Genomic DNA, 70,621 nt, shown 5'->3' with positions numbered 1-70,621 from the left:
GCTTACCTGATAACTAGAGCCCGTAAACTTTCTTGGAGTAGAAAATTATCAAAGCCGCAATTACTTTTCTCCTCCCAGTTGATCGGCGCTCATTTGATGTTTTTTATTTTAAATATAAAATTAGTGGAGGACCGGGATAATAGCTTTTTATCTATTACAAAAATTTTGTAAAAATAAACAAGCCCGCAAATAGCATAATATGTTGTACAAAATGAGAAACCCAAACCTGAAAAAATAATTTATGATCTTGCGAAATGAACGGAAGTTATAGAAAAACCTTACCCTTGTGGAAATATTTCAAACGAAAGGCTTAAAAAGTTTTACTAATTCTGAAGAACCCTTCTTTTGTATTAGTAAGACTTTTTAAGTCTTTTGTCAGGTTTGAATTTTTCATTTTCTACAAGATTATGCTATTTACGACTTTGTTAATTTTTACAAAACAAGGTAAAAGCGATCGTTCCGATCACATATAAGTCGTGAAGGTGAAAGAGTATGTTACGGCCTTGATAATTTTCTACTCCGAGGAAGTTCACGGGCTCGTGGTTTATGAGGTAAAATGAAATCTTCGATTCCAGATGTGATTTAAGGAATGAAAGAATCTAATAATGAATTTTTTTGATTTTGAGGGCATTATAACTTGACGTATATTGGGAAAAATAAATGTATACGCTCGTGGTGAATACCGCAAAAATCACAAACATAATATCACAAAAGCGAACAGAAAAAAATTTATCAAAGTTTATAGATCATATCTCTCAAAACGTAAAAGATTTGCTTGTGTATATTCTTTCGTGTTAACAAAAAAACGTAAATAAATTTTTGTGTGTTTGTGACATTTCATAATGTTGACATTTGACAATAAATTGACATTTTGAATGTGTTCTTAATTAGTATTTAATTAAAAAAGTAAATAATATGTCACTAACTACAATATTAGATTTACCAGTGGAATTAATTGAATATGTATTATGTTACGATAACCTTGAATTTAAAGATGTGATCAATTTTAGTTCAGGATGTCATAGATTTCGTGATATTGTACTCAATAGCAATGTATTATGGAGAAATAAATTTATGGCTAAGTATGTTCATATCATATTTTTCATTTAGGGCTGCCACCTCTCTTGATTTGATCGGAAGAATCCAGAAATTATGTAGTTTCTCTCGACTCCCGATATCAATACAAATAAAGAAATTTTTGGTTTTATTTGTTTCATATCAGGCAAATTCAATAGCTTTGTACAGGTTTTATTTTAAATAATTTGAAGGATATTTATTTATGTTTACAATTATGGAAAAACTGGGTATACAAAGCATAAAAAATATCGTTATGATGATATAATTAGATTCATCTCCCGATTTCTCGATACTTTGAGGTGGCAACCGTATTTTCAATAAATTTGGGGGTGACCAAAAATAGCAAGATAAAAATTCCGAATTTCGAGGTGGTTTGAAAATCACAATCCTATCATTAATAATTATTTAGATTTTAATTTTTTTTAGATGGCCACAATTTAAAAATGTTTGCCCATTAAACGATTCCGATTTTAATTGGATAAAAGAATCGATAGATTGTTCACAAATTAAACGTAAAACAATGACTATTTTATCGGATATGTCACCAAAATTTTATAAACGTTATGAATTATCTGAAAGTGATTTAATTGAATGGAAAAATTTGATGAAAGAAAATCCTAGAGCTTATTATTATATTGTAGACGATTTAATGAAAATCGTTAATGATGATAGTCCCATTAATACAATTGAAGTTGTTCCAATTAAGTAAGTTATTCTTATTTATATTTTTCTTATAAAAAAGGATTCATTATAGCCCTGGAACCCGTGACAATAAAACTGCACTTGCACGGATTTCGAAATTTCGCATATGAATCAATACTATTTAACGATAAGTACAATATGAACTAGATGTGCCAGGGTTTATCTTGGCAGAAATATTTTTTGCCAAGATTTTCTTATTTTTTACTGACGTGACAGATATTTTGGTCAAGTTTTGAGCTGTCACACCGAGATATTTCGAAACTAGCACTCAAAACGAACAAATTAAGAAAAAAGTATTTCCGTGATAAAGGTAAAATTTTATTGGCTTTATACATTAAAAATCGGTGTGACAGACCTTTCTGCCACGATAAGAGCTGTCACACCAAATTTCCCTGAAAATAGAGAAAATTTGCAATAAAATGGTATCTTTAAAATTAATTTCCATGAAAGTGCAAATTAATTGTAATTATTAAACATATAAAAATTTATAAAAAATATTTCTGCCAGGATAAACCCTTGTACACCTAGTTCATATTGTACTTATCGTTAATTAGCATTTGATTCATATACAAAATTTCGAAATACGGGTAAGTGCGGTTTTACTGTCACGTGTTCTCTGCTTATTAAATAATAGGTCACAAAATCAATCGTACCCTCTAATAAAATTTGGGAAACAAAACTTAGATATATTTTGAAAAATGTGCCACGTTTCGAAGAACATAGCCTTTTTCGAATTGTGAAACTCATTTAACAGTTGTGACTTTAATCTGTATGCATTTCTAAAAAATTAGAGAAAAGTATGATAAAATATATATTGGAAAATCGTGAATAATCAGGGAATATTGATTATTGTGGCCTCTAGGAAATGGGTCAGAGGTGTCTTATAAGACAAAGAGATACATTTAAAAAAAAAAACCCAGTCAATTTTAATGTTTTTGGAGTATTTTTGTTATGTTTGCCGTAATATTTCAGTACACCCGGTAATAAAACATTAAAATATTACGGGATAAAAGCACTTCGTTACATTCGACAAGTACATTTATCAGAAGAATGGGAAATATATATGTCATTACCACAATCTGAACAAATATTGGAACGTGGTGCTGTATTGGTAGCACAATGGTGTCAACCTGCACAAGATATTACAGTAGAAAAAATATCAAATGAATTTGATAGTATTGCTAATGCTGTAAAAGCATTATTACAAACAATAAATGATAAACATCCGCTATTATCCGCTACAGAAGATGAAATAAATTATTGGAGAACACATAACTTAGATGATAATCAATGGAAGGCGAATGATTGTTTACAAATATTGGAATGTATGGGTACTGTTTTATTTAAAAATATGGGTTTTCATGGTAATAATGAAATGTATTTTATGCCGGAAAATTCATTTATTAATGCAGTAAGTAAAATATTTACTAAGGAGCGAATTATTCTTACCAGAGGCGAATTAAAAAATTTTACAAAAAGTTTCAAAAATTAGCTCCCCCGTAAAAAAATCTACCAATAAAGACATTTTTTTAGTTCTTCAGTTTCAAGTTCTTTATTTCTTAGAACCTATAAAATCACGTTGGTTGTTCAGGGCAGTTCTTCGACTCTAGCTATCGTTGATAAATAATAACGTTGACGGATACATTCTTCAAAAAAGTACTTTAATAATTAACCAGAGTACATTAATACTTACATAATTGCTCTATTTTGAACTTTTTCAGTTATCAAATTGATCAAATTGCTTATAAACCTGCATTTAAGCAAAAATCAACTGTATTATGTCCTTTGAATATTTTTGCACTAGATCGGCTCCATTTTTCTGCAGATACTTGGATTCAACTTGGGATACGTTCATAAATCTTTATTTCAATTATGTCTAGGATTTCCGGGGCAAGCGCCCCGGCTGGCCTCCCCCTCCTAGATTCTGGGCTGATGGCATATTAAGACTACAATACGCACCAATAAGCAATGAGATGGGCAGCATAAATAAAAATTCAGAGATTGAAAAAAGAACACATTTTTCTTAAAATCGAATATTGGATTTTTAATTTTTAAAGAATTTTTATTTCGAAAACTAAGCGTTTAGAGAAAAAATCGCAAGAGTACTTTTTTGTTTAAAACTGTTAAAAAAAATACATAAATATTTTTTATTTTGAAAAAATTCGAAATTTTGTACTTTGCGATTCTCCCACTCCTTGTTTATTTTTCGATTTTTTTCATTAACAAACTTGATCTTTCAAATACCAAAACCCTCCTTAATACCAAATTTTTTGCTTGCCTTTTTGTAAGCATTCCCTGTTCTTAGAGCCGCCAAGAGAATTTATTATTTTAAGAAAAAAGTTAAAGCTTTTGAGTATTATAATTTTTTTTTTACGAAAATTTTAAAATGTTTAGGTTCTTGATAAAAGGCGAGGGTTACCAATAACCTTAGCCATTTTATATGAGAGCATAGCAAGGCGGCTTGGTGTTAAATGTGAACCAATTAGTTTCCCAGCACACTTTTTATTACGTTGGAGTGAATCATATGCCGAAAATGATGATGGAACTGGAAAATCATTTTATATTGATGTATTTAATAAAGGACATTTTATTTTGAAAGGAACATGTCCACGATTAAGTTACGATATGAAAGGGAAAAGAAAATATACCTACAAAACGGCATCTGCTCGTCAGGTATGTAAGGATAATACACATTCTAGGTAGATATAAAAATATGATTTTTTTAAATGTAGGTTGTGGAACGAATGGCAAATAATTTGGAAGTATCAGGTCGACAACATTTACATCCAAATGGACGAATTACACGATTAAGATCCACGTTGGAACTATTACGGTTAATATCGCCCACAGATATGACATGTGTGCTAGATTTAGCTCGGATTTATATGTTGTATAATATGGATGTGGAATTATTAATGAAAAATTTAATTGAAATTCAACCGGTAAGTTGGAAAATTTTTACCAATACGATACTAGTTTTAAACTTCCCCCTTTTCCTCATCAATGTTTAAATTGGTTAAGTTAAAAACTAAAATTTGAATATTTATTGTTTTCAGCAATTGGATGAACGTGAAAAAACTCAAGCAAATCAAATTGTACAAATGCTTCAGGATCATGCAGCTCATAATGTCGAAGCCTTGAATGATTTATATCCAAAAGTAAGAAACATATATACCTGATATCCAAATCGTGCCATTTTTATATATTTTGGAACCTGTTGATGTCCGAATCTTTTTGTATCTTTTTATGAGCCTAAATTAACAGTTTTGTCCAGCAAATTTAAATATAAGATTACACTTTTACAAATTCTGTGCCCATAAAAAAATTAACAAAGTCTTTTCTATGTTATCACCTGTCGAGATTTGCAAGGAAAAGAAACTTGTATTTTTGATATCTAAACTTTTTCCTATTTTTAGGGGTACAATTTCGTGAAATCTTTTTTTAATGGAACTCGTCTTTCTCATAAAATATTAAAAAATTACCAAGCTATCTATCTATATTAAGAATTGTCGAATTTACATTCGAATAATTTCAATATTTGCCTGATTCTTTCTAGTAAACTAATTTTTCTTAATCATATAACAAATTATCTAGGCATAAATTCGACGCTAAATTCTAGGAAACTTGGTAAATCTATTCACGACTCCAAAATACCATAGATAAATAACACTATAATGGTGGTTGAGGAGCATATAAATATCTCCATGGTATAAACAAACAAAAAATCATAGAGCATATATTCTATTTTATATCATTTACAACTCTAGTTCGTAAGTCAATGAGTAGAAATTTCTTTTTTGTCATTTAATTATATGTTATAAGATAATGTTTCACTCTCTTCAGCCGCCAGTAGAGTATTATCTATGGTGTCTTGGTATCGCGAATGGTAATAAGAGCTATTTATTGCCGACTTTAACAAGTTTCATATTTAAATATCAATTGAAGCGCTCCGAAATTCGTCAATCAGACCAACCCATTTTGTCTTAAAAAAAAAATTGACACCTGCTGTCAAAGTTTACTGTTTTGATAAATTAAACCGAAGCTGAAGTAAATGTTTGCTAGTTATTCCTTAGCCAAGGATTATTATGACACCACTTTGAATGCCATCCTGTATAAAATTTATTAAATTTCACTAATAAATTATCTATGAAAAAAGCTTCAAGGAAAGGAATAGTTCTTCTTTCTGTTTAATTTCTTTTACAGTTACAGTTATTAATATTATTTGGGATTAGGAAATCATGAGAAAAAAATTCTAATCAGAAAAGTTCTTAAAACTTTTTACTCCATTTATTCCATAAATTTAGGCTAAAGGAGAGACTTATTACCTGTAGATATTCGAAAAATGAGGGCTCTTTTTGGTAATTATATAAGAAATAAAGGAATTTTGTTTAAATAAATTTTCAAGGCATCGACAGAATCCGAAATTTATCATGTTACCCATTCGGTCAATATTATTTAACCGAGAAATTAGAATGACTTTTTAATTTTAAATATAATGATCTGAAATTTTCCGCCATGTTGCATTTGCACGAAAAATTGCTTTTATAATTTACCAAATTCATTTTGGTAAATAAAGAACTGACTTAGACATTAAAAAATCATAATTTTGAATCGTTTAAACCGTAAACAAATACAGCTTCTCTAGCGGTTTGTTTTTGCAGTAAATCATGAACTTATTTGTGGTGGTATAGTAAAAAAAAATTTTGCTTTCCAAACTTTAATTTAAAAACTAGTTTGTAATTTACTGCCAGAAAAAAACTTAATGTTTTTCAACGATATAATAAATCGAAAATAAGGCCATACATGTTTATTTCTTTCGATTTATTAATCGTTACCAATTATTGTTAATTAGTGTTTAAGTAAAATTTATCAGTTACAAAAGAATATTCAAGATATACAGGATAGGAATTAAAATTATATCTTAAAATGGCTAACCTAGCATAACTCAACCCAATTCTATTTGGTTGTTGGATCGAATTATGATATGTTTAATTTTTTGATATATTGATTTGTTGGTAAAAGTTTGAAGATCTATCAACCAATTAAAAATAACGGAACGATTGTTTTAAAAAATAAAAATATGTCTCGTTTGTAAACTTTATTAGTTTTTGGTTGGAGTGCCAAATTTGGATAAGTTTTTTGTTAATCTAAGTCACAAGTAATCATAGAAATGGTTTTGTTGGTGTTACTGTAAGAATCCTACCTTGTATATTAATATTCTACGTGTAAAAAAAAATCATTTTTGTAGCCTCGAATATTTACGTGAAGCATAAAAGATGACATGCCAAACTCAACAACTTTTATTTAATGTCCTAACATTTTTCTCAATAAAATTTATGTTCGATTTGTTTGTCAGTTACCCTAAGGGTGAAATATACCGAATAAACTAAATGTGTAGATATTAGGTGCCTTGAGCCTTTGTCTTAATGTATTTGGAAAAATATGAATCTGAAGATGTTCATAAATTTCTATTGAATTAAGACTTAAGCTACTAAATTTGAGCTATTAAACCATGGCTACTAAATTTTTATCATTCATATTCGAGTGCACATGGCCGCTTTTTCGGTATCACAACGGACCCTATGGTCTAAGTGTGTCCCACCCCAGGACAGCCACTCTAACCTAACATAACCCGCAATTAAAAAGATTTTTTTTAAAAGAATGTCGTAAAAGTTGAAAATATTATAGGGAGATAAGAATTTTTACTCCACAATTGCTAAAATATATTTTGCATATATATTTTATGCTTCATGTAAATAACAGACTTGCATTAAATAATAATCCTTGATTTCTACATATACTCCAAGAGCTGATGACACATTTTAGAGCACGGATTTGACCCATTTAGTTATATAGCTTAAAAGTATTGTCTATGCTAGTTGTATAGGGAATACGGTAGTTGCCTGATATCGAATTTGCCATATTACCAATAACAATTTAAAACTAGACTTAATTCCATAACAAAAAATCGAAAGTGAAATTAAAATATGGTGATAAAGGTCAATGACATCACTAAACTAAATCATCCTCTTTGATTAATTAGGAATTTTAATCGTTCATATGTTGCATACTCCTAATGGCTTTCGAAAAATGACTTCACTTTTCTGCCCATCCAGTGAGAAATATTCACCTGAAGTGATAAAAAAAAATTTTGTAAACATGCCTGGACAGAATCATTCCCTATACAACTGACGATAGTTTTAAGCTATATAACTAGATCGGTCTAATCCATGGTCTACGAGTTCTTTGGATAACAAGTTTATTTTTGTTTTTAACTAAAAGATGGTGTATTTTATTATACAAATGATATTTTTATAGGTGATGGTATATTCTGAAAGATATACAGAGTGTTCTCTTAAAAGTTTGCCACTTTTTTAAAAAATATTCTGGAAAAAAATAGTACAATACTTTTTGAGAATTCTGTATATCAATTGTTTTGTTTAATAAATATTTAGCAATATATATTTTTTTATTTTAATATTTTTTTGGATAATTGTTGAATATTTTTTTTATATTTTTTTATAAAATCGTTGGAAATAAAATTTTTTATATAATTATTTTTGTAAATCAATTGTTTTTTATTTAATTTTTCTAAAATACTGAATGTATCAGTTGAAAATTATGTTATAATAATAAAAAAATACATTTTTTATACTGATATATTTTGTTGTACATTTGTATAATAATAAAATATCGCTTAAGAAATTATCAGTAGAATTTCGATTCGTTGAACAATCGAAAAAAAAATTAAGATTGTATGTTTATTTTCTCTTTGATAATTTATAGGTGAGTGTTTACTTGCCTAACAATAGTTATCTATAAAATTGAATTCAGTATCAAGCCTTAGTTATCGATACATGAAAGTTTCTTTATTTTAAAAATACCAATTAAATATTTTTTCTTTCGTTTAGAAGAAAAGTTCAATCGAATAAGGACGAATCTAAGACCTCTTGAATATCGGACCACCGCTCTAACCAATCGAACTATAGAACAATCAAAATAAATTGTATTATTTTTTTTGAACTTAGTAATTTAACGTGCGCGAGCCTGATTGTTAAAAAATCTGTAAAATCTTTAAAAAAAAGATAAATTTTACCCATTTTCTTACAATTAATACAAATGACTTAATTTTATTTTCGGCCTAACGAGATTCTACTGTAAATTTTGGTCCATAAAATCATTAAAAACAAACAAACAATTCAAAATTTTGTATTGACATTCAATTTCTTTAATAATAGCTAGAAGCCGGTCCGAGACCAGCAAATTTGTACTATGCTGTCGGTATGGTTATGCAACATCAAGGTTTAAATTATCGTTGTGTGATTTATGATTGGGATCCAACATGTTTGGCATCCGAAGAATGGCAAAAGCAAATGTCAGTAGAAAGTCTCAAATATAAAAATAATCAACCATTTTATAACGTTCTTGTTGAGGATGGTTCACATAGATACGTAGCACAAGGTGAATTCTTACTTATTTTAATTATTCTTTGCTTTTAATTCAAGCAAATTAGTACAATCCGAAAAATTAATTATTCAATTAGTCCTAAATATTAATATTGTACAGCCCGTGAAGGCCGTGGCTCAAGTTTCGATGGATTGTGAATTTTATCCAGCTGTATTAAATTTTAATAATTTCTTAAATTGTTTAAAAAAGTAAACAAAATTTAGTTCTTTCAAAAATATTTCATATTGGAAAATTTTGCATTATTTGAGCGTCAAAGTTAACTTTATGTCTTTAAATATTGAAGTCATAGAAAGTGGTTTACCTGAATATTTGAATCGGTAACACAAGGTATGACTGTTCTATTCTACGATTTGACGCCGCCTTCCTAAACGAGCTATACAGCAAATATAAGAAACGGTGAATGCTATAATTCGTTATCTGTCTCTCATAGTAACAGATTAAATCACCTAGATTCTGTTTAAAAAAATATTCTTACTTTTTTTATATTAAGAAGACATAGGATTTTATGTTTATTTATTTTTTCATTTAAAATATTTTCTTTGTTTAGAAAATATACGACCAACTTCTGAACCAGGATATTTATTTCAAAATCAGGATATAGGACGACATTTTTCACATTATTTTGAAACACATTATGTACCAAATGCTGAAAAACATGCTGAATATCCTTTTGATGAAACCGTAAGAAAATATAATCATGAGAAAATTGTTTTTGGATATATTGGATAACGAAAATAATGTTGATATGTAAAATGTAAAAACAGGAGATATATAATTATTATATATTATGGTCTATTAAGTTTTAGGGGGAATATTGGTAAAATAGTTTTGTTAAAACAAATGTATTTAATATTTAAATATTAATAAATAATTATTTTGTATATTTTAAATTTAATCAAGATACGAACAGATTTGTAAAGACACTGTTAGATTACTAGTAACATATTTACATCCATTAGCGTTCTGTTCTACGAAAACTGATCACGTTGTATGTTAATGAAGAGCCAGGGCCCGTGCACAGGAATTATCCAAGGGAGGGATTTAAACTTTTGTTTATCTTGTTAGTTTATAAAGTCAATAAAAATAAGAAACTCTTTTATCGAGTAAGATAACATTTTATTAGGTCAGAATGTGATTTTCAATCACTATTCAATAAGTTAAACCGCGATGTATAATGAGCGAGACTAAACCGTTTGCCCGAACTAAGGTGCCTTTGAATTTTTGACGTCCCATGTGGTAATACGTTATGACCAAGGTTGAAATTCGTAGACCAAGATGCCACGTCCAACACCGTGCAAAATTAAATAGGTTAGTTAAAAAATTTCAGCGCAAGAGTCATCAAGAAAATTTTTCATTTTGTTTTGACAATTTTGTGTTGACAAAGAGACAAATTTGGCACAATTTGATAAAACATTGCGATAATTTCAAAATCGATTCTTCAACTGAATCAGTCTGTATATTAGAGCGTTGAGTCTGTTATGACGCGAACCTAGGCTTCCGCAACTCTATGCCGTATTGATCGCAGATATCGCTCATGGTTTTGAAAATTTTCCTGAACTCTTTTCCAAAGTTTTCTCTACTTTCAATCAAAATCTGTTTCGCAGCATCAGTCAGTTCGATAGCCTCGCCCAGGTATTCTGTTTAAAGTAATCGACTACAAGACAAAAACCAAAGAATATATCGAGAGAAAAATATGCATGGATATATATGACTACTCAGTGGAAATGCGTTTCATAAATGGGTGAATTTACAGGACTATATTCTCAATCTTTATGTGAAGAGATTCTCAATGGGATGGGTTTTGGCACCCAAAAAATTTTAACGTTATGGCAAGGTCGGTTTATGATTCTTAAAAGTTTGTGGAAATAAATTAACAAGTCTACCTGACTTACCCGAAACTTTGCTATTTCTTTATGCGTCTATAATAATAATTTATTCGAAACTTTTATTTGCATAAAAACAATATTAACAAGTGAAAACAAACAATTGACTGTGTTCATTACTCTGTCACATAACATATACATACATGCCACACATAACTGATAGCCATAACATACATACTATTCAATTTGCGCATAATTTGTGCACTCGCGGGTAAACAGTGATGTTTACTAAAAAATGTTTCAAACAAAAGTTGTTTATTTTTTTATAAGGAACATGTTTTACATTTAAACGTTTGTTCTATCTCTAACTGTTTACACTATGGGTCCTACGGACCCAAGACCCAATTGACCTATGTTGCTCATTTACGAACTTGACCTTACCTTTTACGTCCTTAGCACGCTATAAAATTTTCAACTTGATATCTCTTCGTTTTTGAGTAATCGTGATGACAGACGGACAGACAGACAGACAACCGGAAATGAACTAATTAGATGATTCTATGACCACCTATATCAAGAATTTGTTGGTAGCATCATTATTTTTAAGCGTTACAAACTACGTTGATATGTAAGTTAAGTCAGTCAGTCAGTAAGATATTATTTATAGGATTTGTTAAACATTACAGCATTTATGGTTATACAACTTTAAATTTTTGAGTGTCAAATGCTACAAGTCAAGGTGATCTATATCTTCATTTGAATGTCGCAATGATCTTCGGAAAAGATTCCCAGTTTTGACTAGAATGAAGAAATCTCAGAAAATGGATTTATCGAAGATTCCCATGATTCCACTTTAACTTAATGTAAGTCTGTGAACATAGACCAATCTTTTATCTATTTCACTGTGACAGATGCATAGACGGTTCTCTTGTCACAGTCAGTGATTGTCACATTTATGTCTCAAGAATATAAATAAAAAATGTGCGATTAAAAAAGTAGCATTTTATAATTTAAAATTATGATTTAATTTCAAAACAAATTTTTTATTTGTTAAGTCCTTCAATTTTAAGAAAACATAATTTTTAATTTCTAACCTAAAAATAAATTATGAATACGAATAGAGATTGTGGATGTAAAGGATGGAATTCCTGTTTAGTATGTGAAAAGCAGTATAATTTACCCCCAAATTTAACAAAAACCAAAATTGAGGTAGGGTATACCATCATTTTTTTCTGCAACTACTGTAATTTCTATATGATTTTCACAAACTAGGATTTGGAAAGTTATGTTTACTGTCCTTGGTGTAATCAATTATGGCCAGGTTGGGATATGAATTTATATCAATCGCATCCTCAACATTTCGGCATTCCAAAACGATTTCCAGGTGTTTTTATTGATGTATGTTTACCATCAATTCAATAGACAATCATTGGGAAACTCTAATATCGAATACTATCTATAATCATTCTTTGAGTAAACTAATTTTTCTAAACGTCCCGATTTTAAAGAGTCTGTTCACATATTTTTCTTGTTTGAGTAGCTCTTGCTTGATAACTAGTTTTATGCAAAAATTGAAGATCCGTTGCGTGTCCTTCATGTAGAAAATTTCACTTAAACTTTCGGCGAAAACCGATTAACCTCAGGCCTACTAGTGTTCAAAAGTATCAGTGTATTCGATTGATGAATTTCCCAGCGATCGTGTCTTGAAATTAGTCTAAAGTAAAAATTTTTTCTTCTATCAAGACAAAACGTGTTTTTTAGATGAATTTTCTAAATGAGAATGAAGAAAATTTTTTAATGAATGGTATTGATAATATGCCATGGGATTTATCACAAAGTGGACGCAGAAAACAAAATTTTGGTCCTAAATGCAATTTTAAAAGGCAAACATTACAATTGGGCAATTTTAATGGTTTTCCGAAATTTTCAAAATTTGTACAAGATAAGTTTGAAACAATACCATTATTACGTAATTATCAAACAATTGAACAATGTTCGTTAGAGTATACGCCAGATAGGGGGGCAGCTATTGATTTACATATTGACGATTGTTGGATCTGGGGGGAACGTATTGTTACTGTAAATTTATTATCTGATTCTATATTAACGTTAATTAAATATAATGGTAACGAAAATAGATATAATTTAAATTGTGTAAAAACTTATCCGCCGGTTATTCCAAAAGATGAGGAAGATTACAAAGACTTAGAAAGTCTTAGCACGTCTGTTATTAGAATACCGATGCCGAGGTAAGACCAGGTGTTGTATTTCAGAGAATCGTTTCACTGAAAGAAAAGTTCATAGCCGGAGACTTCTCTTCACCTTCGAAGGCTGTAGATTTTTCTCTCAGAAGGAAAATTCTTGAAAAAAAATTTGATTGGTAAAATTAATTTATAATTTCTGTTTCAGACGATCTTTATTAGTTTTATATGGAGGTGCAAGATACGATTGGGAGCATTGTGTTCTTCGTGAAGATATTCTAGAAAGACGTGTATGTTTAGCGTATAGGGAATTTACCCCACCTTATTTATCAAATGGGTGTTATGAAAATGAAGGAACTGTTGTAATTGATAGAGCGAAAAATTTCTTTTAATAAATTTTTTTATACAAATACAATTAATTTTATTAATTATTTCCTTGTCGATTAAAATGACCCACCTTGTATAGTAGAATTATCAAATCAAGGTCGTAGATAGATGGAGATATCACAAAAATTATTTTTGGGTTTTTCTAAATTTTGTCAAATAATTTTCTAAAGTAATTTTGACACAAAAAATTAAATAATCGGGCTTTCTTTGCGATTGAACGAGTAGTGAGATATTGAGTATAATCGTAAACAAAGGTTGATATCCTGAAAAAATTTCTTCAGTCGATATCTTAGAAACTTATGGTACAATCGTTTAATAATTAAATGAGTGTTTTTCGATATACTACAGAATCGCTCCGAAAGAAACACATTTCGTATAGAACTTTAGGTGATACTTCTTGCTTAATCAATAAAAAAATCCCATTTTTCAATTTTTTGGTTCTACATTATGTCATATATCAAGTTTTATCACATTCCAAAACAAAACATTTTTTATGATCTCGATTTTTCCAAAGGTCCCGTTAAAAAATCTAGAATTGTTTTTCGTTTTCAATATGTGTGAAATTAAGATTCTAGAATAATTTTAACCCAATAAATATAATAATCGAAGGAAGGGTGGTATGCCGGAGAAATTTTAGTTGATATCGCAAATCCTTTTGATTTTCTTGTACTTCTGTCACCAAGCGACAAATATAGAAGCACAACGCGACATAATTGAAGAGTAATCATTGGTTCTTTAGCGTTTCATTTAAGTATATTAAAGGCTGGTATAGATGTCGTATGTGAAAATATAGTATTTAAATATTAGCTTATTTACATTTTTTAATTAAAAATAATTTTTAAATAAAATTTACTTCTATATTAAAAATTTATACATTTGGTATAAAATTTTTACAATTTTTCCCTAATATTTAAAGTATAATTCAATACTTAACTATAGTGTAAGCCAGGCTTTAGCGACATAGGTGGCGACAGCGTTGCGGCAACTATGTATGATATACGACAAAATTAACGTCACCGACGTGTCGCGATAATCATAAACCTATACTCAAAATAACTTATTTTGATAGGATATTTTGTATAATTTTTTATTAATAATGAACAAATACAAAATAGATAATGAAGTATTAATTCAAGCAATACGTGCTCAACCTCAATTATGGGATACAAGACTTAAGTCATATAGTCACAAATCGGAAAAACAAATTGGTTGGCAAGAAGTCGCTGATGATGTCGGCTCTACTGGTAAGTAAAACATATTAAATACTGATAGTAATTTAGGTGGTAAAATTCAAATATTGAAATTAAGGATGGATTAGAAAAAAAATGTATTTTTAAATTAATGAAGTCAATAAATTAAAACTTAATTATTTAAAAATTTATATTTAATCTATAGGCGAGTTCTCTTTTTATATTATCAATATAAAAAGACAAGCTTAAACTATGCCGAAGAATTATGGTAATATCTCGTCGTAATTTAAAAAATCAATCGAAATCACCAGTGGTATTATTAGATATTTTATAGTTAAGACTTACTTCTCAAGTGGCCATGCATGGATATTGCGACCATTTTTTAATTTTACGCAACCCTCCTTAAGCCTTTTTCTTGGCCTACTACATCTTTATAAGAATTGCCGGGCATACAATTTTAATCGAGCCTCCATGAGAAACTCATTCATATGCGACGTTTTCCGCTTACGTTATTATAATTTTTGAAAAAGCAATAATATATCCATTAAAATGTTTAAATTCAATTATAAAAACTCTTAGCTAAAAACGGGAAAAATCTGGACGGAGTATCGAAAAAAAAAACAATCCTGTTCAAAACGGGAAACACCATTATTAATAAGACATAAAAAATTTACAATTATTTTTCAGTCTCTGATTGTAAGAGCAGATGGAAAACTTTACGAGATTCTTTCATTCGCCAATTACGAAATTTGCGTCGACAAGGGGTGCCGGATGATTCACTCACATCACAATGGGTGCACTTTAATGATATGTTATTTTTGAAAGATGTATGTACTACTCACGGTGCCACAAATAAATCAATTTTCTATCTACAAGACGAATCGAATGACTCTGAAACAAAATCACACAGTAGCTCATCGCAGCTTAATTCCACGCAAAATATCAAAAGAATAAAATCTGAACGAAAATATAACGATGACGAAGAGGATGAGAGTTGTGATGATCAAATTGATGAATTATCACCTATCATAAGAAAGCGAATAAAATTAACACCTCCAAAAGTTATACAATCAAATTCGGATCCATTACGTATTTCAACCGGTGATTTGGAAAAGAAAAAAATAGAAATTTTACAAAAAGATAGTACTAATTCACCAGATTATCATTTTTTAATGAGTTTATTGCCAACATTAGAAAAATTACCTAAAGAGAAAAAAATGTTGATCAAAGTACAAATGTTATCAATGCTATACGAAGCTACATTTGGACAACAAATGCCGTCAGATAATTTAAATCGATCATTTAAATCGATTTCATCAGCGAAATCAAAAAGAATTGTAGAAGATTTTGATGATAGCATATCGACCTAAATGTGAGATTTCAGATGTTCGTAAAATAGATTCAATTTTGAATATTTTTTAGTATTATTGAGCCAAAAGATCTAAATTAAAACTTTAACAACAGTTTATACGATTTTACTTGGAATACGAATCAATCTACTCCTATTATTTCAAAAACGTTTCTCTGCACAAAAGTTACTTATTGATTACTTTAAAATGTTGTAACAGGCACAAATTTTCGTTAAACTGTCTCGAGTTAAAGGAATTTTAGCGTATTCAAAATTCATTAATTTTGGTAAGTTAGTAGGAGTTTATATTTATGTACAAATTTATGTAAATAAGATTATATTTTTTTAAAACGTGTTGTTTTATTCATTAAATAAACCCATCACCCGATTTGATGTTCAGAATGATGTAACGTTCACATTGGAAAGGTCCTGAAAGGCGCAGTGACGCTGTAACCTGCCATGGGGAAACAGTGAAGTTTAAATCCGGAAATGGTTCACTGGCTATATATTGCGTAAAGTACAACGTCTAGAATCCATACTAATCTCGGGATGTCTGCGGAAAACAACATCTAAGATTCTTGAGGTAATTCTGCACCTTTTGCCAACTGACCTCTTTGGGAAGAAATGCGCAACAGGTGCGGCTCTCAGGATATATTTGGTCTTACCCTGGATGCACGGATCTTTCGAAGTCACTCACTTTCAAGATCCATCGACTACGTTCTACCCGCTACTAACTTCGTGAAAAAGTTCTCATCTCAGTTAAAATACCCTCCAACCAGGATTGGGATGAGAACTCAGTTAATCCAAAGGGCGTGGTATTTTATACCGACGGATTTAAGTTAGTGAGGAAAGTAGGTTGTGAGATTATCTCTAAAAATCTAAATTTACGGAAATTTACTGAATGTGAATTTTTAAGACTAAGCACTATTTTGTGTAGGGACATTACTATCTGTTAGAGTGGGAAGGAGGAAGAAACGATGTCTCATCTTATTTGTCATTACTCAGCTCTTGCAATGGGGGACGATGAACTCAGTTGAACCAACTTCAGCCTTTCTTTGACATCTCCGACCTGAAATCAAAACACTCCTGCTGATTTTGAACACCTTCAAATGGTTCAAGGAGTATAGCCTATGGGATGGACCAAACCTTTTTTGGTATCACAATAGACCCTATGGTGTATGTCCCACCCCAGAACAGCCACTCTAACCTAACCTAACCTATACATATAGTGTTCAACTAATTCTTGATGTCATTAAGTTGATTAATTCCTTTAGCCAAAATATAGAGATCCCTTTGATGAATTAGAAATTTTATTTAATTTATTAACACAGGTTATTGCCGTTTCATTGTAAAGCCGAAGGTAGAATTAATTTGAAATAAATATTTTTGAACAATTTTATATAAATAGTATTAATTTATTTATTAAAAATATTTATAATTACATTATTTTATACAATAAAATATATCCATCATTTTATTAAAAACAAGATTAAATTTTAAATATTTTTACAAATTTTGAAGATAATATCTCAAAAATACATTATTGAAGTTTTGGACTGAATGTTAGGACACATATATCAACATAAATGGAAAGGATTAGCCATGTTTTTCAGTACAGGTTATATATCTATGTTTTTTAGTGTTTTCAGCTACTCCTTTTCCATGCGTGTATAAGGTCTATAATTTTAAAAAATAAAATCTGGAAATCATATTTTGATTTGTTGATGGTCTTACACAACTTTTATATATTTAATCAAATAGAGTTTCTTTCGATTTTTAAGGCTTTTCTAATTAACATGGACTTTATGGCAAAAAATTAAAAGAAACATATCTATTGTTCCGAAAATAATGATCGAAAAAGTCAAAACACCTACATATGCTAAAATAAAATAATGATCGAAAAAGTCAAAACACCTACATATGCTAAAATAAAGTTATATATATATATTTTTATAAGGTTAAAATTTAACTAAATTACCTTGGACCTTCTAGCCAAACAATCATACTTGTATTCACTAATTCTACAAAAATTTAAGCATCACTACTGGTTGGAGTGTACAAAACAGTAGTTTTTGCATTATCTGGTAATGAATACGTATAATTACTGGGATTAACAAATTGAGTTCTGAATGCAATACGACGAATTTCTCGTTCAGTTTTTGCTTTTCGAATCGATCGTCCAAGTAACCATGAGAAACATATTCCTAAGGCCTGAAATATAAACAAAATTTTATTAAATAGAATCATAATATATTCAAAATCTTAAGATCCTACTCTTATTCATCCATTAGAAAGGGGGTGAGGATTATCTTTAAGTATTTATGAAATATGATTCAAGTCTCTTGAAAAGTGATAACTGATTTCAAGAACCTAGGGAGTTGTTATTTTAGTTTAGTAGACGGCAGCTAGCTGTCTGAGTAGATAAATACTCTTCGGAAGTGGTTCTTAGTTCTATCAATTTCGCCACTGGAATTATGGCATAAATCTCTGTTTGACAATCCGTGCAGAATACTATGCCTGGGGAGTAAGTTTCTATTGCCTCTGTCTTAGAGCCATGTTTACTTTCAGGGTGTAAGAGAAATTTCTATCCCGGTATTTTCATAAAATAATCCTTTCTTTCGGGTTCTAGAATGGGCAAACTGGACAGTCTTCCAAAGATTAACAGAAGGTGTGCTCACGAGAATTAGACGTACTTTTAATCAAGCGGTACTCTTAATATATCATCCTTCCGTACTTGTATAGAGATATTTACCTGAACAAAAGCAACAGATAACGCCATACTAGCAATTAAATATCTACTTTGATATGCAGCAAATTTCAATTTTTCTAAGCATCCATCGGTACGACTGGGTATATCTCTAAGTCCACATGTTGGATTTTCACCTTCCATAATGTATCTGTAACAACATGATTGAGGCCAAGAATGTTGTGTAGTATTTTCCCAATCTCTGTAGCTATCAACTCCACAACAGTTGAATGTTTCATGAAGTAAATCCACTGCTTTTGCATCATCACCGCTCTCATGATAATGCTCTATAGATTCCCATAAAGCTTTAGAGATATATTCATCCATATTAGGAGTTACATACGCAGCAATGGCAACTGCTAATTCGAATATAAGAATTCCAGTTAACAACAATGAAAACTAAATGGAGAAAAACGATTTTAAAAAAAATTAAGGTAATTTTCAGTTTTATTTGAATCTAGTTATTTAAAATTTTTACCTTACAAAATTGGGATAAAAATATATCCAAATTGGAAAAGTAAATTCAATGGGCCGCAGATCTATTCCTAAAGATTGTATGTATAAATATTCGTTATGTCCTGTTAGACTTCTTACATAAAAAAATTCTCGCTAGCGGGATATTATCTATATCTTTCACGAGCCTCAGAAAATTTCGAAAACTGGTGGATATCTGTAATATTGTTAACTGTTAAATGTAAAAATCATTTTGTATGACATTCGATAAAACAACAAATTGACTTTTCCATTGTTATTCGGCGATTTTCTTGTTAACATAACAAAAAAACGACAAATTTCAAGTTAGTAAAAATTTTTGAATGAATAAGAACGTTAACGCAAATTTTCTTACGAATGGAAATCAAGAACAAACATACAAAGTCTCAACGACGTGGGAATGCAATTCATTCATTATGCCTTCCTTCGCCTTCTTACCTGGCCGCAGAATAAAATAGACCAGAAAAATCATTTAAAATCCGTATTTTGTAAGGTAAAAAGTTTTTCTTATCCTAACAAATTAAATTGGCATACCGTTGTCATCATGCATGTGCTCTCTTTAAGTGCGCCCATAAATCCAAAAAGTGATACAATTAATAAGATAAATCCAATTCCAATTAAATATACGGCTGGTGAAAAATATCCCACATCGTAAAATGTTTGGTAATCATTGTAGATTGTAAAAATTGTAGTACCAACCGATATTATTAATAATGCTGTAATCTGGAATAATTATTTAATTTAATTAGAATTGTGAACACTCTATTTATCTGGACATTGAGGACATAGGAATTGAATGATCCTTATACTATCAAATATTTGACAAATATGTTTGGCAAATAATTCCATCAAACATTTTGTTTGACAAACATATTTTGTCGAACAAAATCAGTTTGTCCGGTTTATGTTATATAGATAAGAAATATTTATTTAGAATAATTATTTAATTAAATTAGAATTGTGAACATTCTATTCATCTGGACATTGAGAACATAGGAATTGAAAGATCCTTATACTATCAAACATTTGACAAATGTGTTTGGCGAATACTTCCATCAAACATTTTGTTTGACGAACATGTTTTGTCGAACAAAATCATTTTGTCCGGTTTATGTTATAAAAGTAATATTTATTAATTATTGTCTATGGTCTATGTGTCTTATTGGGTTCCACCTTTCACCCATTAAACAGAAGACGATATATATATATATCGCAGTGATCTGTTTGAGTTTGACTTTTTTGAATGTTAAATTCATTACTTTATGTTGAAAGTATCTAAAAAATAACGATGTTAGAGTATCCGCGCAGGTAAGAAAGAGAACGATGCCGAGCTCTCATATCATTTTCTCTATGGTACAACATGGAGATGCGGTAGCTCGACAGCATTCTCTCTCTTATGCATAGACATATTAGAGAACAGATTGCACCAGTACCTATGCTAGCCATAAATAGGGCACTCTTATGATGAATAGAGAAAATTCCCACTAAGATCACCCTCATTTGATCTTTATACACATAAAACGCTTTGTCCTGAATTAGTGATTGATTGATTGACTGACTTACTAATATAAGAGACCTGAAACTTGGAGGGTGTGTTCTCTATCTGACGTAGGCATGCGAATTTTCCGAAATTCTACCCCCAAGGGGGTTAAATAGGGGATGCAAGTTTTTATTAATATCCATCATTTTTGAGCCCACTACTTAACCGATTTTTTATATAATCAAATATATCTTAGACAAATTTCACTTCGGTTACTAATGGCTGGTAATGCTAAATTTTTATATGTAGGCATTTCGCCAATTAAAAAATATTGCATATAAAAATTTTTTCTTAATTAATTCCAAGGTTATTGAAAACAATTCGACTTTATATAGAATTGTTAGTTGTATTAGTGCTTATCAGTAAAATATATTACAGACCGGATAAAATTATTGGCCATATGTAATATAACCCAACATTGTGTGTCATAAAAAGGGCTCCAAATATTTCTAGAAAAAAAATTATATATAATGATATCTCAGAAACTCTCGATTGCTATTTTCTTAAAGGGTAAAAATCAGGAAAATCACTAAAAATTTTATGTTTCGTATAGGGTTATCTTGAGCCAAAAAATTCAAAAATTGAGTGGATAGTTTTTCATTCCATTTATGGTCCGGGAGCGTAATGCAAAATCCCTTGACTCATCGGTAACCGGCTCAAACTTTGTCATAAAGCGGCAATCAAACCCATAAAAATAATAGGCTATGGCAACCATGCCAGACCGAGGGAGGTATAACTTCACGTGAAAATTACCCGGCTACCTTATGGGTAAAGTTGGTATCTCAATATGGCATCACAAACCCCCCTCCTCCCCCCGTCTGGTATGATTGCCATAGCCCATTGTTTTTACGGGTTTGATTGCCGCTTTGTTACAAAGTTTGAGCCGGTTACCGATAGGTCAAGTGACTTTGCAGTCCACTCCCGGGCCATTACGAATTATATCCTACAGTATCATTTATTACAATTATTATGAAACGAATCGATCGGGAGCTTGGCAAGCTGTTTGAACGTGTATGAATCAATCGTTCTATAAACAATTGTTGTACACTTTGCGCAAATTTTTTGATCGTGTACTGGGTCTATGATATATAAACCAAACAAGATTTTAATTAATACTACCACAAAGAGCATAGGATAGAGGAGAAGCAGCCCATATGAGCTAATGTAAAATCGTAGTATACGAGTTTCAGCGCCTCTACCGAGTCAGGCTTTCAAACTTAATAGTTAATAGTCACCCCCGCAAAGTAGTTAAACTTAATAGCCATACCCGCAAAGGCCGACAAACTTAATAGTTGATCGCCTCAGACTCCAGATGTCACTTATAATTATACTTCTGCTTCTTGTCTATCCTATAGTCTTTGTACTACCATATAATCTTGTTTGCTTTTGCAAGGTACATTGACCTGTATATGATCTTAAAATATTTATATGCCTTAGCTACGTTTAATTTACACTTCGACCGTTTTTAAGAACCACTTTGTATGTTATTTCATAATCTTATTATTGCGACGTGGTTATGCAGCTGGAAGTAAGCGGTTAACGATTTTTATTTATATATTTAAATTATCTTTATTTTGGTATTTATCGCAAGCATTGTGGGACAGCCTTAGAAATGTCTATTTAAAAAGGTTTGTATTTTTTAATTCACTTTTTACGAAAATTTTCAAAATTCTATTTCATCTTTAGGAGGCCTTGAATAGTAGTTTCAAGTTTGTAAATAGTAGTTCGGAAATGTGCTTTTCCTACGAAATGCACACAATAATTTTTTGGAAATTGTTAAGGTAGTATAGCCGTATCGTGGATCAAAACAACTACTTTTTTTAAATTAATTCAAAAGATCATAGTTTCATTAGTTGAGAGAAAAACAATTCGATTTTCGTCCCTTTCCGTGCAAACCCAATAGAAAATCATAGAGAACTAAAGCCAGAGGTAGGATATCCGACACCTGATACTATGATCAGAGGACTCCAAAGTACTCATGGATGTGGAATACACACGCAATTAAAATTTCTCAGCCCCCTTGAACGAGAAATCCCCGGCTATGAAAATTATCGTAAAGGAAAAAGTCAATTATTCACTAATTTGACAACAGGCTCTTAAATTTCCAGCCGATCTGAAATGACTGTCAATACTACGACGCGCCTAACACATAATTTTAAGCCGTTTTAATCTGTAATAATTTAAACATTTATTTTTTATAATCATATCGTAAAAAAAAACTTGTGAGCATCAGACCTCCATCACTAGAGTCATATTTCCCCACCGTTATAGTTTGTTTCTTATTATACAATGAAAGGGTATTTTTGTCTTTTCATGTTTTTGAAAACAAGAAGTATCTACATAAAAGTGTGGGGACGGGACTGAAGAGTTGTAACAAACAAAAGGCATTTCTTTGATTTCCTTGAATATCAGCTCATTTGAACCATAGGGTGCCGCTGAAAATGCTCAAAGGTAGCGGAAAACAAATAAATTTATAAATAGATTGTCCTTTAGTACAGTGCATAGGTCTATGTTTTCGGGGAAAATACTTCTAATTATTTCATTATTGTTAAAAACCTTCAATCAACAAAATTTATGGCTCAAAAAATAAATTTACTTTTCTTTAGTAAAGAAGCGATTTATAACTTAACTGCGTAATTTAAAAAGGAGATATTCATCAGTTTAGGCAATTGTACATACATTAATGTGATGTCTCTTTTCATTTGTCAAAATTAGACCCTTTTTATTTTTGAAATTTGGTGATTTGAATCCCAAAGTTTACAGGAAAGCAAATACATAATGTTAAGAGGGCAAAAACTGAAATATTGAAGTAATTCGCTATGAATATGCGCCTACAATTAAACCCATTGTCATGAAAGTCTCGTTACCTCTACAATACAACGTTCTGGTATTATACCCTAAATCGAGTCCTCGACCGAATTTAATGTAAAAAAGCTCTCTTGGGATTTATTTTCAAATATAATTTATATCTCAAAGCCCAAAGAACGCAATTGTTGGATAAGTCTAGTCCAAAAATTTGAAAAAAATTAGTTGATCGATTTGTAATTTCATAAAAATAAATTGCGAGTTCATGATTTATTACAAAAAAAAAAAATTAATCTAGAAACGTATATTCTAGATTTAAATTTAAATTATCCTTTTGTTATTCTTTCCAAGACACAAATTTTTAAATACAAAACTTTCAAAAACTTAGATCATTATAACCTACACAAATATATGATTATTTGGATTTCTTTTAATTAACGGCAGATTTCCCAAAAAAAAAAAAAACAAGGTCAAATTAATAATATAACTGCTCATAACTTACCACAAATGCAAAATTTGATAAACACAATAAATATTTAATACATTTCATACTGATCGTTTTCTCTTCACCCGGCCCCATTTTTTTTTCGTGCAAACTTCAAACTTTTTCCCGAATATCAATCAACACAAAGAGTTTACACTGTCAATATGGTGGTAGTTAGATTTTTTTCGAATAAATGATTGACGTGTAAAATTTTATTATTTTAAAACCAAGATAACGTTTATCAATTGGTATAATAATGTTGTCGTTTTTTTCAAATAATGTTATTAGCGCGATATGCTTGGTTCGGTTTGCGCATATGAACAACCAAACACCTGTACACATGGTTTACATGTTAAAACATAACTGGTTCAGTATATTATTGTGTTTGAATATTATTGTGCAATCGTGAACACATTGATGATTCACCAAAAAGTTTATAAATTATGAGGAAAATTTACAATTATTGTTATTATTTACAATTAATATTTTATTGAGGGATTTACAATTAATGGTTAACACTCAGCAAGAAATGTTTGAGTTTAGAATAATTGAAAAGATTGTTCTATGAAAAATTCGTTATTGGTACGTCTCTATTCTCAAAAAGAGAATTTTTTTTCTGAACTTTTAGTCCAATTGTTTCGAAATAAAAAAAGAAATATGAAAATAATATTAAAAAATAAATATGAGTAATAATTAATGCTTCTAAACCTCAGGAAATCATTTTTAATACTTTCTAAATTATATTTATAGATAGGCAATATTTATTACATTACAATAGTAGTATTTGCATATAAATACTACATTTTATGTAATAAACTATTCGCGATTGCAAGATACGGTGGCGCCGCGCAGCGAGGATTAGTGAAACTATTATAGAGGATTTTGAGTTTTGACAGCTACACAAGTGCTGAATGTTTTTGTTGTTGAGATGGAAATTATCAAAAATGAAAAACGTTGTGGTGTTCCCCAGTGTGGGAAAACAAGATCTACAGGCGTCAGTTGTCGCACAATGTCGCAAAAACATGCTTGCACTTGCTTCCCGCGCCCGCTTTGCAAGAACAATAGCATTAGATTTTTTTGTTGTCATTGGCTACAAACACTTTGATTTAGATCTCATGAGGTTTCTCGGTGATGTTCGACGTTTGCAAACATGAAGATTTGATTAATAAACAATTATTTTGCTTCGATTGGATACCACAGAAAAACAAGTTTTTGGAACGAGAAAGCGCCTCTCCTTCCATCAACGGCCTTACTGATCCACCAAGTAGATAAAATATATCACCAATATTAATATCCAGGGCTTTCTCCATGTTAAAAAAACAAATAAACAAAAAAAAATGCAAAAATTTATTTTGACAACTTGAACGAAAATCCTCTATATCGGCCATATTGCATTGACACCAGAGCCATCTCTAGGTAATTTCGTTCGCCAATAATCTGTGTACTACATTGTTAATACCAGCATAGTATATTCACCTCTAAAAATAATATTTTTATTGTTTGTCTTATTCAATTCTAGAGAGGAAACTGTCATATGTAAATAATAATGATGGTTATATTTTAAAAATAAACTATTCCAGATCTATTTTAATACTCGGAAATAAAATTTTGCAGTGTATAAAAATGTAGCTGAAGAGAATTAAAATATACAGGGTGTACAAGCTATAAATTAATATTATGATAAAATTATTATAAATACAAAACCCTAGCAAGAACAGCTGGTTATGCTAATAGATATATAGATATGTACTAATTTCAAATAAGAAATTTAATTGATGGAAAAAATTTTTAAGGTAGTTCTTTCCCAACACTGCAGTCAAAAATTATTGGCTTATTACCCATACGTACGTTCTTGAAATATTACTTTCATAACCGTACTACCTTAGCTCATTAAAGTCTGATTAATGTTTATTTAAGATTGTGGTTTTAATTCACTTGGGATTTTTACTCATCCGGTTTTTTTTAATATACTAAAAATGGATTAAAATGATTCAATGGGTGTGGTTTTTAAGAAGAAGAAGAGAATCAATAAGACAGAACTTGTATTATAGCATGCTTATAAAGGAAGAAGTCAGCAAGGTCTTTGAGGAATTCTTGGAGATCTAAAAAATTTTCTCGAGAATTAAAAAAAAAAAAAAATAATATTAACTAGGACTAGGACTAGAACTAGGACTAGGATGGATACTAGGAGATATATAGAAGTACCTTCTTGGGAACTGTGATTCACTTATATAAGGAGGAAAAGTTATCATCCCAACTTTTACTATTCTAAAAAATTTAGCCCAGATGTGAAATTTATCCTAATACTCACGGGTACCGAAAGGAAAATCATGTAGGGATTCTAAGGATTTACGATTTGCAAGGAAATAAAACCTTATATAATCGAGTTTTTGTTTTTAACAGATAGAGGTGAAGAAATAATTTGTACCTCCCTTTTCACTCTAGAGAAATTCATCACCTGACTTTTGCTCGTTCCGTGGTTCCTGTATACAAATATACATTATTGAGAAAACATTGTTCTTATGAATAATTTTTTGAGCATCTTGAAAGGGCACTTGAAATCGGTATTTAACACTGAATTACTGTCCTTAGTAAGGACTCCTTACTAGCATAGATAAAATATTGCCTACTATGTAGTTTAAAATATTTTGAAAGAAATAAGTTTGAACTTTGAAGTTGAAATACTCTTACGAAACATATTTTTATATTGTATACACAGTATACTAATTTGATTACAATAAACAAGCGCCATTATTTAACTCAGTACTCACAAGTTATTGACGTTTTTAACCCTTTAGCTACTAGTGGTACTTATCAGTCCTGATTTTTACTACCTCTGAAACCCCAGCATGTGAAATAATGGAAATTTTTTGGTGCTGCTTGATGTTTTGATATCTCGAATAGTTTACGAATACGGATTTCTTTAAAAAATTCAAAAATTATTTACCAAACCGGAGATAAAATTTGGGTACTTCAAGGTACCACTAAGGGATTCATACAACAATAAAACTCAAATTATTTAAATTTCAAAAATAATTTAATATTTTCTTATTATAATCTTTAACAATCGAAATAATTACCAATAAATAAATTAATCCTGGTGGTAATGAAGGAAACAATTTTTTTCCTTGTTACAGCATAAAAAAATTCCACAAGCTGAGCACTTTGAAAAAGGTCTTGATTGTATTCCATAACAGCGGCACTGTTCACACCTTCCTCTTTGATTCCCAAATCGTGCCCAATGAGCACCTCTATTACTTAGTCGTAAGTCTTGAGATACCGAATAATTATATTTTCTCTTTTGCGGACGATTACCATAGCTGATGCGTGAATTTGACAATCTTGATGTAGAAGGTAAAGTAGCACCTTTTACTGCTAGTCCATTTGTGACAGCTCTACGAAACTCCAACACGCTCATTTTAGTTCGAGCTTGGCAATAAATTATATATGCATTTATCAAAGAAATTTCTATCATTCCAAAAAGTAAACGGTGCCACCATTTCTTAGATCTTCTGTCTAAATTATATAAACTGCGTAGATGATCGGCTCGATCGACACCACCCATAAATTTTCCATAATCGCATATTACTTCGGGACACTTTATTGGATGTTTTTCCCCTTTTTTATCTCTTCTTTCTACTGTAGTTTCTTTACTACCATTATAATTTGAGGCCAAGAGAACTGGTCGATTATCCATCCATTTACAGAATGTAATGCCTGTGTTACTTGTCTTGTGATCGAAATCGCCTCTTTTCATGTGCTTATCATTAATGGTAGGAGGAATACCTTTTCTATTTTGTCGTATAGTGCCGCAGGCGAAAGTTCCTTCAACTTTCAATTTTTCCAACAATCGTAACGATGTGAAGAAATTATCGAAATAAATAATTTTTTGTTTCCCCCAATGCTCTTCAGTCATTTCTAACACAACGCGTTCACCTAAATTGTAATTTTCAAATTTTTTGTCAACTTGACCGGTTTTCCCTTGATATACATCGAATTTCTTTACGAATCCACATTTATCCGCCAAGATCCATAACTTATAACCTCTTTTCACAGGTTTCATTGGATTATATTGTTTAATCGTGGATCTTCCTTTGAAAAGGATCATGGCTTCATCTACAGCCAGCTCTCTTGAACCATAGTAATAATGCTTAAATTGTTCGTTCAAAATGTCTATCAAAGGCCTTACTTTGTATAGTTTATCATTACTATTTGTTATAAATGTATTGTCGTTGATATGAATATTGGAAAGTATCGTTTCAAATCGCGTCCGTGTCATAATATTCCTTACAAACGGAACGTCATAATCTTTATCGGTTGACCAATAATTTTTAATGGAAGGTAATTGGTGATACCCCATAAAAAAATTCAATGCAAAGAACGATAAAAGTTCATCTTCGGTAAGTTTTAAGTTTTTATTTTTTTGGGTGGCATATAAATTCGATTGGAAAGTTATGTGTTTTATTGCAGGACCCATTACCTTTATAAAAAAATCAGTGGGTGTCTCACAATCGGAAATTTCGTCTAAATTTACACCTGCAAGAGAACAGAATTTCAATACATACTAAAATATTATGATGGTTACCGTATACCTTCTGGCAAATAATAAGGACCAATATTCTTATCTTCTTCAATTTTTTTCCAAGTCCTGCATTCATGTAAAATATTTGTAATATCTTGTAATGTAGATGGTACCGCAGGTCCCATTTCAATATCTAATTCTTCGTCTTCATTAAACATGTTATCTAAATTTCTTTCAAAAACATCCGTAAAGTGATCAGTATTATTATCCTCCTCCTGTTCAAAATCATCCTCTTCATCGGTTTGTTCAGATAAATCGAATGGAATATCTTCTTCAAGTATTCTTATTAACTCATCATCAGTCATAGCTCTATTTCTCGAACACATTTTCAATTACTGTACTAAAATCGATTTATTTCAAATACTATTTTATTGTTTCAAAATAATATCATAACAATGCTTACAAAAGCATTGTACTTACTTAATGGTACTTACGAGTCCAGTTTATATTTTTTGATATTTAAAGATGAACAATTTAATAAAATAAAACTATTTTATACAGGCACATTCAAAACACATTAATTATTAATAAAAATCCACATATTTAATTAAAAATTCAAAATTATACCTGAATTTTGTTCGATAATTTACACTAAAATACGCAATTATAACCTTTGACAAGAACTGAGTCTCAATTAGTGTAAACATGCTGTTATTGCAAGTTTTTTCAAGTTTTTGAATCATAATCCGTATAAGAATACATTAAACTTTAAAGTACCACCAAAATATCTAGAAATAAATATTGTTAATAAGTTTTACAGAGAATTCAAATAGTCGGTACACTGAAGTACCACTAGTAGCTTCCTAGAGAAACAGTGTCGGTAGTTAAGGGGTTAAACGAAAATACAAAATCGTAGCTGTCAAAACATTCAGGTAAGTAAACACACGATTTATCAGTTGAATTAAACTTATTTATGCCTCATCTTTATCTGCATAAACTTGCACTCAATCAGCTTAGAATAAATAATTATTTATAATTATCATTTTTCCTCAACAGCGCATTAAAAAAAATAAGTTGATTAGGCTAAATAATAAGTTATTTTTAAAGTGAGTCATCGTCACTTGATGTGATAAAGTTATTACTTATTATTTCGCAATATTGAGAACTGAACTGATCAGACATTATTAATTACAACTGTACAAACAAGTTTTTATAATAATTCTATTCAAGTTGTTATTTTATTTTAGATCCACATAAACGAAATATACAAAAATACATCAAAATGGTGTCGGGAACAATGGCTTGTGTTAAATATTTATTATTTTGTTTTAATTTACTGTTTGTGGTAAGTATTTTTGTATCGATTTAATCGAATTCAGTTTATTAAATTAGAGATAATTGTTTTTAGATATCTGGAATAGCAATTCTATCAGTTGGTGCCATTATTGAAGCCGCATATTCTAAATATGGTGACTTTGTGGATGCAAGTTTATCGAAACCGGCATTAATATTAATTATTGTTGGTGTCATTGTTTTGGTGGTTGCATTTTGTGGATGTTGTGGAGCTGTTCGGGAAAATCAATGTATGATTAGAACAGTAAGTTTTTCAAATATTTTTTTCGAAGTTTATAGAAAATATTAGGGTAATTGTATCTTTTGATATGGATGGGGAATTCATATACTGATTTAAGAGGGGAAAAATATATATTTGACAAGCAGCCTTAGTAAGTAAGCACCCTATCAAGTGTACAATGTCTTAACTTGATTGACTAATAGCGTTCGGTCTAAACAAAAATATTTTAATTTTTTGATGCAATTTTAGAGAAATTTTCTATCAAAATTTTTTTAAAGATTATATGGCTTCTGCGTGGGATTTAAAAAAATAAAATTTTTGTTTTCAGTTTGCAGTATTTCTAATCGTAATATTTGCATTGGAGTTAGCGGCTGGTATCGCTGGATATTTACGAAAGAATGATGTTGAATCAATGTTGGAACGAAAATTCAATGAGACAATGGCTGACTATGAAAATAATACCGAAATTCAAGAATCATGGAACGTACTTCAACACGATGTATGTATTTTTTATTTATTTTTTAGTATACATTTTTTATCCTTGCTTTTACCGTTTACAATTGACCTTGCACTATTTTTTTCCCAGCAGCAATAAAATGTCAGATTATATTTTTAATTTTTAAATATATCTTTATAAATGAAAATTCATGTGTTATTCTGATGTATGAGCTATAAGTTTTATTCAAATTAATTCATTAGTTTTTGCGGGAAAGCGAAACAAACAAACATCCTTACTTCCATTTTTATAATATATCGGGATTTTTCCCCCAACAATCATTGAAGTAGGTAAATTATTTTCCAAACTAATAGATGGCCCAATCATTTTAGCAAGTAGAGCCGTCTGAGGTAAGACATCATCTTAGAACTAAAAATAGTAAAAATTTCTCAGGGAGTTGCAGATTTGTTTTAAAATAAAAATGAGGCACTACAGCTTCATCATAAAACATTGGTTAGTTTAGTTTTTAAAATCGAGGTTTTCAGACAATCCTCTAAAGCCTCTAATACGTCCAGAAGGTTCCAATATACTTTAATGTTCGGTTGTTGATTTAGTATCGACGGTCAATTTTCTGCTTCGAAAATGCTGTGTGTATTTCAAAAGAAGCTCCATTTTTGAGGTACGGAATCCCAAAAAATTTTTAAGTTTTTTTTCTAAAATATTCATAATTTTATTTATAAACTAATATACCTTGTTATGTTTTTATTTTGTATCCATTATCGTTGATGGTATGGAGCTAAATTTCCACAGCCATAGAATTTCCATTTTAATATTAGAATACAACTTTGTATTATTATTTTCTTATCACTTAGATTGATAACATTTTAAACCTTGAATAAGTATTAAAGGTCATACATATGGTTGTTAATTATTGATTATTGATATTGGTTTTAATTTATTGTAGTATTATTGTATTTATTCAAATTTTCCATATTTATTTTATTTACAACTTTTAAATCCAAAATGCATTGCATAGGCCTAAAGCTAGCTTATCTTTTTTTCAATTTTTTACAGCATTGCGACAGCAATTTTTGTAGGCCCTGCTCTGTTGCCGGACTATCAATGTATTCAAGGATTGTTTGCCTAAGCTGTCGGACAATCTTTTCTTTTCCTCCTTTCAATTTTTGGAAAACATTTTTCTTTATATTTCTCAAAATAATGTCAAATAGATAAATTTTTAATTGAATCTTACAGTTTGCATGCTGCGGTATAAGTGGTCCAGAAGATTGGAATAAAGTGTTCCCAAACAAGACTGAATTACCATTCACATGTTGCCGTGATATGCCACGAAATAGCTCCGAAAAATGTACAATTAATTATCCAACTATTGTTAAAGATGGATGTTTTGAACATTTAAAATCATTGGTCATCACAAATGCATACACTCTTGGCGGCGTTGGAATTGGAATTGCTCTGTTGCAAGTACGTATTAAAATTTAGCATTCTTAAAATTATTTGTGCCTTTTTTTCTAAGGGATACTTAATAAAAAGGTAAAATTTTTTTTGTCTCTAAATTGGATAAAACTTCGATTATAAAAGGAAATTTTGATCCCAAAATAATACAAAAATCGGATTCATAAGATGATTGAATGCGTAGTTTCTGAGATATAGTCCTAAAATACTATGTAAGGGTCGATTTCAGGCATTTTTCAGAAAATATTTGTATAATAGTAAAATGAACTGGATTTTCATAAATTTTATTAGTGCACAAAAAAGAACCAAAATCATTTGACCATAAAGAAAAGCAAAAATTAAGTTCATTTATTCAAAAATTCTACGTTCTAATGACGTTAAACTTCAAATTTTCTAGTTTAAAATACATATATGAACTTCTAAATAAAAAAAACAGAGAAAATTATGATATCTGAAAATTAGAGGACAAAATATTGAACTTAAACATGAATTTTCTTTTTTTTTACAGTTGATTGGTGTTGTATGCGCATGCTCTCTAGCACATTCTATTAGTCGTGAATATGAAACTGTTTAGAGAGTGGGAAAGAGAGGACAGACGGAAGAAAGGATACGGAAATAAAGTAAATCATATCATCACATTTTAAAAATAATCAAATCGATTTAAATTTAAGAACGCATTTTGATTTTATACTCTTTTTTAAAAAACGATGAAACTTATCTGATAAGTCAAAAATTATAATAACATTAAAATTTAGTAATTTTTACTAATTATAATAATACCCTTTCAGTGCTGTAAATTATCCTTTCAAATTGGTTGAGTTCTTTTATTCGAAACGGAATTTTTCCTCCTATCCATGCCTTGTTACAGGACTGATTCCTCTTATAGGTCTGGAGCCAGATAGTATTTGATAATCATTTTAAAACTGCTAGAAATTTAAAATGTTATTTTTAAGGTATTTTTCCTATTTGCAAATTTTATGAGCCATGATTTTTCCTTCATTATGTCGAATATTGCGATGAGTATTCATTGAATCATTCATTGGGGTTGAATTTTCTATACATCCCCGAAATAGATATTCTTTTGGAAAATTTTGGTATTTTAAAAAGACGTTCGATGCAATCCTTCATTTTGAAATATCTGCTAAATAATGCGTGGCTCTAGACCAATTATTAAAAAAAGGCTGTTTTATCAAATATTTGTAATTGCAATTTTAAATGTGTAGAATCTCATAGAATGTTCGATTAATAAAAGGGGTAGTTTTAATCAAAAAGTTGCCCAAAAGTAATCGTGTTTTTTAAGACTTTAAATGTTTCCCCCTTTTTATGAACGTTACCACCAACATGACCACCCCTCCTAAATGTTTGCAATTTAAATCTTCCATTTTTTCTTCTAGAAGACTAATAATTATTAATAATATAGTGTGCAATTGTGCGTATACCATTATAATATTTTCACGATTTTATTTTCTTAAATGATCGATAAAAGTATCGTGTATCGAATATTATTAATAACAATTATCGTATCGATTTATATACAACAGAAGTTTATAATAATAAAAAAAGTTTGTATTTATATTTATAGAATTTAATAAAATTTTTTTAAAAATAAATTTAATATATTAATTGTCTTTGAAACAATAATTGTTAAAGAAAATGTTTTCGACTGTACTGAAAAAAAAATTGTCAATAATAATCTTTGTATTCAAAATTTGTTTAATAAATGTTTAGGGAAAGTATTTATCGAGTTTTTATTGATCATTTGTAGATTAAGGTAGTATAGCAGTATCGAAGTTATACTATTCTAATCAAATCGGCAATAACTTCTGCATCGATTGAACTCAAGTTTTTACACGATATACAACCTGCTTCGAGAATGATTTTTATCTATATTTAACCCCAGAGTGTGGAAGATCGGGGCTGTGAAAATGAGGGTGAAAATAACTCTTTCGTTTGAGCGTAGTACTTTCAAACGAAACTATGGTCAAACGAAAGAAAATTTTGCAATTTTTCTTTCACCATTTTAATGGGAGGGTACTTTTACCTGCCCTGGGATAAGAGAAATTCTTCTAATTCTACTGTATCTGAGTGTGCAAAATGAAAATTGGGAAAACTAACAGGATTTTAGAAAAAGAAAAGTACCCAGGGCAGGTAGAATATTAATAGGTACCTATAACATATCCAAATTTCAAACCGATAGAAAAAAGGGTATAATCGCAATGCTTGAAATTCAATTGTAACTTTAACCATTTTCTTATCTGGAAAACCGCTTTTCTTTATAAAGTTTCCAATAAATAATTTGTACATAACAGCCTAAATGAACTAAATAAATCTTTCAGAAATAATAATAATCTGCTTGAATAGAATATAAGTTTCCGTTTGAGTTTTTCTAAGGGCTGTACTCAAAAACTGTTCGAAGCGTAGTTCTTAATTATTAAATTTTATTTTTGTACTAAATTATCAATCTATACATTATTTTTATTATAATACAAGCATAAACATATTTAGATTTAATTTTTACTGGCCATACTTAAAACTGCATCGATTTTGATAATTGATAAAAATTCGATAGCGTTTCTAAAATCTTCTGCACCAAACTATCACCTCCAGCTCATTCAAACAATTAAATGAGAAACATCACTTGCAAATGCAGATGGTATATATCGTCGAGGACTTGGTTGTAAATTTGGTGGATTATTTATTCCAAGATTATCATCTAATCGCCGTTGACGAATACTGCAAAAAAAAAAATTGGTCTTTGTATAAAAGGAATTTTCTTTGGGGTGGGAATATTTTTACTTAGGCATATCGCTATCACCAGGCCATGCACGTTCTGGTTGGCCTCCACTACTACCCAAACATGCTGTAATTGTTCCGCTAAGACCACCCAATCCAAGACCTCCAGTACTACCTGTTCCACTTCCACGAGATAGTTTATCAACTGCTAAGCTTATCGTACCCGTTGCGTCGTTTATTCCGTTTGATTTTAATCGTCGTTGCGTTGCTATGGAAGCACGTAATGTTTTACGCTTCTAAAGTGAGTTAAAATGGAGTTAATATAATGTGTTCAGCTAAGAATTTTTTTTAACTTTTATTAAATGTTTCTCAGTTTGAGATACTTGTGGCTCTACTAGACAGGTATGATCAAAGTATAATCCGAAGCGTGCCGAAGACATAATAGACAATATTAATCTCAATAGACAATATTAATCTCATTTTGAGACGTATATCAAAATATGATACAATTCATCTCACTCCAAAGACATAGATAATAAACTGAGCAATACCCGCACAAAATTGTTCGTTCTGAAGAAAGAGACAAAGTGATTGTGCGGCCAATACCTATCTCATTTCTACAAGTCTTTAGAAATTCTAAAAAGAGACTAAAAAGAACTACTGGCCGTACATTCGCTTTATCTTTTTCATAGTTTTTTGCTAGTATTTACTATAGTAGCACTTAATCCATTTTCTATGTCTTTGTCTCACTTCAAGTGTGATCTTACCATAGACTTATTATTAGATACAGTCCAACAGTATATACTGTTCCTCCGATTAAAATTATGTCTTGCCTTTGAGATGCAAAGCGTGGCTCCGTATATCAAAAAGTAAATAAACGGAAGAAGGGAGACATTCTATCACAGACTTATATTAAATACAGACTGGTAACGCTTGTTTGTCGTATATAAAAGTGCTTTCCAACAAATTGAGAAACATTTTTGTTGTGTGTTTAAGTGTAAATCAAATTATGATGTTATTAGCATTCCGAATCATAAAAATTTTACCTATTTAGTTAAATAGAATTTTTCTAGAAAAATTTGAAAGTATTTTTTTTATTTTGGTGTATATTTTGTATTTGTGTTTGAAAAATTTTTGAAGTAACCTGAATTACTTTGTTGTATTTTACCTCGACAGCACCCCGCCATTTATCGGCGGCATGGCGAGCCAATTCTAATCGTTTTTGTTTCTTAATTTGATGTTTTTTATATGCCATTTCGATAACAATTAAAACAATTCCGCCTATAATGCCCGCACCAACTAATATAAATACTCCAGCCATATTTTTCAGACCTAAAGTGTTTGGCGTCTTCTCAAATTGTTCACATTGTTGCATATTGTTGCCAGCCAATATCCATTTGTTATCTAATCGCTCCATAAAACCACCTGAAGGATAATGATCGAATCAGTACGAAGAAGAACGAAGTAGCAAAAAATTTGAAATACTCACTTTCATGAAAATCTAGTATCGCTAATGTAACCGCATCGGCCCAAGGTGATCCTTTTTGTAAACCAATTCCATAACCAGATCGCCCAAATAACTCCCCAGCTGTTACTAAATCACAATCACGAGCTGCTTCGAATTCTAATCGAGAACTATCCCAAATAAAAGCCATCAATTTTCTGAAAAGTAAAAATTCGGAATGAATTAGTTTGAAGATACCCGAACGCTGTACGTTAGAATCTTACCCTTCTTTAACGTCTTGAATTGCGTCTTCGGCCGTATCGTAATTATTTGCTTCCATTGTTCGGTACATGTTACTTAATTCGACTTGCCTTCGAAAATACATGTCAACTGCTGAACCTTTTACTGTAGCGCAAGTTAAGTTCTCCATAGTATTTCGCAACTAAATAAAGAACGAATTTTAAATTTGGATAGAATTAAATTTTTGATAATTTGAACTTACGCGAGCATCATTAATTCCTGTTAGTTTGGTTTTTGGACGTTCCAACACTAAAAAGGCAGCTAAGTTGGCAGTGTATGATGCAACAATAATCATAGCAAAACCTGCCCAGACCATTCCAAGAACTCTCGCTGAAAAACTCCTAAAATAAAATTTAAAAAAATTAAGATAAATGAAAATTTCGATTTAAATGCGAATTGTACCTTGGAGTCCCTTCACCGATTCCGCTGTTTAAAAGAACACCCCAAGCAAACCAAATTGCACTCGATAAATTTAAAGCATCCTCTTCAGTACCCAATTCATTTCTGAAAGAAAAGTATAATAATATAATTAAAATTCGTAAAATTTTACTTAAAAAACTGACTTACTTAAAACGCCCAAAAGGCGAAAATCGATCGAGGAGATATAAAACTAAGGCTACAACATGTACTGAAACCATAACCAAAATCCATAATGTATTACTGAAAGGTTGCAAGAAAGATACCAAAGTTGACGAACGAGACGGCTAAAAAGTAAAAACATTATTTGGAAAAATTTTCGAAATTGTCCAATACAAAAAGTGTTATTACCTTTTTCTCAAGAATTGTAATTCCTTGGTATTTAAATGGTTTACTGAATTCAATAAACTCAGCTCGTTCTGGATTTATCGTAAGGGGGGCCACAATCATATCCGCTCGATCGCCAACTAATTCCCCAATCAATCCAGTCCATTCTTTACGTCCGCCAGCTGAATTGTTTTTAATAATATAATTGCCAAACATTCCATCAGGCGATAATGCTAAACTGTACGTGAAATTTATAGTTTTTGATAGTTCTTTCAATAGATCCATACAAAATCCACTACAGCAGTACATTGTATTATCTGGAAAAAGCAAAAAAATGGAAATTTAGGATAATTTTTAGGCGAAAAGAAGGGGAGATTTTTACCTTCGTCGGTGATATTAAAATGAGGGCATGGAATTTCATCACCTTTACAAAATTCAGTATCATCTTTTAATTTTCTTGCGTATACAAACGGTTTTTCTTCAATTGTTAAGACTTTTAAATGTGTAGGTATCATGAAACCTTCTGGCTTTGTTCGCAATCGACCTGGCCATATGATGCTTGATTCATTTAATGTTAAATGCATTCTGCTATGATTCTGTAAATAACAAAGAAATAATCTGTGATTTAGTAAAAGTAGTTGAATTTCGAGGGAGGAGTCACATTTCGCCATTGATTGCTTTACTCTTGGCTTTTGTTGACTTTTAATAATATTTTAAGACTTTTGAATTAAGCGTATAGTAAATTTTAAGATAAGTTTTTATGACCAAATTTTACACGTTGTTAGAGTAGACTAAGACCAACTTTTGATGCCGGCCGATTTATTTTATCTCATCTAGAATCGGAGATTTGTTCAAATTGCGTTTGAGGCTACACTGGGCTCAGTATTGGGCCTAAGGAAAAAATTATAAATATGGCGGTAGAGTCAACCCCCTACTCAAAAAAAAAAAAAAAAAAACCGTAAAAAAGGCCAAATCTTCTTTTCCCCACCTCGGGAAGCAAAATGACCCAAAAATTCGTGATCAGTGCACAAAACATTGATTGATACAAAAGATAAAATATTTTTACTATAATTACCTTATTATAATAATATTTTCCCACAGGAACTAATCGATCTTCATGCTGTTGAACATTAACAATATCATATTCAGCATTAATTCGATCTCCATTATCATCAAATGCCACTTTACCCGTTGCACCATTTAATAAAACTTGTTTTTTAATTTCTTCAAATAATAATTTCCCTGTTTCCCATATTGATCCAGAATTATCACAATCTTTTGGTGCTTCAGTAATTAATTGCGTTTTGCTCATATCGCGTAAAGCGGATGCAAGCACATATCTAAAATAAAAAACAAACACACAGTTTTTTTCTACTTTTACTTAAGTTTTTTAACGCGGGATAAAACTTACATGCTATCTTTAATATGTGCTCGTTCATTAGTTGCATTCACTAATTGTAATCCTAAGAGACCTTCTGGTGCATTTCGAGCACTAAGTGCTTGTTCAGTTACTATCCATACATATCCGGCTTCAGTCATGTTTAATTGGGCTGCATCTCGGAATATTACTTCACTATCCTTTTTCCTAGAACATTATTGCAAATATCCTATGAATTTACGAATTTTTATTTTCAATTAATGGTAATTTGTGCCCAAAAATTCGATTTAATTGCATGTTACGGACGAATCGTTTTTATTATTTTGAAAGAAGCTTGGTTTTAATTTTTTTTTCGATACTTGAGCGATCGTTTCAAAAATACATAAAAAAAAAGTGAAATTCAATTTCAAAGAAGTCGAGCCGCGGAGGAAATACCTAATTTAATTTTTATTCTTAATATCAGGACTTTATGAAACCTGTTTTTTGTAAGATCGGCCTTATTTAAAGTTAAAATGTTTATGTATTAAATTGTTGATTTACGATAATTTCGATCAGAGAACAAATTTTTCAGAAATTAAACAATTTTGTTATTGTTGTGTTAAACAATACTTATTTTCTTATAGGCAACTGGTATTCCAATTATGTATAGGAGTTTTCAGATGTTTGATTTTTATACCATGTATATATGAAATATACATAGTATTATAAGTTTAGTCCCAAGTTTGTAACGCCTAAAAATATTGATGCTACAAAAAAAAAATTGGTATAGGTGTTCATAAAATCACCTAATTAATCCATTTCCGGTTGTCCGTCCGTCCGTCCGTCCGTCTGTGGTCACGATTACTCAAAAACGAAAAGAGATATCAAGCTGAATTTTTACAGCGTACTCAGGACGTAAAAAGTGAGGTCAAGTTCGTAAATGAGCATCATAGGTCAATTGGGACTTAGGTCCGTAGGACCCATCTTGTAAACCGTTAGAGATAGAACAAAAGTTTAAATGTAAAAAATGTTCCTTATCAAAAATTAAACAACTTTAGTTTGAAACATTTTTTCGTAAACATCACTGTTTACCCGTGAGGGCGACAATTAGGGCGGAAATTTTATAATATGTACTATACTTGATTATCAGTTATGTATGTGTCACATGTTGGTATATGTAATGTGATAAAGAAATCAACACTGACTATACATGGTATTTCAACAATTAACTCAGTCAATTGTTTGTTTTCACTTGTTTATACTAAAAAGTATTCATAGATATTTGAGAGGGAAGAAGGTATATATGGGACATTATTAATCCAGTCATATTAACCATTCTTAATACTTACCCTGCATACATTAAATAAACTCGTGCCTGAGCGTTTTTCATTTCAATTAATTGCTCAGTAAAACTTTCTAAGCCCGGTTCAAATTCAATAACTGATTCCACTTGGACTTTAATTTCGACATCATCTTCTAGACTTTGTGACGTAGTTTGAAATCGACCCAACAAAGCTCGGCCATCCGTATCTGAGCTATGTATAAATATAACTTTCATATAATTAAAATGTTTCAATAAATCCACCCATACGTCAGCTTGATGTGAATAAGGTGGAACGGTTCGTATAAACGATACATGGATATTCTAGGAAAAAACATACATATGATTAATTCTAATGACAATCTAGAAAAAATAAGTGTAAACAAGGAGAAATTTTCTGGGTTAGTATTAACACATATTTTTTGTATGCATTGAATGTAATGTTAAATATCTCTAGTGGTTTTTTTACGATTTTGACTTTAAGTATCTACGTTGAAAAATATTTTTACTTGTGAAAATAACACTAGAAATATTTCCGTAAAGACATTCATACTTCAGTCTGGTTTTTTTAATATGGATTATTTTAAAATGAAATACAATCTGACATGTGTTTAAAATTAAATACATTTTGAGAAATACAGGCTTTTTTTTTAAATTGACATATGCTTGAAATTCGATAAATAAATTTAATCGAGGAAAATGCTTCAAACGAAAAATGTTAGTTTCAAAGGCACACATGTTATACCGGCATCGAATTTACCCCCACTCTGATTCATGACTAACAAACATTAGATGAACGCGAACTAAATTAGAAAGTTATTCTTTATAAATACGCAAACATTTTTTTGCAAAGTTTGAAACATTTTTTTGTAAAGCAAATAGTTTAAACAGTAATCAGATATTAAAAATCTAACTGTTTTGCGTTTGTTCATTTCATTTGAACAAAAATAGTCTTTATAGAAAAATAAACCACTCTTATTGAATTTATTGGAAATTTTTTTCCGAAGAGTGCCTGGATTTCGCAGAAACAATTATGTGAAATAACAATTTTGATACGAAAAAATATTTTTGCGTAAAATTTTTCAGTTCGTTTTTGCCTAAACTTTACGGTTTACGGAAAAATGTTTCGAACAATAAATGTTACTTTTTTATACTTTTTTAATCAGTAACAACATTCTAATTTAAAGTGTTCATTTATCGATTACCAGTTATGGAGTAGAGTGAGCTTTTCATTGAGCTTGAAAACCTAAGTCAAGTTTAATGTTTGCGTAAGAAGTGGGCCTACACACCCAACATTTTCATTTGAAGCATTTTTATCGATAAAAGTTATTCTTCGAGTTTCAAGCATTTTCCAACTTAAAAAAGACACCATGTATATGAATATATTGTGAAAAATTCTCCGTGTATTTATTTTACTTACCTTATCGGAAAATGCTGAATCACGTGATGATATTCCTATTACGGGAATATGATAAAATCCACTTGTATATGACACAGCCGCAGGTGATAAATCACCTGTTAAAGGATGGGAAACTACTACTGCATATACCTGGAAGTAATTTTTTTTCTAAATATTCATTTGTTAATTTCACATAATTCACGTAAAAATTATCTATTATTATATGTGTATAGGCAACTTATATAACATCAATGTAAAATATTTACCATAACATAATAAAATATCATATCAAAATATTTTTAAAGCTATGCCACTTACATTACTTTAATGTAACAAAATAGTTTATACTTACTCTGGCAGATATTAAACTTTTGCATACACTTAAAGCTGTTCGTATTGGATTTTGATCCATTTGTATCGAGATCGCATAATATGTGACTTTTTTTTGTACGTAGGGTAGATCAAAATTTAAATGCTAAAAACAAAAAAAAAAGCTGTGACTTTAAAGATAACAGTATATTATATAAATGATATTGAAACAATTAACTCCGTTGATTGTTTCTATTTTTCGATTTTATCCGTGAATTTTCCGTTTGATTATTGGGAAGAATAACAAACGTTTTCCTTGTCAGAAGAAATTGATGAAACAACCATACTTTCATCTTCATAAAATTAAGTTGTTCAAACATTAGGGCAATATAGAGAAAAGTGCTATATAATGACCTCTCAGGGTAAAATGATCCTTCGTTGTTATAAGTGAAACATTTAAGTCATCTAGTATATTTATCAATAGATGACTTCCATGAGATCAAAGTAGTCGTTCAACAAAGACTTTTTACGGTGTATAAGCTATTTTGTGTTTCCTAACAAAAATATTAATTTTACTGCTTATGATCGATCTATTTTAAGATAAATCTTAACGAATTTTTTTTGTTAACTCAAATGACCTGTTTGTGATGGACTTCAATGTAAAACAAAATAGTTGAGTTTTCTGTTTTTGTCCGGAAATTTGGTATAAATACTCCCCTGTGGGTCGGTTATATAATCCGGCTTTTGTAAAATAGAAATATTTGAAACAATGCTTACATCAATAATATCTTTAAAATGTCGTTCACTCTCATTATTACTCAAAACACCACCAATATAAAATACTTTTGGATTTCCATCATTCGAATTATATTTTTGTGATCCACGAATTGTAACAATAATACACAACAATTGTAATAATATAAACAATAAACAATATAATTTTAAACAATACATTTTTCTATATATGTGTAATAAAATTTAAAATTTTAACAACATGACAAATATAATAAAATTAAGTAACAAGAAAGTTAAAAAACATTTTTATTTGAAAAATTTTCTTCAACAATAATTAGAATTTTCTTTTCGACGGAATATTGGATGTAGGTATATGAACTGTGTATGTATATACGGTTTATATTGGGGGATAAACAAGGAAAACTACGACCCGCCCTAATATTGATTTTGTTGTGAAGATGTGTAATGTGATTTGTTTCTGGATGCTGCGTTCTATAGAATCAGGTCACAAATTCACTTTGTGTTGATTATTATATATTATACTAGAAAAAAAATCTTGAGAAGTTAAGGATGTACGGGTGCCAGGGCAATTTGGATAAAAGGCTTGATTTCTTTTATATGAAGTTGGATTAAATCAAAAAATGAAGTCTAAATCAATTCTGAAAATTTTAGGGGGTGTTGCTCGGCTATTTAAATAATAAATGATTTTAGAAGTAGGCATATTTACATTGGTCTTATGGGAAAACGATAGATGAATGATATGTTTTCAAAGATTTCTACAAAACTAGTAGGTGAAAATTAAAAGAAAACTATTTCAATTAAAGTTAAAACCTTAATAAATTATTGAAAACAAAAACAAATCCTGATGTGCTCGACTAATTAAGGATTTATGAGCAAGGTAGTGGGGACACAAATTTAAAAAAAAAAACCATGAAGATATAAAAATATATTTAAAATTTTGATGGTGAATATAAAATTTTTCGATATCTGGAGTAATTTTCGAAATATCGAAAATTGAAACTTTTGTTTAATTATTTAGCTTTCGATATTTCGAATAACAAGGCAGATATCGAAAAATTTTATTCTTATTTTTCGTCTACATTCATGAAGTTAAAACAAAATTCACCATCAAAGTTGATCATAAGGTACAAATAATTTCAAGCACAAGTCTAAACTTGCCTTGGCGCTCGTACTACCTTAATTATTGTATGTGGTGTCCTTTTTTAGCTAACTTAAAATTATAGTTTTTTTATGTGTGTTAATTTTTGTGAATTTATTTCGAAAAGAAAGAAATTTTCCATAATAGAAGGAATTGATTAATTTTTAATTAATAATCGAAAGCCTTCGATTGTATGGTATTTTCTAATAACGATAGAATTCCTTTTTTGTAACTTAATGTAATCTTAATTAAAGAGAATTGAAAAAAAATACACTCGCACCAGGACTCGAATCCGGACCAAGCACCTTAGACAGTGCGACCATGTGAGCTCTAATTATTTGACAACATTTAATTTATTTATTTATTATTTATTTTTACTAGATCTTGTATACAATATTTTAAACGTCAAAGCCTTTCGGTTAAAATTGATGTTTATTTATGATACAATTGTATACAAGAGATCTAGTAAACAAAAACATAAATAATAAACCGATGTAATCTTTTATTTAAAATTCGTTAAAATCTTTTCAAAATTTAAGTATTAGTTAAATGTTTAGTTCCACTTCAAAATTGAAAATAAAAATTATTAAAAAAAAAAAAAACCACTTAATCGGTAAGAAATTAGATAATATCAATCTATTATATTTTTTATTGATTTTATTATCAAACAAGTGCCGACTCGATGCATCTTAATCAATTATACCACTAAATATGCATTTCCTAAATTTAACAAAAAAATAACAATCGATTAAGTCTGAATTCGGCTGACATACAAACGGTTCGATATCATTTTTAAACCATAAGAGTTATAATTATCATTACAATTATCGTGCAAGGACATTAAGTTTTTCTGAAAATTTCCTTTTCTAGCAAGGTGTCCGTTATTCGACATCTTAAAATTTTTAATATTTTCAACGATTTTAAATTTTTTTGCCCCCTCTGAATGAGAAGTTTTCAGTTTTATAAATTTTCGGAGACGAAATAATTGTTAGGCAAAACTTTGAGGATCCCAATTTCAACTTTGCTCATAGATAATCAACTATGAACGTTGAAGTAGACTGGTTGAGCCTTTATGACGTCTAAGGTTAGCCGCACACGGTCAAAATTATAAAAAACAAAGAAAAATTTTTCTATGAGATATGTGTTTATTAAGGTAGTAGGAGCTCCAAGGCAAGTTCAGGCTTGTGATTGAAATTACTTATTCCTTATTTTTTTAAATTTGTGTCCCCCTACCGTGTTCATACATCCTTAATTAGTTCGTTTGGTTTTGTTTTCAATAATTTATTACGGTTTTACCTTTACTTTAAATAGTTTTTATTTTTATTTCCACCGACTAGTTTTGGATAAATCTATGAAAACGTATCATCCATCTAACGTTTTCCCATAAGACCAATGTTAACTATGCTTTCTTTTGAAGTCATTTATTTATTTAAATAATCGAGCAACCATCCCTAAAATTTTCAGAATTGATTTAGACTTAATGTAACTTTACATAAAAAAAGCCAGGCCTTTTATCCAAAATTGCCGTGGCGTTCCTACTTCCTTAAATAAAATTATACTATTCTTTAAAATGTTGGTGAAAAACTTATTTCTAAGATATGAATCAACTGTGAATGTTATGGTAGATTGATTGAATCTTTAAGCAACCTAAGGCTACTGAACCCTGAAATATAAATTTATTTAAAAACCATACCGGAAGGAAACAATTTTATTCTAATACTACAAATTAATCATTTAATTCACACCTTCACTCATGGTATATGTTAAATAAAACAAAAAACCATTAAAATTGTCACTTGGGTTAAATTAGAATACCAGAATCATGGTACGGAGAGTTTATGTACCTTTCACAATAAATATAGCATAGGTAGGTATTTATTTTTTTAAACAATTTAATTCAATTTAATTTTATTAAAATCGATTTTATTAATTTAAATAGCAGGAGTAGGGATTATTGGTTTGATTTTTTTTTCTTTTTTTTTTGGGTAAAGGTTTTTCAAAGTGCATGTAAATTTTATTTAAATCATATAAAAGGTATTTACAATAGAATTTCAGTATCATTCAATCAGTTAAGTTTGTTTTGTTAAGATTATAGTTTTTTTTTATTTTTTTATTATGGAAATATTATTGGTAAGAAAATTTGTTAAAATGGGTTGGAAAATTTGTAAAATTTTTTACTAGACGATTTTATAAATTTTGTTTCCGAGAATAGTGAAAAATATGTAAAAACTAGTATTATTGGCTTGACTAGGGCTGGCAACTTTTTTTTTGTCAAAAAACAGTATCCAATTATTTGAATAGAAAACAAACAAAGTTGTTTTAATCCTTTAAAAACATATTTTTGAGTGGGGTCAAAATTAAAAAAAAATTTGTTAGATCTTTTTCTCCAAGCCCTCCAGTTTTCAACTCACCCCTCAAGTTTTTAAACCGTTTTTTTCGATTTAGCGGGGAGTTGCGTTATGGAACATTTGATTTTTCGAACTTTTCTGTTAATTTGACTTTATTCCGACTCGATTGGTGGAAATCTCATCTTTATAGAGCGTATAGAACAGAAAATCGTTATTTTTGGGTGGTTTTTCGCGAGATCTCTTATCAATTAACAATGAAGCACTTAAAATACAAATAGACCAAACATTTTGCGGGTTGTTGTTGGGTAAGCTTTACACTTTTTGAGGAATGGAAATCGTAAAAATACTGTTTTTTCAAATTTTAGGAATTTTTTATTCGAAAACTGGAGGGTTTAGAGAAAAATGTATTAAATGTAAGAACATTTTTTGTTCATTTTGAACCCAATTACATAATTAAAATTTTTTTCGGAGCGATTCGGTCAATATTATTTATTTGATTAAAAAAAAATTACTTTAAACATTATCCTATCGGGTTACCCACTGGCAACCTGCTCTTTTATATTCAAGAGCATTTTTTAAACGGAATCCTGCAAACTTTTTCTTTTTTTTAGCAGATTTTTCCGGTCTAAAAGTATATTTATCGAAAATAAACCTACTTTATATATATATATATATATATATGTATATATATATATATATATATATATATATATATATATATATATATATATATATATATATATATATATATATATATATATATATAAGTATAGTAGGCAACTCTATACGCATGGCCGTAATGTAGAAAATCATCTCTAATTTTGCACCAAAGAATCAAAAATCGGATACTCATTGATTTTCTAAACTTTCTCCAAATGTGCTCCAAGTTTTTTTTTTAAAATTACGTGAAAGTTTTCCCGCCAGATTCTCTATAAATATTCAGTGAAGATTCATAATCTAATTTGAAATTTTTATCTTTTCTAGAAAATAATGCTCATTACGAGCGTATACAGTATTAAAGAAATTTTAGCAGAGACAACAACCACATTAAAAACACCGACCAATGAAATAAAAAAAATAAAACGTGGTGTAATTGGTATCACCAATGTTCAACCTCCAAGTGGCCACTTTCATTATTATCCATTTGCACATAGTCAACACAGTAACCCACCGCAACACCAAACGAATTCTCAACAATCATATAATCCAAATCCTCAAATTATAAAACCTGTACAAGATAATACACCGGATTCTCAATTCACTTACCAAAATCCACAGCAAATATTACCGCAAGATAATAATCCAAATGGATATATTGGATCGTTGGAACACCAACCTGCTACAATATCACCTTATTTTCCAATCGCGCCACTAAGTGATGCCAATCATCCACAACAGTATTCCCCAACAAATCATTATCATGCAGCTTCATCTGCCCATTTTGAACCAACACATCCACAACCCGCAGCTCAATTTCCGGTACATGTTGAACCAGCCTATGTTGTTGCAAGCAGTACTCAACAACGGGTTCCCTCTGGACAATACCATTCCACTGTTCAACATTATCCCGCGTATTGGAATGGAAATCCACAATTCCCGCAACAACAACAACCTATTAAATATCCAACATTATTGAATGGGAATAAACCACAATTGCTTCAACAACAACAATCTCAGGCGTATCCTGTAAATAATCCTGGATCAGTTGCCCCTCAACAATTTTTAAGCAATAAAAATTACTATCCACAAAATAGTAATAAATATTACAATCAAGCTAATTTGGCGACAGCTTCACCTGTAAAATATACATTAAGCTCAGTACTTCCATTGAGCTTTACAACACCTGGACCATTAAGCGCACACGTTAAGAATCATCCGTTACTTTTACCCCAATATAAGAAATCCGCACCTAGCCAGGTAAAAAGTAAAAAAGAACAACAAAAATCAAAAAAAGAGGATACAGAATATGATGATGATAAACCAGAAGAGAAATCCGAAGATGTCGAAGAAGATGACGAACCATCATCTCGACGAAAACCGAAATACAATTCTTATCGTTCGAAAAATTACGATAATGATGACGACGATTATTATTCACGGTATAGTCGATATAATGACGAATCTGATGACGATGATGATTATTCGTCATCAATTCGTGACGATCGTGACGATGATGAAGAAGCGGATACAGCAGCGACCACTTACAAATCGAAAACAAAATATGATAAAAAAAATGGCACGGGAAAAGTAGGCAATAATAAATATAATACCAAAAATAGCCGCGGATATAGTAAGGGTAAATCAAATGTACAAAAATCGTCAAATTATAAGCCAAAAAGTAAAACGGATATAATCGAAGGTAAATATTCGCATCAAGTACCTGTAACGACTGATCAAAAATCTAAATCGCATTATCAAGCAAAGTGGTATACTTATTCATCGGTGAATAATAACGAAGATTAGATTTTTAACTATCATAGTGTTCCAAAAAAATCATTTTTGATTTGTTTATTTTTGGTCGAAGAATATGATACCGTATAAAATTTAGTCGTAATTAGGCTCTCGCGCGGATGTTGAATCTTATAATTGAAAATGTTTGAACTTTATATTCAAAAGCTTGAGAAAGCTGTAGTTTCTGTGTTAGATTGAAGCTGTAAAATTGAAAACGTCTCAGAAATGACAACTGCACAGTGAGAAAAGCATGGCGTTTACTACAATGCTGATATGGTATAGAGACAAATACTTTAGTATCTATGTCAGTATAAGTAATATTACAGTATTGAATAGAGCTATCCACCAGAAGTCTTGTGAGTATCACAAACCAGTATGGGCTTGATGTCCATATTGCATTGATTCGTCCGCCATAACTATTGCTAATGTTACTATTCTCTCAATACAGACCACAGTATGACGTTCACACCGATAATGGCATAGTGATATCGGCAAAAAATTTCTTACCGTGTGGAAACTGTTCAACTTTCTACTTTGCATTCATGAGAACTTCGATTCCGGAAATCATTAACTGAGGCGCAATTCATGTAATTTCGATCATGAATATAGCAAAATTTTGATCAAATGGTCACATATCTCCATGAGAATTCACGCGTGAAGCCACGTGTTCATGTGGACTGATGTATTTTGACCATGAAATTCAATGTCAAGGGTCGAAAAATTAAAATTAAATTGCCGATGTTTAAATCGTGTATATGTATTCTCTCCCCAAAAAATGAGTGTATGAAAATATTTGAGACTTATGTTTCAAATTTGGAGGGTGGATTCTGTTAGAACTTTAGACGTAAATTAAAAGTGAAATTTTTCGATATTTACCTGCTAAAAAATTTACCTGCTTATAAAGGGCATTACTGAGAATACATACATACGATTTAAAGATGATCCTAAGAAAGCGTGATTTTTTGGGGACGTCCTTAAGAGTAAAACTCGACGAATTTCGAACATACTTATTTCGATATAAAAATATTTTCAAGAGACTATAAACGCAAGTTCGTTTTCGTGTCTGGCTGCATCATATAATACATACAGCATACAATGAGAATAAATTTTAAACGGATTCATGGATCATTTTGTAAATAATACTAAAAATTGTTCGAACAAATCAAAATATGATTTTTTTTTTTATTAATAATTTTAATTTTTAAGTTAATATAAATGTGATTTTTTATTTTATTACTGTTAAAGATAAATTTTTTTATTTTTTTATAAGAAAACATTGCAAAAAATTATAAATAAATTATATTTATTGAAATTAGTGGTAGTTTAATTTTTTTTTTTTGCCTTTAGGTATAGGGCCAGACATCTTTTCGGAATGGTTGAAAATTTGAGAGGCGGTTGGCAAGGTTATGTTGAACAACTGTTCTAAAAATGTTATCAAAACCGATAACTCTTTTGTCGATTGCTTGAGAAGTTCTTATTTGATGACAATTCAAATAGCAGTCTTCCTAAATGAACCTTTGTTGCATCCTTTTTTATGCACATTTGTCATATGTCCCCCTTTTCTTTTGTAAACAATCCAGTGTAAATAGGTATAACGCAATCAGCTGGTAACTCGAAAATCCTGCGCCTGGGTGCCACGCGCACCATGCACCCCTGGCTAAAGACGGATTGACTATTCAATGAGGACGACATTTAAATATGAATTTAATTTAATAAAAATGCAAAAATTGTTTTATCAAACACTTAACAAAGCAGGGTGTCTGACCCAGGGTTCAAACCTGGGTTGTGAACCTAGTAGTCGTATACTATTACTGTAATATGTGTAACTTTTATCAGCAGTAGCTTGAAAAATACCTGTTAAACAAATTTGTGGGCGTGAGAGCTTTTGATCAGGACGATCTGAAGAAAATTTTGAGAGTGGTTTAAAAGACTGTCAAATACTACGCTTGGCTCTAGACTTTATTATAAATTAGATAAAAAATTAGAATTTAATTAAATGAAATTAGAAAAATAAGTTTAAAAAAATTATTGTGGCTTTCACATGAAAGTAAAAGTTAATTTAATAAAAATTATATAACTATATTCCGTAAAAAAGGGAAAAAAGAAATTTCTGAAGACCACAAATAAGAAATAGTTTTTTATCGATATCGATAATTTAAAAATCATATTTATTTTAATTAAATTTCTGATTTATATAATTTCTTTTATAATAAAGAAATTCTTTCTTTGATTCTCTAGTGTAAGGTTTTAGGATATCGTTTCGACGCGACGTTATGAATTTGGTTTATCTTCCTTTCAAGAACAGTTTTGATCAAATGATCTCATTCAATGATCAAGATCAAATTTATGCGAAAGAAATATTTCGCAAAGATAAACGATAGCCATGTACGCTACCAGGATAAATCAAAATATAATTCATTAATAATGTACCTACGAGTGCCAGGGGAATTTTGGACAAAAGGCTTGATTCTTTTTTATATGAAGTTAGACTAAGTCTAAATCAATTCTGAAAATTTTAGGGAAGGTTACCCTATTATTTAAATAAAAAAATGACTTTGAAAGTAGGCATGTTTAACATTGGTCTTATGGGATAACGGTTATAGATGGATGGTATGTTTTTATAAATTTCTCCAAAACCACTCGGTGGGAATTAAAAAAAAACTTTTTAAATTAAAGTAAAACCTTAATAAGTTATTGAAAAAAAAACCCCGTTGTGCCCGACTAATTAAGAATGTATGAGCATAGTAGTGGGGATAAAAATTTTAAAAAATTCAAATATTTTTTCAATTTTGATAGTGAATTATGTTATAACTTGACAATATAAGACGAAAAGTGACCCAAATATTGCTGTTGATAGTGACTCAGACAATATGATCACTGCAGTCCTAATTGCCTACTGTTTGATAAAATCTAAATCTAAGACCCCAGTTTATTTTTTTTGCACCTTTGATTACCTAGCTTCGCCTCTGGACTTGACTGGTAAATTTATATTTTTATATGTATTAAAAGACAATTGATGGTATAAGCAAGACATGAAGGTTTATAATTGTTATATACTTTACTTTACAAAAGAAATTATATGTTTTTACTAAAACAACGAACGTGCAATGATCATGATGGACTAGTCATGCTTTTTATTAACAAAAATAATTCACAACAAATACACTTCGAAAGTATTTTAATAAAATTATTAATTATTAGGTAAAATAAATATATCTACTATTTGATTAGACTGAGTGGTTTTAATATTAAAACTACCACTTGCAATCAGGGTCGAAAGTATGACTGAATAGGTCCAGTGGCAAAAAAAAAAAAAATTGGGGGTTTCATCTCAAAATCGTTATATTAATATTGTGGAAATGCAAAATATAAATAACAGTATTTTATCGATCAAAAATTTTCTGAAATTATACCAGGAAATAGTCTTTCAAATTTCGGAGTCAGGAAACAACTGAAGTGATTAAAACCAAAATTGTACTAGAATTACTATTTAAAAAAATTATATTCTTAATAAAGGAAGATAAACCCAAGTTCTTAATAAAGGTAGGTGCCTGGTAAAGATACCGACGTTGTTAACACTGTTCTCGGCAAGATTTTTGTGTTTAGATTTAGATACATATTTAACGTATATCCCTTTTGCATTACAATTAAAATTACTATCCACTTTTTAGTGCAATAAAGTGTGTTTTTTGTAGTTTTTTTTAAATCGAATTATTTTTTTATTTTTTAGTCTCACTAAGTTAAAGATTTTATACTCTTTGAGTAATAAAGAAGAATAAAATAATTCTAATAACGGGGATGTATTTTTAACTGATGACCTACCGTAGGCACCCTATTATTATTAATATTGCATGAGTTCGTAGCACGAGTTGGACAGTCGCAGAAGTACCTACTTTAATAATGCGTTATCTCACATATATCGCACAAAACTTTATCTACGCCTCTAAAATGTGAAAATAAACGATAATTATTATTTAAAATTTGTTCATGACAAATTGAGAAAAATTAAAAAAGTTACCATAGTAACCGAATTCATTACCGCCCTAGTGCGGGAATGCATTCATTATCACACAAGGGCGATAGTTAACTATTTTTCCCACGCAAACTGAGTGAGAAAAGTATTTCTTTCCTCTCGCAAGTAGATAAATTAATAAAAAATCGTCGTTATCCTGGTGAAATTGGTCAGGATACTAGGATAAAGTTATTAAATTATTGTTAGTTAATAGTTAGTGACAAGTGAGGCTAATAAGTATTATATATTATAGAAGTATGTATTATATTATACTATAGAAGTATTCGCTATTCATTAGCAAACGTTAATACATAAATGTCATAACAGTTGCCTATACTCAAGAATTGAAGCATTTAGTTTACCTTTCTTATTGTATACCTTCCGCGATTTGTTTTTGTAATACCTACCTACTTTTTGTATATATATTTCCACTTTACTTCAGCTTCTTCAATGGGTGTAAAATTCAAAAATACTAATTTTGGAAACACAAATTTTGGTTTTCTTCTTGAAAGGATTATAATGTTAAGTTAGTTTTAAAACATCGGAAATTCAAATTTCAGTTTTCTTTAATTTTACTTTTTTCTCTTTACCTGGCATTTACGTAAGGACAACAGCATACCTAAGCACAGAAGCTTACCTAAATATTAGTAAAAAGCTGATATATTTCTAGTGTTACCTTAATTAACGCCAAACTGTATTTTCGAAGTTTTTTTGCAGATAATAAATAATTTTTCAAAAAGATAAAACAATTATTATATTTAATTATAGATTTTAACACCCTCAATCGTATAAGATCTAAAGTAAATGACTTAAAGTAAGGGACATTTTATTTTGAAAAATAATATAAATATATAAAAGGCATTTCCGTTCAGATATTATCAAAATCAATCAATCTCAAGTTTTATCAGTTTTTTATTGTTATTTTTTAAAGTGTAAAAAATTTCTAAGTTGTAGCAACAATGTTCAAAGTTTGTGAATCAATTTTGGTAAGTTTTGATTGTTAATGTTAAAAAATATTCGCCAAAAATCTTTGAGCAATAAAAGTTGGAAGTAGCTTTTACAAAAAACATTTTTTTTTATTTATTTTTTGCTTGTATCAAAAATGGACGAATTGGGCGTAAAATATCCTTTTTTGAAATATTTTTGATTGAAATGTATTAAAAAAGTTTTTTTGTATTATTTTTTTCAGTTACAATGCTTCGTAGGAGTCATGTTGATAATTTTCACAATAGAAGCTAAAAATAACACGGATAATCGAAAATATTCGAAACGTGGAACCGTTGGATTAGAGTATGGTAACTATTTACCAAGTTTTCCTGGTCCATGGAATAATTTACCTGCACCATGGGACAGTCAAGTGGAAGTTTTTCATAAACCTATTATCACGGTAATAGAACTACAAGCGGTTTCTACGACGTCTTAACTTGATTTTTCGATAGAAAGACTTTTGTGGTCAAATTAAGGCGTCACAAAGTCTTTGAATCGAAAATTATCGAATTATGCTTTTTAATTTTGATGTAATAATTTTTTTAGGTTCACAAACATATTTCAGCACCCGCAGTATCACCGGCTGAAGTTGAAGCTGCAATTAAAGCAGCTAAAGCTGCATCAGCCAATGTAGCTGCTGCCCAACAACATGTTTTAGCTGCAAAAGAAGCGGTAATTGCTCAACAACGAATTGCAAGTGCACGGGAGGCACAAGCTCAAGCGGCTCAACAAAAAAGTGAAGCTATTGCGCAAGCTCAACGTGCAGAAGCCACAGCCGCCGCACAAGCTGTTGTTTTGGCTCAACAACGTTTAGCTGAAGCAAAAGCCCAGTCAGCTGCACAACAAAGAATTGCCGCGGCAAAAGAAGCATATGCTGCACATCTAATACAAAAATCTGCTACAGCTGCCGCAATTGACATTCAACGATCAGGTAAAATATTTCGATTACTAAGCTATCCTCATCAGTATTTTAATTGAATGTTTGGTTGTTTTTTATTTTAGAAGTTGAATCAGCTAAATTAGCTGCATTACAAAAATCTGAATCAGCTGCTATTCAACATATAAATGCAGCAAAAGAAGCAAATTTAGCTGCAACATCCGCAGCTGTTGGTGCATTACCATTACCTCTGCCACATTATCCAAGTTCATATCATCCTTGGGGATAATTTTTGGATAACTTTTATGTATTATTATTGTTATATAAATATGGAATAATTGGGATTATGTGGGCTTTGTTTTTTTTTTTGTTTATAAAATTCCTAGTGTTAAAGTTGATTATTTTACACTATTATGAATTTGTTTTAATAAAAAAATGTAATAATACGAAATATTTTTTGTAAAAAAACCCGACTACTTCTTTTTTAGACAAGTGCAAATGATGGAAGTTAGGCTGATGCTTCTCAGGTAAACAATGGTACAGGTAGAACCACAGTAAACTCGCCTAAAAGTAATTGAAAATGAATAAATGCAAAAAAGTGCAAATGAAATCTTGGGTAATATTGACATTGGACTTTCAAGATAATGATATTAATATATTTGTAAATTCTGTTTTAAGCTTCTTTTCAAGTACCAGTAAAATTAAATTTAAACTAATAATTTATATTTATTGAAGCGTAAAAAGTTCATTATTTCCGTGGTTTAGTGTGATTTATATCTTTATTTAGCTCTAAACAGTAGCGTACTTCCAATCTTTATAACCTTTGCAACTGATAACAGCGGTAAATGATAGTTCAAAGTCCCTTGATCACAATAAAAACTGTTTTGGGGCCTCTTGCGTGGCGAAATTGTGAATTAATTCATTTAAAACTTTTGATTTTTAAGACAGTACCTTATGGTGAACTTACAATAGTGTTAATTGTAAAAAAATTAATCGGTGATTGAGCTTCAAAAAAAGTTTTCATCATGAAGAAAATTTTTCACAGATTCTGTTTATGTAAAAAAAGACATTACCTTACGGTGCTTTCCAAATAGAAGCATAAAAAACTAGTCAAATTGACGTATAAATTTTATCTTTTACGATTAAAGCATTAAAAAACATTTACGTGATACAAATATTATTTTTATTCTTAATTTTATTCATAATAAAACTTTGATTTAAATTCAAAGAATATAAATTAGTTGCTAACTTGACTAGTCATGTGACGGCGGATTTTATTCTAAACTTTTATTCGGCTCTTATTGTACAGACTTGTTGTTCCCTTGGTCTACGCCACTGATTGAATACTATTTAAATAAGTAAGCAATAATGGATTGATGACCTGTGTAAAAAAAATTTACAATTTATTACATCAAAAAACACAGAATATACAATAATTTAATGGTTTTTCTTCAAGACTTTTGAAAAAGATGAATATTATATTTCGCTGACCCTTCGTTAATAGGCAGTGTTGTCCATTCTAAACAAAGAACGCAGTATAGAAATATTTCGATCAAGACAAACATAGCTAATATAAAAACAACGCACACAAATCTGAAACAAGACGTAGTATATGTGAGTAGACGTTAGTAAAACAGTTTTACGTTATGTACACAAGTTATTTTGACCACTACTTGTAAGTAGCCGTTGTCAGTTGAAGTATTCCACTGACCAACCATAAAAAGTCCACTGGTCACTTGGTCAGTTGTAAAAAAAAATTAAAAATAAATAAAAAAGTTTTTTATTTAGAATCAAACAAAAGAGCATTAGAAAATTGATAATGTGCTTAGATAGAGGGGGGAATTTTGAATTTGAATTGTAAATATTGCCTCAATGGACTTAGAGTCATAGGAAATGTATTAGGCGAACAGACAATTTATGTAAAAATAGTTGTTCATAGAATAAAAATCAAAATACCGGATGACATGAATCGTACAAGTGTATAAATGTTATTAAGGTAGTTGTCGTGGTACAATATACATAAATATTATATAAATATGGAATATTATGGAATACATATATATAAATATTATGGAATATGCGCGCTGTAAATGTATACGAGCTTGTAACTAAGTGATCCATATTATTCATGCAAGCGTGTACTCGTGGAGACTCGTGGAGACGTTACACATACAATATTCATATGTACGTAACACCAATCCTAACACCTTTGTGTCTGACTCGCTACTATGTATACTCGCTACTACTTCTTTCTGTCTGACTCGCTGCTATGTATACTTGCTTATAAATTGTTGAACTTTAAACCATTTTTTAAAAATAACTAGACTAGAAAATTTTTTTTAATTTTTTTTTTAGAATCGAAACGAATCAATTAATAGACTGTTAGTTTTTGGAAAATATTTGACAGTTAGTTTGTTTTTTATAAATTAATAACTGATGCAAAAGTATAAAGAGTGTATACCATACATGTTAAATATTGAACTTTTAATTAAATTTATCTCGGATTCTAGACGGTTCAAATTTTATGGGTAATTGTATAATCATGTCTTTAGTAAGTACACAAAAATTTAGAATTTTTTGACGCTACTCAAATATCGCGACAACAACCTTAATACAAGTGTATATATATGTTATATCGTTGTATACTACATAGATGGGAGTGTTCAAAGGCGGAGTTACTTATATATAGAAATACAGGGGTGGCTAATATGTATTTATTTAAATATAAACTTTTTAATTCAGAGAACTTCAAGCTTTTTAATTTTATTATTTTTTCGAAGGTTTATTGAAAATGACGAAGAAAGACTTAAAACAATTTTTTTTTTTTATTTTTTCATGTAATTGTACAATTTGAAATGAATTTTCTAAACTATAAATTCAAACGCCAGTGACGTCATAACATCGTTTTTAGCAACGCCACCGCACGGAGAAATGATAAAATAACATGTAGATTAATAATTGTTTCTAACTTGCTTTCAATATATAATATATTCACACAAGGTGAAAAAAGTGAGTTTAGCGTGATTCCGATTAGCTCACTGCCTCAACGGGTGTATATGTCACTATCCTTTTTATTAAAAAATATAACTATTTTATTTTAATAATTAATAAAAATGGAATTGTTAATTTAAAAAAAGTTACTTTAATACACTTTAGATTAATTATTCTTTCATTTATACATGTATATGAATTTGTGCCAAAAAATTAATGCTAGTTCTTTATTATTATTATTATTTACTTGTTTCCCGAAATTTTGCTAAATATAAAGAGGACCGGAAGAGTAACGACAGTTTTAGAAAAGGCTGTATAAATATCATAAATTTTCTAAATTATTTTGTAACCACCTTAAATTACATAGAGATGAATTTAAGAAATTTAAGTAAATGTACCTTAGTTTTAAAAACAACTTCAATATGATGGTGTCGATTCTGACGTAGACAATATTCAATGTAGATAATTATTTCTGTAGCATTACAGCATTGAGTGCTAGATATATTAATAAATTTGTACAACCATTGCATCCATTATAATAAGATCGACTATCTCTTTTTGATCTATATAGTATATCTGTAGCAGAATAAAGAGAAGTTATATCTGACAGTGTTCCTCCATATTTCAAGCTACGCTAATAAATTTTTTATTAAAGGAGAGCAAAAATCGTACGAAAGTTACTATTGAAAAACAAATTTTCTTCCTAAAAATTATACAACATACTACTAAATATGAAATCATACAATAGAAATTAGAATACATTGTTTTTCAGCAAAATATTATTAATAAAGTGGATAAAAATGTCAAAAGCATGTATTTTTGTAACATCATTATGTTAAAAAATTATTGTAGAAAAGAGACAAGAGAGGGAGATGGGAAATTAATTTAGAAGTTGATTGACAAGTAAATTACCGATCATGTCTTAAATAAAGTGTGAACGGTACTAGGAGAACATGATTTTAACTAGGGAATGTACACAAATATTTATTAAAAACATATTCTCCTAATAGAAAGACCGCCAAATTCGCGTTGAATAAACCACCACAGGGTCGCTCAGAGTTTGCGCATACATTTTATAAAATCAATTTAATTCCTATACTCCTTGTACATAGTGACATCTAATGGCCCATAAAAGAAAAGCAAATTAAATTAGAAAATTTTTTTGCTTTATTTTATATTATTTATTTTTTTATAAATTAAAAACAATATATTTTTTAATTAATAATTAGGGTCTTGTTACAACTCTCATAGAGAGAAGACGCAAATATTTAATTGTCTACAACAATAACAAAATTATTATTTTTATCAAAAATAAAATAAATTGATAAATCCAATATTATTGCATAATAGTTAAAAATTCTTTTTGTTTGTTTGTGATATACTTTTTTTGTTTATAACTTAGGTGAGTCGGATACTTTACATATATATCTGTTTTTGTAATACTAAATTTATTTTTACTATATTTTTTCTAAAAACTTATTTTGTCTTTTAGTACATTTAAATTAAATTAAAATTTTTATTGAGTTTTTTTTAAATAAAATCAACTTTTAAGAGGTGGCTGAGGATGATCCTCCGCCAGACCCTTCTCGGAGGGGTCTGGATGACCCTCCCCCCAATCCCGATACTCCAGTAAATGTTAATAACAAACCCGATCTACCCAATATCTCTACAAAGGAAAAACCTGTCTACAAATATTCGATAAGCTCACTAGGACCTTTCAAAGTATTTGTAGAGTCAAATGAAAAAAATATAGGAAGACTGCATCCGTTGGCAATTGGGCGCATAATGTTTAATAATAATGTACCCAACATTGTGAAAATAGAAAACTTGGGACGCAATAGGATTTGTATCCAATTTAACTCCCGTTCCGCCGCTAACACTTTCTTGGACAATCCTATACTCAAAACCGAAAACCTTCGTGCCTATGTTCCTACCCACTGTGTCACTCGAGTGGGTGTTGTTAAAGACATCGATGAAAATATTGATGAACAAATTATTCTTGATAATATGAAAAACAACAAAAATATTAACATTCTAAAAGTTCATCGAATGTCAAGAAGAACAACATCCCCCGATGGCACACCTTCCTATAAACCTTCCTCTACCATTCAAGTAACCTTTGAAGGTAGAAATCTTCCAGATTATATTACCTTATTTTATTGTTCCCGTCCCGTAGAAATGTACACCTTTCCCGTGACCCAATGTTACAATTGCTGTAGATTTGGGCACATTACCAAAAATTGTAAAAGCTCTCCACGTTGTGCCAAATGTGCCGAAGACCACCAATCATTGAATTGCACAAAAGATGACAGTATACCTAAAATATGCATTAGTTGCAATGGTGACCACTCTGCTACCTATAAGAATTGTCCAGAATATAAAAGGCAAGTTGCCATTAAAAAAATTATGGCCTCAGATGGCTTAACATATTTTGAAGCTAGTGGTAAAGTACCCAAAATCTTAAGTAATGTAACCCTTCCTAATCCTATTAATGTGTCGTCTACCCCGCAACAATTTCCTTTACTGTCGTATAATTCTTCTCCAATCGCCTCAACGACTAGACAAACAATTCGACGGACGTACTCTAAGGCTACTACTTCACCAACTACCGCCCCTGTTCCTAAGAAACGAAAAGACTCCTCTCCCCTTACAAATCCTATTGCGGCCCAAATTGATAATTTGTTGATTAACCCCAACGGTAGGTCGAATTCACCCATATTTTATAGTTTACCATCTACTTCTACTACCTTACCCTCCCCCAACGACCCATTTTTTTCTACACTAATCTCAGTTTTGAACTCTTTTGAATTAGACCCAACTATTAAAACAAACATTGTACAAGCTATCATAAATAAAATCACTAATGGATCAGGTGTCCCAAGAGCTCAAACTGCTTCAATGGAACATCCGAAGCATCAATCAAAATAAACCCAACCTGGCTCTCATTTTATTTACCTATCCCATTGATGTTGTATTGCTTAGTGAAACTTGGTTAAAACCAACCTCAACATCAAAAATTCGTGGATATCAAATTTTCCGGAATGATAGATATGATGGCTATGGTGGCACTGCGATTCTTGTAAGGAGGGGTGTTTCTGCTCAACTCATTCCGATTGAGTCGAATAACCCTTTTTTCCAGGTAATCGCGGTGAGAGTTGCTGGCATATCTATAGTTTCCATCTATAATAATTCTTCTCAAAATATTCTATCTTCCGAAGAACTTAACCTAATGTTTCAGAATGTTCCCGAACCTATAATAATTGCCGGTGACTTAAATTATCATCATCCTCTATGGGGTTGCACTGCGTCCGATAGAGGAGGTGATATTCTAGTGGAATTCATGGATTCCAATAACTTGGTTTGCATGAATGACGGATCACCGACAACTATACCTTCACCTCAACAAAGATCATCTGCTATCGATATCTCTTTTTGTTCTCCTCACCTAAGCTTAATTTCGTTCTGGCATACATTAAATGATAGCTATGGTAGCGATCATTTTCCCATTTTAATTACGTTAAATCATCGACATAATTTATTCCTCCCCAGACATACCCCCCGTAGACGGTTCGAAAGAGCAGATTGGCCTCTGTTTTCTCGTACTGTAGACGACTTCCTTCCACCCCCCACATCCGATAATAATCCCTTGGAATGGTATACCAGTTTTCATCAAAGTTTGGTCTCTGCTGGGGATATAGCCATTCCAAATTCCAAATGTCCTAAAAAACCATTTTCCCCAACACCTTGGTGGGATGACGAATGTAAATTGCAAACTCAAACCAGGAAGGAGGCCTTGAGGTCCCTCAAGGCCAATTTTACACTAGCTAATTTTTGTAATTTTAGAAGAACCCAGGCACAAACCAGGCGTCTATTTAAGGAAAAAAAGCGGAATTCCTGGAAGATTTTTTGCGAAGGTCTCTCCAGGAGTACGCCTATTAAAGAGATCTGGAATAAGGTTAAGATGTATAGGGGGGCTATCAACCCGTATCTTCCTTCTCCATCAAACCAAAATTGGATCTTAGATTTCTTACAAAATTTGACTCCAGACTTTGCCCAAATACCTATTCAAACCCTGCCCGCCAAAAATAATCATCCTATGGATCGTCCGTTCGGAATATGTGAGCTGAGGGGTGTGTTGTCCGGTCTAGTGGATTCGTCTCCTGGCCCGGATAATATATCCTATAGTATGTTGAAAAACTTGTCGGACAGTACAATATCATCTTTTCTGTCAATATTAAATCAACTACTTAGTAGCTCATCTATCCCCGACGAGTGGAGACATACGATGATTATTCCAATCCTTAAACCCAATAAAGATCCTAATGTACACCAATCTTACCGCCCCATTGCGCTAGCCTCGTGCGTATCAAAGATTATGGAACACCTAGTAAAAAACAGGTTGGAATGGTGGTGTGAATATAATCACATCCTTCCACCATACTCACGAGGCTTCCGTAAAAATGCCTCTACCCTGGATAACCTTTCTATACTCTTGACTGATATCCAGATTTCTCTCTCCGAGAATGGATACCTGGTTTGCTGCTTGATTGACGTGAAAGGAGCCTTCGATAATGTTGACATTAATATTCTCATCAACATTCTCACGTCTCTGTCGGCTCCCCCTGGACTAACTTCATTCATCTACGAATTTTTAAAAATTCGTCATCTCACCGTCAACTAACAAAATCATTTATCCGGTCCTAGAACTGCATCAATGGGCTTACCCCAAGGTGCAGTCTTGAGTCCCCTTCTATTCAATATCTATACCTCTGGCTTACAGAATGTAATTCAGCCTCCCACTCAACTCCTGCAATACGCAGATGATCTTGTCCTATACTCGTCGTCCAAATCCTTACAAACGGCTATAGATAATGTTTCAAACGCTCTAGTTTTACTACATAACCATTTAAGATCTATCAATCTGGAAATTTCTGCTACAAAAAGCTCAGCTCTTGTTTTCTCTAGGCACAGATACAATATCGATTCAATTCCATTTCTCAACACATCCATCCCTTGCCACCCATCCGCAAAATTTCTAGGAGTCATTTTCGATGGAAAGTTGCAATGGAATTCACATGTCGAATATATCGTAAGTAAGTGTACTCCTCGAATTAACATCCTCCGTGGCCTCACCAAAGTTTGGTGGGGAGCTGATCAAAGTACTTTACTTATGATATACAGACAAATCATTCGAAGTTTCATCGATTATGGCTCATTCCTCCTATGCCCATTATCAAACCAACGATCCTCAAAGTTAGATAAAATCCAGTTTCAATCCTTGCGTATTGCCCTAGGACAAATGCGCTCCTGCCCTACTAACGCCCTATTGATTGAAGCAGCGGATCCTCCATTGATAGTCCGTCGTCTGTATTTGGCAAAAAAATTTTTCCTCAACCAATATTCCTCTTTATCCCACCCGTTAATTCCAAAACTTGCCCAACTCAACCAGCTTTGTACAAATTCGGCCTACTGGAGAAATAAAGATCTCCCTCTTCTCTTGGTGGCTTATCGCGTATTTGCAATAATCCCCATTTATCAATCTCTTTTATCCCCCTTCTTCACCTTTGACTTTCCATCCCGATATACGGAAATCCCGGTATTTATTGATTGTGGACTTGACAGCGGACATGCAAATTATGGCTCGCCCTTCGTCAATTCCACTTTCAATGATTACCTGTCCTCAATTCTCCCCAACTATACCTACATCTATACAGATGCTTCTAAGTTGAGTGTAGATTCACGTGTGGGCGTTGCGTTTCAATGTGGTGCGCATTCTGCCACACTTAGTTTATCACAACATTTTTCAATTTTCTCTGCGGAATGCGTTGCCATTTTGGAAGCACTCTCATACGTGGGCTCAAACAGTATTAGGAAAACAGCTATAATATCCGACTCGCTGAGTTCTCTCTCGCTAATAAAACAAAATTGCATCTCCTCTAAAACTCCCTCCCTCATAGTACTAATCAAAAACACCGTACTGAAACTAATTCAAAAACGTTTCTGCGTTGCTTTTGTGTGGTGTCCATCACACATTGGTATACGTGGGAACGAATTTGTTGATATGTTGGCTAGGGACGCAGTTCTTATTGGACCAGAAGATAATTCACCTCCACCCGCACAAGATCTGTGGGCTATCTGTAAAAGTTCTATGCTGAGTGATTGGACCCAAATGTGGAATACATCGCCTAAAGGGCGTAAGCTACATGACATACAACCAACTCCATCACTTGAAACATGGTTCCACAAATGGGAAGTGGGCAGGAAAAACATAACAATGATTGGTCGCTTGAGAACAGGCCACAATTCGTTACCTGCCCATCTACATCGAATACATATTGTTCCAGACACCAGATGTAGATGTGGATATTATTATTGTGACATAAATCACATAACGTTCGCCTGCCCACTCCTTAATCAGCATAGACCTATTCTTCTAAGTTCCCTAGCCCGTATGGGCGTTTTTGGTCCGTATTATATTCCCCATCTCCTATCTTTAAATAAGCTTGAAATCTTTTCTGCAATTTGCAACTTCCTCAACAAGTCCAAATTTCAAATTTAAATATACCCCCCCCCCTTATTATCTATTTTTTGTTTTATATTAAAAAAATAAATAAATAAATAAATAAATAAAAAAAAAAAATTTGTGTGTAGCCCTCTCTACTGTCAACCCTTCCGCGGCCCCCAACCTATGTGTTTTTTCGTGATATTTCCTTTGTATACAGTCTCGACGGGTCCCGACGACGAACTTCCTGTCAAATTCCATGTGTCCTTGTGTTCGTAAAATTGAAAGTACGTTTCATTTATTTGTATTTTTATTAATTTTTTTTTCTCTTCTCTGTCTTCTCCTTCTCTTTTTTTAACTGAATTTTTTTATTTTTTTTTCTTTATTCGCAATTTCCATATTGTATTTATATTATATTTATTTTTTGTTTGTTTGTTTGAGAGTCATCTTTTTATTTTTGAATACTAGAATATAATTTATTTTTATTTTTTAATTTCTAAATTACACTTTTTTTTTCTCCTGAATGTTAAATTTTTTTTGTTTTTTCTGATGTATTTATTATTTAATTATTTATTGTAATAAAATTGTATACTTTATTTGGATAATGGCTGTATAGCAAATTTGCTGAAGCCAATTTTAATAAAATAAAAAAAAAAAAAAAAAATTAATAATTAATTTAATAATTAAAAGATATTTAAAAAAATTTGGATTGTTTTTAATTTCTGAATATTTTCTCCAAGAATGAATGAATTTTCTCAGTTTAGTAATTTGAGAATTGTTTTTTTCCCCAACTACCATCTAAACAGAATTGGTCATCACAAAGTCATTAAATAAAAGTAACGTTTTAAAAGCGCAAATTCGATTGTGAGTAATTTTGTATTTTTTGATATAAAAAGTTACATTTTTAGTAGATACATAAGCCCTTAATAATTTTCCATTAAAAATAAATCATGAAAAAAAACAAGTTTTCGACCCTACATTTTGCAGCAAATTTGTTCAGTTTATAAAAATTTTCAGAAAAAATTGTTTGTTTTTAAGAACAAAAAGATATGACTGTTTTTCCTATAATGTTTTTAATTTGTGATATATAGACAACTTGTGTTACATATTTCCAATGTTTTTGCTTATACGTATTAAACAAACAAAAATCTTATATTATAAGGACGCATAGGGCGATACAAAACCGTGTGTTCATAAGTTAAGCCAGTATGCTTTACAAAGTTCATATTAATTTAATTCCCAGCATATTTAAGAATTATTATTTTTTTATTTAAGAATTATTTTTTTAAATAAAAGGATGACTGGATGAAATAGGAATCGAACCTCCAATCGTTAGTAGATAGTTAGTAGATATTCAAGTGCATTCAAATGCAATATTCATTAAAATATCATTGTCCCTGTCTGTATTTCTAACAAAGGCGACAATGAAATGATAAGATATAATCAAATTATGCTACATAAAGAAAATATTTTACTAATTTTCATTCAAAAATAATCTCAGTTCACGATAATCTTTCCACGAGATATCTTCCTTACTCCTTTATCAAATTCCGTGGTTTACCCATCATTTTCAAGCTTATCGCGCTGACTACATACATAAAATAGACTTACGGTCGAAAAATGTACCGCTTAGGAAAAAACAGGACAAAGATATAATATTAACATTGAATTTTGTTCATTACGTAATTTGTATATCACATGTGTAATAAAATTGCCTATAAGTAAAAATAAAGTAAATAACTGTTGATATTTATCATTGTTTTTAGCACGGGTCTAGCTAGTATATATGCATATTTTATTTATGAGCAATATTTTTAGGGCCCAAATTAGTACTTATGGACTGACTAAGTTACAACTTTTTGACGTCAGTTCTCCATTTAATAAACATTTTATCAGTAATAAATTTATATAAATCGATACAATTATTGATTGTTAATAGACATTATTAAGTAAACATTTAATATAGGGTAAAGGCTTACATTTTGGTGTTTTTTGTTGTTGAATCAAAATTTAAAAATAAACAACTAATTTTTGATACTTATTTTATCGAAATTTCAGTCGAAATATAAAGTGTCTATGTACAACTCAGTAGGTATACTCAAGTATTTTAAACCATTGTTATTAAGAATGGTAGCACGATCAGATTCTTGGAGTCTGTATAAACTTTTTTGTTCCCTCTTACTCGAATAGAGTTCAATTTCTGAGGGCAGAAAAATATTTTCCTTTGGGGTTTAGCAGAACTAAGTAAAAATGCAGAGTTTTCGATGTTAGGGAAGACCCAATTTAGGTAGCCCCGATTATCATGTCAACTGTATAACGTTGAAATCTGTATAAATGTATAACGTTGAAATTTTTTTGTCTTAGGTAGTAATCCGCCCGCATGAATAATATGGAAAATTTTTGCGCATACAAGCTTTTACCCTACTTCATACTACGAAGAATCATGTCGTCACAAAAGAGATAAAAACCTACAAGAATTACAATAACAGCAAAAGCATTAAAAAAAAAAACCGATATCGAAGTGAAGAACTATTTATGTATTATTGTGGAGGAGTCTGAACTGAACTTGATGAACACGAGAATAAAATAACAAGTCTTCAACTTTTAAGTCTAGAGCCAGGTGTAGTATTTGTGAGTAATTTCAGGAAACTGGAAATAAGAGAAGCTGTACGGCCAATTTCCGAGGTCGAACTTAACAACTTTTTCCTATATGAAAAGTCATATCCGAAAGTCTCACACAAAATTTATGAGAAATAACTTTGATATGAATTTTTGATACGCTGTTGAGCAATATTGAATTAAGCATTATTCTCATTTCACAATCTAGTTTACGTAGGGGAGACCGGGTATGGTTGTCTCACGGGTAGCTTGTCACAGCGCTCATAATATTAAACTTAACGAATAAATACGAACATTCATCGGTGGCGAAGAATCACGAACACAACATCTCTCTACTGAGTTCGTTCAGGCTCGGCTCAGAAACACTAAGTGATAGTATTTTTTTGTGCAACTGTGTCGATTCTTGTAACTATGCTTAAATTTGGCATTGTAATATACCTTTCCATGTATTTAGAAAGTTAAATATATGGTCTATGGTATCGATATATTGTTTTTATTAATACGAATCGATTTGACTTTATTTTTCAAGGTTATTTTCTAAAACGTGTTTTGGGGCAGGTTGCCGGGGGCTAGTAGTCACATGTGATAACTAACATCATTCATATGTGCAGCCTTTTTGGAGTTTTGATAATGTTTGATGGTTTTAGAAATAGTCATAAAGTGCCACGGCATTACAAGAGAAGGTATGCCTGTTTCACCAGCTTCGGAGCTTTGAGCTGCAAGAGAAGTGCAAAACCATGGCAAATCTATAATACCTACCGATAAGGATTTTGAAATTAATTATGTCAAATGACGTTTCTTGGCTAGTCATGTATTGTGATCAGAACTGTGCAAAATATTCATCAATAATTCATCCTAATCGAAGACCAGGAAGTGGGTCAAATTAAGATTCCAAGATTTTCTTACATACATAGTTAGTTACAAGTGAAGCTAATAAAAGCGGGTTAAAAAATATAAGCAATTAAATAATTTTTACTATCTTGCAAAACAACTTTTGATATCCAGTCTCTTTGACATTTACAGATTATGGCGTCACCAATTGTTATTTTCCTTTCTTTCTATTTGTAGATTAAACTTCTTCATATTTGCGTAGTAATTGATGCTTTCCAAAAATTGATTTGACACGATATGTTAGCTTAACAAGGAACGTCTTTTGAAGAAATAAAAAATTTTAGGACAAAGGACCAATCCCGTTTATGCGTGGCAGTGGCGTAGCGTGCCTTGTCGGGGCCCCGTATAAAAATTTTTTTGGAAGCCCTTATATGGAGGTAAAGATTTTTCACAAAAGAAAAAAAATATTGTGAGAAGTAATATTTATTTATCACATAATTTACCCATTTTACAAATAAAAATCGAATTTTAAATATTCACTCTTCTTGCCTTTTTATCGGCAAATTGATTTATTAAATCATTTATGGCTGATGATGATTTTAGTTTTTCTAAAGTTTCTGCCTCTATGGACAATAGTGAGATGTCTGACAGCCGTTCTTTTCCCATCGAAGTTCTTAAGTAATTTTTTATTAGTTTTAATTTTGAAAAACTTCTTTCTGCCGTTGCGGTTGTAACTGGAAGGGTCAAGAATAAAAAGCATGCTGTGATTACCTCGGGAAAACTGGATGCAAGACTATTGAATTTTACTAGCAATAATTCAATGAGTTCTTTAATGGAATAAATTTTTTTAATTTCAGAATTTAAGCATGTTTTTAGAGCCTTTAATTGGTCACAAAGATTAAGTGAGATGTCTTTACTGTATTTAGCAGACAGTTTTCCGGAAGCGTTTAATATCTCTTCGCTTGAAGAAGATAGGAGTTTCTCCGGTTGTAATATTTCGAATATACTACTCAGGTTGCAAAGGCTCTGAAATCTTTCTTTAGTTTGAGAAATTAATATATCTAAACAGCAATAGTATACATTGACTTTGAAATAGGATTCCGGGTCGGAAATTCTCTCATCTTGTGATAACTCATCAAAAAAACGCTTCGTTATCTTTCGCCTACTGTTTTTAAAAACAGTTGTTACCCCCCACTTTTTTGCTAAATCTTTGGATTCATTTAGCAAACTATTAAATATTAGATTATTAAATTATTATAATTAAATTAGATTATTAAATTATTATAGAATTTTGTCATTTGTAAAATAAAATAAATTAGAAAGTTTTTATTCTTTTTCCTTACACACTTTGGGGGCCCCCGTGGCCCGGGGGCCCCGTATAATTGATACGGCAAATACGGCGGTAGCTACGCCCCTGATGCGTGGTCATTTCCAGACGTTCTGAATTGACTTATAAATACCACACTTGGCCTTAGACCTACAAATATACACTTACTCACCAAACCATAATGGAAGATGTAGAGAGTGAGTTCACTGTTCGTATAATTCCTCAAGGTCTGCCAAGGACGGACACTGCAGTACCTACGTACTACGTATGTATGTATGTACGTGGATTATAAATAGCATCTTACTGAATATAATAAGAACTTCTCGCATACTTAAAATCGCCTGCCTCGGCCTGCATGTAATGTGTAATGTGCCTTTTTTTGTGTTTATTAAATTTATTTTTTATATGCTTTTAGTTTTTTGTGTTTGATTAAATATAAAATTTATCGTCAACTGTCGTGGAGTGATGGTGTCGTACAGGATTCGAAACGATTTGCATAATAACAGTCTAAGACCGAGTGCAGATGAATGGAAATTCAAGGCATGAAAATTGCGTCGCCACAGCAAGTTGAGCTTCAATTTACACTCGATCTAAATCAAGAAGGCCAAGCGATTCTTTGGTACAGACAAGTATCACTGATCATGCCTCAGCCGTTCAAAGAAAGCTCTGGAAATACCGCATTGAACGATCTGAACAGGATATGTAATAGTAGAGTAGAATAAAGCAGCAAATGATCTGGTTAAACAACTTTCTACAGAGCCCAAGCGCTTTTGTGGACCTGGAGATCTACTATTCAGATGATTTTATATCTATTTACCTTATCTACCCAGATAGTATAAAACAAAGTCGCTTTCCGCTATCTGTTCCAAAGTCTCTGGGTATATAATAATAGCCTTTCTTTTCCGAATTGTAGGTCATTTCTTAAAAGTTTTTATAATATCTCTCAATTCGGTGTGCATTTTGTCTTCTGCAACTCTTGTCCAATAAGGTCCCAAAGTGAGGCGTATTTCATCTTCGTATCTTCTTATAGAGAGACCATGTCATATTTTACTGTCTCTTGGGTATCATAAAGTAACCTATTTGCTCCACTTATTTTTATTAAACCGTAGCATATGGTCTGTCCAATCTCATTTTTTGTGACCAATACGGTAGAGTAAATCGATCTTAGATCTTTAAAACTACGCAACTGATTTTGATGTGGTTTTTTCTAATAGATAGAGTGGTTCAAAAGAAAGATTTTTATGTATAATACATCCATAATATAGCAAAGAAATACTGATAATTTTAGAGGTTAATGTGATGTCAACGAAATTCTGAACAAAAGGAGGCTACGCAATAGTCTTTGTATTTAAAATTGAAGTTGCTCAGCGAAGTGGGTAGTTCGAAGCTAGTCAAAACATAAAAAGTTCCTCCTGGAGTGGTCTTCCAGGACTGATTCAATTTTTCTTGAGAATTTTGGCCGAAGAAAATCCAAGATCTGTGAAAACTTTAAACAAATAAGCAGGAAATGATGGTAAAGAAACTTCTTGTAGGGTCCGAGTACTCCTGTGGATTCTAAGTAGCCATATGTCATTGTGCATTATGATTTTGCTTCCCTTAAAATATTTTACGCTACACTTTCTGTTTCTGCATCTTGTGTAAGCCGAAATTCGAAATCATTTACAAGAAACACATTCTCAAGGCTATAAACCATAACTCGGAATATGGCTCAATTATTTTTATACGAAAAAAAAAACATTTTTTTTCTTCATTACTTTTACAAAATTATTCTTATTTTCTTCGAAATTCTATTTTCAAAAGAAGTAAATTTCGAATTAATCAAATTTGCTCTTTTTAATTCTTATGTTATGATGGAATCAAAGCTACAAACATTAAAAACATTCTAGGAGATGATTCTTTTTTTCTAAAG

At 30.7% G+C, this 70,621-nt stretch overlaps 8 protein-coding genes across 12 annotated transcripts; 5 read left to right on the top strand and 3 right to left on the bottom strand.

Annotated features, from left to right (window-relative positions):
* Positions 1-813: 813 nt before the first annotated feature.
* Positions 814-10,051, top strand: LOC123295281 (F-box only protein 21-like). The gene is made up of 8 exons (XM_044876563.1): positions 814-1,082; positions 1,504-1,782; positions 2,752-3,190; positions 4,174-4,452; positions 4,512-4,721; positions 4,836-4,937; positions 9,018-9,240; positions 9,794-10,051. Exons 1-8 carry the CDS (start codon positions 916-918, stop codon positions 9,973-9,975), a joined length of 1,881 nt encoding a protein of 626 aa, XP_044732498.1. The 5' UTR covers positions 814-915; the 3' UTR covers positions 9,976-10,051.
* Positions 10,052-11,971: 1,920 nt separating this feature from the next.
* Positions 11,972-13,685, top strand: LOC123295592 (alpha-ketoglutarate-dependent dioxygenase alkB homolog 4). The gene is made up of 4 exons (XM_044876997.1): positions 11,972-12,278; positions 12,342-12,467; positions 12,831-13,318; positions 13,479-13,685. The coding sequence occupies exons 1-4, from the start codon at positions 12,177-12,179 to the stop codon at positions 13,660-13,662; spliced, it is 900 nt and encodes a 299-aa protein (XP_044732932.1). The 5' UTR covers positions 11,972-12,176; the 3' UTR covers positions 13,663-13,685.
* A 1,003-nt stretch (positions 13,686-14,688) lies between these two features.
* Positions 14,689-16,471, top strand: LOC123295758. Its single transcript, XM_044877204.1, has 2 exons — positions 14,689-14,901; positions 15,535-16,471. The coding sequence occupies exons 1-2, from the start codon at positions 14,754-14,756 to the stop codon at positions 16,215-16,217; spliced, it is 831 nt and encodes a 276-aa protein (XP_044733139.1). The 5' UTR covers positions 14,689-14,753; the 3' UTR covers positions 16,218-16,471.
* Positions 16,472-17,714: 1,243 nt separating this feature from the next.
* On the bottom strand, positions 17,715-24,632 carry LOC123295753 (CD63 antigen-like). Of its 3 annotated transcripts, none has more exons than XR_006535167.1 (5): positions 24,281-24,632; positions 19,968-20,156; positions 18,948-19,340; positions 18,110-18,406; positions 17,715-18,065 (listed from the first exon to the last, which is right to left on the bottom strand). XR_006535167.1 is itself a non-coding variant. In XM_044877197.1 (4 exons), the coding sequence occupies exons 1-4, from the start codon at positions 24,356-24,358 to the stop codon at positions 18,227-18,229; spliced, it is 840 nt and encodes a 279-aa protein (XP_044733132.1). In that variant the 5' UTR covers positions 24,359-24,632; the 3' UTR covers positions 18,091-18,226. The 3 variants fall into 3 exon arrangements, 1 of the variants encoding a protein (XP_044733132.1); XR_006535168.1 differs by having other exon boundaries at positions 17,716-17,872; positions 18,174-18,406; XM_044877197.1 differs by lacking the exon at positions 17,715-18,065 and having other exon boundaries at positions 18,091-18,406.
* A 1,074-nt stretch (positions 24,633-25,706) lies between these two features.
* LOC123296280 (piggyBac transposable element-derived protein 1-like) lies at positions 25,707-29,193 on the bottom strand. The gene is made up of 4 exons (XM_044877742.1): positions 28,855-29,193; positions 28,558-28,798; positions 27,475-28,392; positions 25,707-25,740 (listed from the first exon to the last, which is right to left on the bottom strand). Exons 1-4 carry the CDS (start codon positions 29,168-29,170, stop codon positions 25,707-25,709), a joined length of 1,509 nt encoding a protein of 502 aa, XP_044733677.1. The 5' UTR covers positions 29,171-29,193.
* A 504-nt stretch (positions 29,194-29,697) lies between these two features.
* On the top strand, positions 29,698-33,552 carry LOC123296702 (CD63 antigen-like). 2 transcript variants are annotated; one of them, XM_044878296.1, is made up of 6 exons: positions 29,698-29,716; positions 30,032-30,129; positions 30,193-30,381; positions 30,686-30,856; positions 32,048-32,275; positions 32,775-33,552. In XM_044878296.1, exons 2-6 carry the CDS (start codon positions 30,067-30,069, stop codon positions 32,838-32,840), a joined length of 717 nt encoding a protein of 238 aa, XP_044734231.1. In that variant the 5' UTR covers positions 29,698-29,716; positions 30,032-30,066; the 3' UTR covers positions 32,841-33,552. The 2 variants fall into 2 exon arrangements, with proteins under 2 accessions (XP_044734231.1, XP_044734230.1); XM_044878295.1 differs by lacking the exon at positions 29,698-29,716 and having other exon boundaries at positions 29,938-30,129.
* A 1,220-nt stretch (positions 33,553-34,772) lies between these two features.
* On the bottom strand, positions 34,773-42,767 carry LOC123296701 (glutamate [NMDA] receptor subunit 1). 2 transcript variants are annotated; one of them, XM_044878294.1, is made up of 16 exons: positions 42,651-42,767; positions 41,917-42,039; positions 41,586-41,714; positions 40,194-40,489; positions 38,899-39,072; positions 38,563-38,827; positions 37,870-38,083; positions 37,512-37,804; positions 37,311-37,447; positions 37,146-37,247; positions 36,946-37,084; positions 36,728-36,885; positions 36,489-36,661; positions 36,168-36,424; positions 35,063-35,295; positions 34,773-34,999 (listed from the first exon to the last, which is right to left on the bottom strand). In XM_044878294.1, exons 2-16 carry the CDS (start codon positions 41,974-41,976, stop codon positions 34,879-34,881), a joined length of 2,751 nt encoding a protein of 916 aa, XP_044734229.1. In that variant the 5' UTR covers positions 41,977-42,039; positions 42,651-42,767; the 3' UTR covers positions 34,773-34,878. The 2 variants fall into 2 exon arrangements, with proteins under 2 accessions (XP_044734229.1, XP_044734227.1); XM_044878292.1 differs by having other exon boundaries at positions 36,153-36,424; positions 42,651-42,765.
* Positions 42,768-53,512: 10,745 nt separating this feature from the next.
* LOC123296279 (translation initiation factor IF-2-like) lies at positions 53,513-54,731 on the top strand. The gene is made up of 4 exons (XM_044877740.1): positions 53,513-53,564; positions 53,768-53,965; positions 54,112-54,496; positions 54,568-54,731. Exons 1-4 carry the CDS (start codon positions 53,538-53,540, stop codon positions 54,729-54,731), a joined length of 774 nt encoding a protein of 257 aa, XP_044733675.1. The 5' UTR covers positions 53,513-53,537.
* Positions 54,732-70,621: the final 15,890 nt, after the last annotated feature.

This window comes from Chrysoperla carnea, chromosome 3 (genome assembly GCF_905475395.1).
Source record: "Chrysoperla carnea chromosome 3, inChrCarn1.1, whole genome shotgun sequence".
Lineage (NCBI taxonomy): Eukaryota > Metazoa > Arthropoda > Insecta > Neuroptera > Chrysopidae > Chrysoperla > Chrysoperla carnea.
Note: the sequence above shows the minus strand (reverse complement) of the source record. Positions and strands in the feature narration are given on the sequence as shown.

What these genes read in the sequence shown, in the direction of transcription:
- LOC123295281 (XM_044876563.1), top strand. Translation starts at nt 916, where the DNA reads ATGTCACTAACTACAATATTAGATTTACCAGTGGAATTAATTGAATAT. An exon ending in AAACGGCATCTGCTCGTCAG is followed by an intron (nt 4,453 to 4,511) that starts GTATGTAAGGAT and finishes TTTTAAATGTAG; the next exon opens with GTTGTGGAACGAATGGCAAA. An exon ending in ATTTAATTGAAATTCAACCG is followed by an intron (nt 4,722 to 4,835) that starts GTAAGTTGGAAA and finishes TATTGTTTTCAG; the next exon opens with CAATTGGATGAACGTGAAAA.
- LOC123295592 (XM_044876997.1), top strand. Translation starts at nt 12,177, where the DNA reads ATGAATACGAATAGAGATTGTGGATGTAAAGGATGGAATTCCTGTTTA. An exon ending in TTCCAGGTGTTTTTATTGAT is followed by an intron (nt 12,468 to 12,830) that starts GTATGTTTACCA and finishes CGTGTTTTTTAG; the next exon opens with ATGAATTTTCTAAATGAGAA. An exon ending in ATTAGAATACCGATGCCGAG is followed by an intron (nt 13,319 to 13,478) that starts GTAAGACCAGGT and finishes TTTCTGTTTCAG; the next exon opens with ACGATCTTTATTAGTTTTAT.
- LOC123295758 (XM_044877204.1), top strand. Translation starts at nt 14,754, where the DNA reads ATGAACAAATACAAAATAGATAATGAAGTATTAATTCAAGCAATACGT. An exon ending in TGATGATGTCGGCTCTACTG is followed by an intron (nt 14,902 to 15,534) that starts GTAAGTAAAACA and finishes ATTATTTTTCAG; the next exon opens with TCTCTGATTGTAAGAGCAGA.
- LOC123295753 (XM_044877197.1), bottom strand. Translation starts at nt 24,358, where the DNA reads ATGGGGCCGGGTGAAGAGAAAACGATCAGTATGAAATGTATTAAATAT. An exon ending in TATCAAATTTTGCATTTGTG is followed by an intron (nt 20,157 to 24,280) that starts GTAAGTTATGAG and finishes TAATTATTCCAG; the next exon opens with ATTACAGCATTATTAATAAT. An exon ending in GCACATGCATGATGACAACG is followed by an intron (nt 19,341 to 19,967) that starts GTATGCCAATTT and finishes TTCTCCATTTAG; the next exon opens with TTTTCATTGTTGTTAACTGG.
- LOC123296280 (XM_044877742.1), bottom strand. Translation starts at nt 29,170, where the DNA reads ATGTGTTCGAGAAATAGAGCTATGACTGATGATGAGTTAATAAGAATA. An exon ending in TCCTTATTATTTGCCAGAAG is followed by an intron (nt 28,799 to 28,854) that starts GTATACGGTAAC and finishes GTTCTCTTGCAG; the next exon opens with GTGTAAATTTAGACGAAATT. An exon ending in GATAAAGATTATGACGTTCC is followed by an intron (nt 28,393 to 28,557) that starts GTTTGTAAGGAA and finishes CTATGGTTCAAG; the next exon opens with AGAGCTGGCTGTAGATGAAG.
- LOC123296702 (XM_044878296.1), top strand. Translation starts at nt 30,067, where the DNA reads ATGGTGTCGGGAACAATGGCTTGTGTTAAATATTTATTATTTTGTTTT. An exon ending in GGAACGTACTTCAACACGAT is followed by an intron (nt 30,857 to 32,047) that starts GTATGTATTTTT and finishes TGAATCTTACAG; the next exon opens with TTTGCATGCTGCGGTATAAG. An exon ending in TTGGAATTGCTCTGTTGCAA is followed by an intron (nt 32,276 to 32,774) that starts GTACGTATTAAA and finishes TTTTTTTTACAG; the next exon opens with TTGATTGGTGTTGTATGCGC.
- LOC123296701 (XM_044878292.1), bottom strand. Translation starts at nt 41,976, where the DNA reads ATGGATCAAAATCCAATACGAACAGCTTTAAGTGTATGCAAAAGTTTA. An exon ending in GCACATATTAAAGATAGCAT is followed by an intron (nt 38,828 to 38,898) that starts GTAAGTTTTATC and finishes TTTTTATTTTAG; the next exon opens with ATATGTGCTTGCATCCGCTT. An exon ending in TTACAATTCTTGAGAAAAAG is followed by an intron (nt 37,448 to 37,511) that starts GTAATAACACTT and finishes TTTACTTTTTAG; the next exon opens with CCGTCTCGTTCGTCAACTTT.
- LOC123296279 (XM_044877740.1), top strand. Translation starts at nt 53,538, where the DNA reads ATGTTCAAAGTTTGTGAATCAATTTTG. An exon ending in AAGTTTGTGAATCAATTTTG is followed by an intron (nt 53,565 to 53,767) that starts GTAAGTTTTGAT and finishes TATTTTTTTCAG; the next exon opens with TTACAATGCTTCGTAGGAGT. An exon ending in AATTGACATTCAACGATCAG is followed by an intron (nt 54,497 to 54,567) that starts GTAAAATATTTC and finishes TTTTTATTTTAG; the next exon opens with AAGTTGAATCAGCTAAATTA.